Raw genomic sequence first — 72,089 nt, forward strand, 5'->3', positions numbered from 1 at the left:
ATTCATTAACTAGGCAACAACTTTAAACAACAATCATCATCATCCCTAAATGGGAAATTTAGTTCATAATCAAATCCATAACTATTCCCATAAAAATATTCAGCATAAACAAATTAAAAAGGAACAAAGAAAGAAACTGTTGGTGGAATGACTCTGGATCTTTACTTTGATTTCCTCTGCTCTTCTTGCCGCTTTCTACAGTGTTTTAGGTCTCCAAATCGCTTCCCCTACTTTCCAATCGCAATTTTCTATTTATAACTTATTTTTTAGGGTTCGTCGGACGATATTGCCCCTAGCCGTACGGACGCTCGCCGCGGCCACAAGATTCCTCGCCGCGGCAAGATGGGCTTCTGAAAACCGTGCCTCTGTAATGGACTCTATGGCCGCGCCGACTGGGATCTGGTCGCGGCGACTGGGATCTGGCCTCGGCGACTGGGACTTCAAAAATCCCTTTCTCTGTTCTCGAGTTATGGTCGCGGCGACAGTGATCTAGCCGCGGCCAGAAGTGCATCAAGCCTAAATTTGGCGTTTTTCTTGGCTCCACTTATCTTCTATTGCACTTTTGCATCCCGAGGCCTCCATTACTCCGAAGAACCTGAAAACATAGAAAAGAAGCATAATTCCGTCCTAAAACAACGAAAAGGGAACATAAAGTTGATCCAAAATATAGGCTAAAAATAGCCTAACAAATTCCCCCAAACTGAATCTTTACTTGGCCCCGAGTAAAGCTAAGACTCAAACTATAATTAAACAGTGCATTCGATAACTAAACCTTCTAATGATTGAACTACCACTACCACCTGCACAACTTCAAGCAAATCTATAACCAGAATTTCAACTCAATAACTCAAAGAATTAACTTGGATTGATGCACAATTCAGAAGTAAGCAATTCATATGGACACAAAACACCTCATTTGACAATCATATCACAGTCCTTCTACACTCTCCGACATTCCACTAACCCATGTTCAAAAGCTTGAGGGACATACCTCTCTCCACTAATGTTGACAATTCTTGCTCGGAATCAAAAGGTCTTTTTCAGTTATAATAGCATGGCTTAGGTAAAACGGGTAGATGAGAAGTCATTTAGGCTACATTATACCATAAGCACAATTATACCAAACAAGCACCCACACTTATCTATTCTTTCATCCCAAAGAAACTAGTAAGAGATTGCATTTTTTTCCTTTTATTTCCTATGTGCCTACCTCATTGTTCACATTTGATTCTCAAGAAGAAATTATCACATTTATTTTTCTTTTGTTTTTTTCTTCTTCTTCTTTCTTTACAATAGAGGCACATCACATAACAATTATTATTTTTCAATCTCTTACTTTCGATATTATTCCCCACTTACAACACTTCATTCCCCCCCAAACTTGATTAAAGCTTATGGCATAATAAGGTACGTTGAGGATGAAAGTAGTTAAAGATAACGAATTAAGCTTAGTTAAGTGGTGAAAATTTTTGAAATAGGCTAAGGCTCAACTTTGGGTATACTACGGATAAAACTTTTTAGGTGGGCTTGAAAGGCTCAATCAATCCAAAGAAACTCGCCTAAATCATTTTCCAAACAAAAATCATCAAGGATTTCGCTTCAAGAGAGTATGTCAAATAAATTCTATTCCATGTCAAGCACACATTCCACAATCCAAATAGAACAAATGTGATACATGTCAAAAATAAATGTTTTGCATCCAAATGAACAACCTTTTAACACAACATCCAATTCAATTCAAAGAGTTGTGACTCAAGCACACGGTTAAGATTTCAATCCATTGCACAAGTAAACAACAGTAATTCAATCAATTTTTCAAGCTCAGATATCAACACATGACACTAACAAAGACTAACTAAAAATGAAAACAAAAAAAAAACTGAAATAAACTGAAAAAACTGAAAAAATTTAAATCTCTCCCCCCAAAATAAAGATGCACATTGTCCCCAATGTGTGAAAATAAATCTGTGGTTGAGAGAGACTTACCTGAGCCCCATTAGAAGGGGTTTGGCAGAGGTGGCTGATCATAAGGATGGAAGCGGGGCGGCATTGCAAAGTAGTTGGGTTCTTCCACACCGACATTCATTCTTGTGATTAGCGTGTTCAATTGTTGCACCTGCTGCTCATCAAAAATGCTCCTTTCGGCCATGTAATTTTGAATGTGTATGTTCTGCTGAATCAGATGATTCAGCTGATCATGCGTGTATTTCATGGCTGGGTCAAGAGGCCCAGCAATGCGTGGTGGTACAATATCTTCATGATCCTCTCGTTCTTCCACAGGAGGATCTCTCTGAGTTGGCGGTTGACCATGAGGGTGCGGTGGTTTGAATCGAAGCACCGTGGACAGGGAGATACTGCGTTGTGGCGCTGCCTTTGTATCATAGGAGTATTGTGGTACTCCATGTGCCTCACACAAGGTAGTGACAATATCAGCAAGCCCGGCTTCACCCCCACAAGATCCCTCAATCATCATATCAAAAGTTACTCTAATTATGTCCCCCACATTCAGGTTGTAACCCTTCATAATTGCTTAAACAAATTTAAGCGTGTCGATCTGAGCATCAGAATAATGTTTGTTTGGTACCAACCTTGCACTAACAAAGTATAGCCATGCCTTGGCTACCGGGTTTAGTTCACACCTAAACAGCTGATAAGGTTCTCTGTAACACCCTAACTACCATAGGCGTATTACGTGATTTTTAAACGTACTGTGCAGCTCGTTGCTAATCAACGAGGTTTATGGAAAAACGTGATTAATTAAAATTTTGCTTTTTAATTAAACTTATAAAACAATATTACAAAAGACTCGGGATCCCGATTATAAAATTAATTACAAAAAGTTTTAACTGTTTAACTGTTACATAAAATAAAGGCCGTCTAACGACCAGTTACAAAAATCAGCCTTGTTGTCCCGAGGATCGTACGCTCCAGGCCTAACCGCCCCGACATGTACAATCTTCACAAGCTCGCTCACGGCCCATCAGCTTTAGCCTTGCCTTTACCTACACAAGAACGTAAACTGTGAGTCGACAGACTCAGTAAGAAAAGCATAATAATACTCATACATAATTCTAACTGCCGTGTCCAACACGATACTGAGTCCCGCTACTGCCATGTCCAACATGGTACTGAGCCACTACTGCCATGTCCAACATGGTACTGAGTTTTGAACGTTCACAGGGACGGTACTATTGACAAGTATCCTCCTGATCGGTCGAACCGGTCATACTCCGGCTGCTGGTCATACTCCGGCTGTACCGACGGATAGGTCAATAGCACCGAACCACCAACCAAATGTCGACTGATCGGTCGAACCACTCATACTCATTGCTGGTCATACTCCAGCCTGTACCGACGTGACAGGGTTGGATGGTTCGAAGCCAATATACATAACTAATGTAATCTAATAGGCTTCCTACATGCACGCTAAACATGTAATCTACATATGCATACTGTTATACTAATCTTACCTGGATTCCGAATTCAGGTGTGCCGGTCAACCTGACTGGAACTTTAGCTGAGCGGCGGATTACTGGCTCCTAAACCATAAAAATCACAACGCTATAAGTGACACGCTAAATCACTTCCCGGGGACTTAAACTAGGAACTAAAAGTTTCCCTATCGATAAAAAGCATGGCAATACCCCTTAAAACATAAAAACGAGGAAAAACACGGGTTCTGAAAATTCCCCAATGCGGCGTACGGTTGCCCAACCCTTCCGGTTCGGGAATGCAGGCCCTCATCCGAATTCGGTTGCACAACCGGAATTCGGTTCCTCGCAGAATTTTTCAAAAATTCCTAACTCAACCAAATCAAACCCAATTAATTCCAAACCTTCCGGACACATCTAAATACCCCAAAGAACATATCCAAGGCATCAAACTAACCCAGAAATCACAGATACACAAATTGCCATAAAAGCTCAAGCTTTGAGTTCTAAACTCAAACTTGAGCAAATCCCACAAACATGCAATCAAACCTGGTTAATTCTACTTAAATAAGCATGATTAAGCTTCTGAAAACAAACAAGAACAACAGCAACAACATAGTAACAGATTACACAACATTTCTTCAAAATCACATATTTACATAGAAAACTTAAAGCTTTGCACAACCTATCTAACATGCTTTCAAAACCACTTAAACAACCCTAATCTAACAAGCTTTAAACTATAAAAATTAAGACAACTTACAGCAGCAACATCAACAGAATTCTTCATGCATTACTCATCTTTTACATCAAAATTTAAAGAAAACAAAGAAAGAAAGCTAGATAAGAATTACCTCAATTAAGAACACTCTAACTAGCTGAAAATCACTTGAAAATGAAGAGGAAAAATCACCCTTCTTGCTGCCTCAAATGGCCGAAAAGAGAGAGAGAGTTTTGAGAGAGTTTTCTTTGAGAAAATGTAATTTTTTCTAAGTTTGGGAAAAATGAAATAAAAGCCATATAATCCCATTTTATTCAGCCAACAATTAAACAAATAAACATTTCTTTTTCAATAATAATTCCACTAGAAGACAAAACACTAAGGGGGCAAAAAGACCATTTTGCCCCTCCACCATAAAATCACATAAATCATACTAAAGGGGTATTTTTGGGAAATTCTAAATTTCCGGCCATTCCCGACATTCCCAATGTCTAAAACCCGTCCCCAAACTACTAACATACTAAGTTGTGATTTCTACTGAGCCAAACGCCGAGTTCCAAAATACCGGGCACCGGAAATGCAAAATATGAAAACTACTGAATAACATAACCATGCATTTCTGAATTCCATAAATAACAGCATAATAAATTATTTAAATAGCTATAAATAATTTCATAATTAATCATAATTAACCGATAATTTCCAAATTAACTAAGCGGGCTTTACAACTATCCCCCCCTTAAAAGGATTTCGTCCCCGAAATCTAACCTGAATAACTCTGGATATTGAGCTCTCATATCTGACTCTAGCTCCCAGGTGGCTTCCTCCACCTTGCTGTTTCTCCAGAGAACCTTGACCAATGCTATGGTCTTATTCTGAAGGACTTTATCCTTTCTATCTAGGATCTGCACTGGCTGTTCCTCATAAGTCATGTCTGGCTGTAGCTCAAGACTCTCATAACTGAGTATATGAGAGGGGTCTGAAACGTATTTTCTCAACATCGAGACATGGAATACGTTGTGAACTGCTGATAAGGCTGGAGGCAATGCTAACCGATATGCCACTTGACCTATCTTCTCGAGAATCTCGAAAGGTCCTGTAAATCTAGGGCATAACTTGCCTCTTTTCCCGAAACGTTTAATCCCCTTCATCGGAGATACCCGTAAAAACACATGTTCCCCTACTTGGAACTCAACATCTCTGCGTTTCGGATCTGCGTAACTCTTCTCCGTCCGCTTCTGTGAGGCAAGCATTCTAGCTTTTATCTTCTCTATCGCCTCATTGGTCCGCTGAACTGACTCAGGACCTAGGTATTTCCTCTCCCCTGTCTCATCCCAGTGGATAGGGGATCTACATTTCCTACCGTACAACAGTTCATAGGGAGTCATCCCTATCGTACTCTGATAACTGTTGTTGTAAGAAAATTCTATCAACGGTAGATACTTATTCCATGAGCCTTCAAAGTCCATAACACAAGCTCTCAACATATCCTCCAATACCTGAATTGTCCTTTCGGACTGACCATCTGTCTGAGGATGGAATGCTGTACTGAATTTCAGCTTTGTACCCATTGCCCGTTGCAAACTTTGCCAAAATTTGGAGGTGAACTTCGGATCCCTGTCCGAAACTATAGACTTCGGTACTCCGTGAAGTCTCACTATCTCTCTGACATACAGTTCTGCCAACTGATCCACTGAATATGTTGTTCTAACCGGCAAAAAATGAGCAGATTTCGTAAATCGATCCACCACTACCCATATGGAATCAAATAAACCCGTGGTCCTAGGTAACCCGACCACAAAATCCATCGAAATATCCTCTCATTTCCATTCTGGTAGGGTTAGAGGCTGTAACAACCCTGCTGGTCTCTGATGTTCAGCCTTAATCTGCTGACAAGTGAGGCATCTCGATACGAATTCTACCAAATTCTTCTTCATACCGCTCCACCAAAAGTACGGTTTCAAATCTTGGTACATCTTAGTGGTGCCGGGATGCAGAGAATACGGGGTAGAATGAGCCTCCTCAAAGATCTCATATCTAAGTTCCACACTGTTCGGAACACAAACCCTGGCTTTATACAAAAGCATCCCACTATCTGACACTGAAAAGTCCTTGGCTTGACCAGCCAACACCTCATCTCGGATCTTCACTAACTCTAGATCCGTCATCTGAGCAACTTTTATTCTTTCCAATAGAATAGATTGCAGCGTTAAGTTGTGAAGCTGACCTACCACAAACTCAATGCTAGATCTAACCATGTCCTCTGCTAGCTGAGGTGAGATCTGAACCATACTAGCTATTTGCCCGGGACCCTTTCTGCTCAGGGCATCGGCCACTACATTGGCTTTTCCAGGATGATAGAGGATCTCACAATCGTAATCCTTCACTAATTCCAACCAACGCCTTTGTCTCATGTTCAAATCTTTCTGAGTAAAGAAATACTTGAGACTTTTATGGTCGGTATAGATCTCACACTTCTCCCCATAAAGGTAATGCCGCCAAATCTTCAGTGCAAAAACCACTGCGGCCAATTCTAGATCATGAGTCGGGTATCCCTGTTCATAATCCTTTAACTGACGGGAGGCATAAGCGATGACCCGATCGGCTTACATCAACACACACCCCAAACCCTGTTTGGATGCGTCACAATACACTACGAACTTCTCCTTGTCCGAAGGCAAAGCTAGCACCAGAGCAGTAATCAACCTTTGTTTCAGCTCCTGAAAACTAGCTTCACATTTATCTGACCAGATAAACCGCTGATTCTTCTTTGTAAGCTCGGTTAGGGGCATTGAAATTTTGGAGAACCCTTCCACAAACCTACGGTAGTACCCAGCTAAACCCAAGAAGCTTCTGATCTCTGTCACTGTCTTCGGTCTCGGCCAATCCCTGACGGATTCGATCTTCCTGGGATCTACCTTGATCCCATCTTTGCTCACAATGTGCCCTAGGAAGGACACCTGAGATAGCCAGAACTCACATTTCTTGAACTTGGCATAAAGCTTATGTTCTCGAAGCCGTTGCAGTACCATCTGAAGATGTAACTCATGCTCCTCTTCTGATTGAGAGTACACGAGGATGTCGTCGATAAACACAATCACACAGATATCGAGGAAATCCTTGAACACTCTATTCATCAGGTCCATGAATGCTGCAGGAGCATTGGTTAGTCCGAATGACATAACCAGAAACTCGTAATGTCCATACCTAGTGCGGAAAGCCGTTTTCGGAATGTCCTCCTCTCGGATTCTCAACTGATGATAACCCGAACGGAGATCAATCTTAGAAAAGACCGTCTTCCCCTGAAGCTGATCGAATAAATCATCGATCCTAGGTAATGGATATTTATTTTTCACCGTTAGCTTGTTCAACTCCCTGTAGTCGACGCACATCCTCATAGATCCATCCTTCTTCTTGACGAACAAAACCGGGGCTCCCCAGGGTGACACACTGGGCCGAATGAACCCTATGTCAAGCAACCCTTGGAGCTGAATCTTTAATTCCTTAAGTTCAGCTGGAGCCATTCTATACGGGGCTTTGGAAACCGGTTCCACCCCTGGTGCCAAGTCAATCACGAAATCAATCTCCCGCTGAGGTGGTAACCCTGGAAGTTCTTCGGGAAAAACATCCAAAAATTCCCGAACCACCCTGATGTCCTCTGGCCGAATGTTATCTGGCCGAGTGGTGTCCACCACCACGGCCAGAAACCCTAAGCAACCGCCGTGCAACAATTCTCTCGCTGACATAGCCGAGATCACCGGGATCCGAGATCCCTGAACTGAACCAACAAATACAAACGGTTCTTCACTTTCCGGTTGGAAGACCACCATCTTCCTTTTACAATCAATGCTCGCCGAATATTTAGATAGGAAATCCATTCCTAAAATAATATCGAATTCGACTAAACTCATCTCTATCAGATCAGCACTTAACTCTCTACCATCTATCCTGATCGGCATAGACCTAATCCACCTATTGGAGATAACCAATTCTCCGCCAGGTAACAGGGTTCCAAACCCTGATTCATATCTATCATAGGGTCTACCCAATTTACTAAAGACTCTGGCCGCCATATAAGAATGTGTAGCCCCAGAATCAAACAGCACTGAATATAGCGAGTTGTTAATAGAAAGCTGACCTGTAACAACTGATGGGCTGGCATCTGCATCAGCCTGCGTGATAGCAAATACCCTGGCTGGAGTGGGTATCGCTGGAACTCTCGGTGCCTGCGAGTCGAGCCGGGGACAATCCCTCTTGAAGTGTCCGGCATGCTACAATGAAAGCATCCCTGACCTTTGCACTCGCCCCGATGGTGCCACTTGCAGCTAGGGCACTCGGGATAGGAGAATCGGGTCTCGGTACCACCGGGACAACTCCTCTCGTTCGGTTCCCCGGAACCTCTTATTCTGACTCGAGCCACCGCAAGCAGTGGGTGCTCTCTTCCTCTGATCAATGGCCGAACCACTACTCCCCCTGCTGAAGCCTGATGCAGGAGGGGTATGAGCTCCGCCACTCACCGGAGTACTGGCTGATTCTGACATACACCCAACTGCGCCCTCAGCTCGCAGTGCTTTCTCCACCATCTGAGCATAGGTGGTGCTGTCGTCGGTGGTAATCATCAAGTCATGCCTGATCCTGGCATTCAACCCGTCCAGATACTTCTCCTTCTTGCTGAAGTCGGTCGGCACAATTCCCGAGGCTAACCGATCAAACTGAGTAGTATACTCAGTTACACTCATGTTCTCCCGCTGGGTCAGGTGAGCGAACTCTTTCCTCTTGGCGCTTCTGACCGCCTCATTGTAATACTTTGCGTTGAAGAGTTCCTGGAACCTTTCCCAGGTCATGGTGGTGACGTCATGGATCTGAGACACCATGTCCCACCAGACCAAAGCGTCCTCCTGGAACTGAAATGTGGCGCACACCACTCTGTCGTTACCGGTGACACCCATAAGGTTCAGGATCTTGGTGATCACCGTGAGCCATTGCTCGGCTTTCAATACATCCGGACCTCCCAGGAAAACCGGAGGTGCTTGCTTCCGGAACCGTTCGTACAGAGGTTCCAATCTATGGGCCGCCACTACTATCTCGGCACAGGCGGCGAGGGCGGGTGCCACCGGAACTACGAGTGCACCGGAACCGGCAGAGCACCCCGCCGTCTCCACCTCTCGAATCTCGAGGTCTTGTTCTTCGATCCGGCTTGCATCTCCGCAAACCGTAACTCCCAGTCTGGGCTCCCCGATCGGGCCGGGGAGCACAGGCGGTGTGGTGGGTTCTCATCACCCCGACCACGAGCCCTGCCTCGGGGACCTCTAGCTCGGCCCCTAACAGGTGGGGGAAACTGAGCTCCCTGACCTTGATTCGACCCCACTGAGTTGCCCTGACTCCTGGTGGTCCGCCTGGCGTCCATCTGATTAGAACCGCCTGCGAAACCAAGAGTTGGCATATCAAGTCGTATTCAAGGAGAGCTTACTAATGCCGCTTAATTTGGAAATTAAAAACGAAACATGCGCCTATTCTACTATCAGGCTACTAACATGCTTCCTAACAGGCTTTTCTTTTCATAACTGAATAAAATAAACTACTAAAGCAATAAAAGCTTACTGAACCGTGAACCGAGCTAACTGCTGATGATTGTACATGTCGTGACGATCTTCGGAAGACAACCTGGCGGCTCTGATACCAAATTGTAACACCCTAACTACCATAGGTGTATTACGTGATTTTTAAACGTACTGTGCAGCTAGTTGCTAATCAACGAGGTTTATGGAAAAACGTGATTAATTAAAATTTTTCTTTTTAATTAAACTTATAAAACAATATTACAAAAGACTCGGGATCCCGATTATAAAATTATTTACAAAAAGTTTTAATTGTTTAACTGTTACATAAAATAAAGGCCGTCTAACGACCAGTTACAAAAATCAGCCTTGTTGTCCCGAGGATCGTACGCTCCAGGCCTAACCGCCCCGACATGTACAATCTTCACAAGCTCGCTCACGGCCCATCAGCTTTAGCCTTGCCTTTACCTACACATGAACGTAAACTGTGAGTCGACAGACTCAGTAAGAAAAGCATAATAATACTCATACATAATTCTAACTGCCGTGTCCAACACGATACTGAGTCCCGCTACTGCCATGTCCAACATGGTACTGAGCCACTACTGCCATGTCCAACATGGTACTGAGTTTTGAACGTTCACGGGGACGGTACTATTGACAAGTATCCTCCTGATCGGTCGAACCGGTCATACTCGGCCTGGTCATACTCCACCGTACCGACGGATAGGTCAATAGCACCGAACCACCAACCAAATGTCGGCTGATCGGTCGAACCGGTCATACTCCGCTCTTGGTCATACTCCACTCGTACCGACGTGACAGGGTTGGATGGTTCGAAGCCAATATACATAACTAATGTAATCTAATAGGCTTCCTACATGCACGCTAAACATGTAATCTACATATGCATACTGTTATACTAATCTTACCTGGATTCCGAATTCAGGTGTGCTTGGCCAACTCGACCGGAACTTTAGCCGAGCTACGGACATCGGCTCCTAAACCATAAAAATCACAACGCTATAAGTGACACGCTAAATCACTTCCCGGACTTAAACTAGGAACTAAAAGTTTCCCTATCGATAAAAAGCATGGCAATACCCCTTAAAACATAAAAACGAGGAAAAATACGGGTTCAAAATTCCCCAACCTACAGACTTGCCCAACCGAATTCGGTTGCGGAATTATCGGGCCCTCATCCGGAATTTCGGTTGCACAACCGAATTCTCGAGAATTTTTCAAAAATTCCTAACTCAACCAAATCAAACCCAATTAATTCCAAACCTTCCAGACCTGCTCTAAATACCCCAAAGAACATATCCAAGGCATCAAACTAACCCAGAAATCACAGATACACAAATTGCCATTAAAGCTCAAGCTTTGAGTTCTAAACTCAAACTTGAGCAAATCCCACAAACATGCAATCAAACCTGGTTAATTCTACTTAAATAAGCATGATTAAGCTTCTGAAAACAAACAAGAACAACAGCAACAACATAGTAACAGATTACACAACATTTCTTCAAAATCACATATTTACATAGAAAACTTAAAGCTTTGCACAACCTATCTAACATGCTTTCAAAACCACTTAAACAACCCTAATCTAACAAGCTTTAAACTATAAAAATTAAGACAACTTACAGCAGCAACATCAACAGAATTCTTCATGCATTACTCATCTTTTACATCAAAATTTAAAGAAAACAAAGAAAGAAAGCTAGATAAGAATTACCTCAATTAAGAACACTCTAACTAGCTGAAAATCACTTGAAAATGAAGAGGAAAAATCACCCTTCTTGCTGCCTCAAATGGCCGAAAAGAGAGAGAGTTTTGAGAGAGTTTTCTTTGAGAAAATGTAATTTTTTTCTAAGTTTGGGAAAAATGAAATAAAAGCCATATAATCCCATTTTATTCAGCCAACAATTAAACAAATAAACATTTCTTTTTCAATAATAATTCCACTAGAAGACAAAACACTAAGGGGGCAAAAAGACCATTTTGCCCCTCCACCATAAAATCACATAAATCATACTAAAGGGGTATTTTTGGGAAATTCTAAATTCCCGGCCATTCCCGACATTCCCAATGTCTAAAACCCGTCCCCAAACTACTAACATACTAAGTTGTGATTTCTACTGAGCCAAACGCCGAGTTCCAAAATACCGGGCACCGGAAATGCAAAATATGAAAACTACTAACGCCGAGTTCCAAAATACCGGGCACCGGAAATGCAAAATATGAAAACTACTGAATAACATAACCATGCATTTCTGAATTCCATAAATAACAGCATAATAAATTATTTAAATAGCTATAAATTATTTCATAATTAATCATAATTAACCGATAATTTCCAAATTAACTAAGCGGGCTTTACATTCTCCATCGAATTCATGAAACCTGAGGCCTGGGTAGCCCAAAGTTTCAGCTATGTCCTCATAATTCAAACTCTTTGCTCGGATTTGTTGTTTCAGTTGTTGTTCTTCTACGGTGAAGGTCGATAAGTCATAGACAGCATGAATAGCGGCTGTGGAAACCGGCACTTTAACCCCCTGACTTTGACCTTGTCGTCCTCTCTTTCTGGCCAATTGGCCAAGAATTCTAAAGCTAAGGTTTGGTTGTTTCGCTTAGTGACATCCAAAAACTTAGTCCAATGCCTATTTATGATTTTCTCTCTGATAGGCTCAAATACAGCATGAATGTTTCTAGTTTGTCTAGGGTCACCAATGTCTATACCCCTATCTTCGATGAAGGGTCTATCTTTAAGTTGCAGAAATCACTCTTGTGCCTCAATATTCACAAATCTAGCCCTCTCAACATTAGAGCGACCCCTAGGTGGGTTAGATGAAGAAGCTCCCCCTCTCTCACTTACTCTAGCTCTTTTAGGACCCATCTCTCAAAAATTCTAACACTCAAAATTTAAGAAAAGTTCGGCAGCACTTCCCCTTAAAAATTCACTTTCCGGGTAACAACCCAATCACAAATAGCACACTTCTAAGTCACAAACAACTCTTCAAAATAATGTAATGAACAATATCCCACAAATCACAATAAAATTTCAAGATTCTCCAACAATCCAAAATTATTCACTAATAATTGCATAGAGAGTCTAAGAAATTGTTACCTCAATGAAAATCCCCCTTCACTCTACCTCCATTGAAGAAAACCTTGAAGTTCTTGAGGTAGAAGATGATGAATAGTGAAATTTTGAGTTTGGGTGAGGTTTAGGGATTCGGGTATGATTTTGAAAGGAAAAGAGTGTTTGATGAGAGGAAAAGTGGTTTAGCATGATTTGGGATGAAAGATTGTGAATAGATTTGAAGAAAAAGGGTTTAGAATGAGATTAGATGAAGAAAAGTGGCTATGGGGAGGAGTTTTTCGGTGGTGGTGGGTTAGATGATAAAAAGATGTGTTTTTGAAAATGTGTGATTTTCCCTCTTTATAAACCGCCTGACCAATCTCGCTGCGGCCACAAGTGGGCTCACCGCGACAAGATACGAGTGAAAAACATCGCTTTTGTCCAGGCCTTATAGCCGCGGCGGCAATCCTTCTCGTCGCGGTGAGATAAGCCTTAAAAAATTGCCTCTCTGCCCAAATTTTATGGCCGCAGCCACTATGTATCTCGCCGCTGCCACTGGGCTATACCCCGAAAAAAAGCTTTTTTTTTTATAAACAGTACAAAAATGAAGAGAAAACCAAAAATTCGATTCACTAGTTCACTAAACATAAACCAAAATGGAACAGAAATAATAATAACAACTAAAAGAAGACAAAATACGAAAGTTCAACTAAAACACCAAGAAAATTTTGGGTTGCCTCCCAATAGCGCTGTCTTTTTTGTCGTGCAGCTGAACGTTGGCTGAGTTCTTCATAGAGGCGCCAGAATCATGGCGGACTTGGCTTGGTCAAATTGACCTCCCAAGTAGAAATTTAACTGCTGCTCGTCAACTTTGAAAGTCTTGGGGCTTTCACCTTTCAGTTCTACCACTCCATAAGGAAATGCCTTGACCACTGTAAATGGTCCGGACCACCCTGACTTTAGCTTACCAGGAAACAATTCCAACCTTGAATTGAAAAGTAAAACTTGCTGCCCAGCAGGTTGAAACTCCTTCTTTGTTCGTTCCTTTTAAATCTTCGCATTCTCGTAAGCCTCATTTCTAAACTCCTCCAGTTCATTCTATTGTAGCAATCTTTTCTCTCTTGCAGCTTTCAAGTCCGTGTTGAGGGTCTTCATGGCCCAAAAGGCCTTATGTTCTAATTCTACCGGCAGATGACAAGCCTTTCCAAACACCAACCGATATGGTGACTTCCCGATCGGTGTCTTAAATGTTGTTCTATACGCCCATAGTGCATCATCTAACTTTCGTGACCAGTCTTTTCTTGATCTATGCACTGTTTTCTCCAGAATCATCTTTATCTCTCGGTTAGAAATTTTAGCTTGGCCATTACTTTGTGGATGGTACGGTAGAGCAGTTCTGTGACGGACGCCATATCTCGAGAGGAGTGCTTCAAACTGTTTGTTGTAGAAGTGACTCCCTTCATCGCTTATGATTGCTCGGGGAGTACCAAACCGAGTGAATATGTAAAGACCGCTTAGTTTAATTTGGAAATTAGCAGTTAATTATGTTTAATTATGAAATTATTTATAGCTATTTAAATAGTTATTTATACTGTTATTATTGAATTCTGAGATGCATTTTTATGCCAGTTAGTAGTTTTCATAATTTTGCATTTCCGGTGCCCGGTAACATAGAACTCGGTGTTTGGCTCAGTAAAATCACAACTTAGTATGTTAGTAGATTGGGACGGTTTATTAGACATTGGGAATGTTGGGAATGGCCGGGAATTTGGAATTTCCCAAAATACCCCTTTAGTGTTAGTTATGCTATTTTAGTGAGAAGGGGCAAAATGGTCATTTTGCCCCATTGTTATTTTGTCCTCTTGTGGACTTTATGTTGTGAAAATATGTGATTATGTGGGTTTATTATTTATTGTGTTGGCTGAAATGAGTTAATAAAACCATTATTTTATCCACTTTTTCAAAAAAGAAGAAATTGAAAAAAAGAAGCATATCTCTCTCTCTCTTCAAACTCTCTCTCTCGTTTTTCCCTTAAGAACCCAACTAGGGTTGGTGAATTTGCTGCTTCATCTATGGATTTCAATCAAATTCTTTGTGATCTTTAATCTAGGTAAGGTCCTTAGCTCTTTCCTTCTTATTTTCTTGAATTGTAAGCAAAGAAATCATGCATGTAATGGAGTTTAGTTGCTGTTGTGGCTGTGGTTGTTTGTTGTTGATCTCTGAAGTTAGAATATGATTTAGAATGTTGATTCAAGCATGATTGTGTTGATGATTTGTTGGTTTTATCAAGCTATGAAATTTTTACTCAAAACTATGTTTTTTCAAAGAAATTGATGAATCGATTCTTTTCTTATTGTTGTTGCTTGTTGTTGTTTTCTGAGATTATTTTATGAATATCTAGGAAGATTTGAGTTGGTTTGGATGCTTGTTTGCTAGATTTAACCAAGTTTGAGTTTTGAACTCAAAGCTTGGAGCTTTAATGGTCGATTTTGATTTTGTGCATGAAGCTTTGTTTTATCACTTGGAAAATGTTTATTAGGGTCTAATTAGCAGGTCTGGAAAGTTTGGTTGAGTTTGGAAACGTTTTGGTTGGAGGATTGATTTTTGTGGGTTTTCTGGGTTGTAAAACCGGTTACCCGGATTTTGCAGTAGGGTGAGAAACCGGTTTTTCTCAACTGGTCGTTTCGTGCTAGTTTCAGGTTTTCAGGCAGTTTGTTTTCTGCTAGTTTGGGGTATTTTTGTATTAAGTTTCAATAGGTTAAGTTTGGTTTTAAAACCTTTATCCCCGTTGTGATTTAGCGTGTCACTTATCGGTGTTGTGATTTTTACGATTTAGGAGCTTGTAATCCGCCGAGCTGATAGTTCCACTCAGGTTGACCGGCACACCTGAATTCGGAATCCAGGTAAGATTAGTATAACAGTATGCATATGTAGATTACATGTTTAGCGAGCATGTAGGAAGCCTGTTAGATTACATTAGTTATGTATGTTGGCTTCGAACCATCCAACCCTGTCACGTCGGTACAGGCTGGAGTATGACCAGCAGCCGGAGTATGACCGGTTCGACCGATCAGGCTGACACTTGGTTGGTGGTTCAGTACTATTGACGTATCCCGTCGGTACAGGCTGGAGTATGACCAGCAGTCGGAGTATGACCGGTTCGACCGATCAGGTGGATATAGTAACACGTCGGTACAGGCTGGAGTATGACCAGCAGCCGGAGTATGACCGGTTCGACCGATCAGGTTGTTACGTGTCAATAGTACCGTCCCTATGAACGTTCAGAACTCAGTACCATGTTGGACATGGCAGTAGTGGCTCGATGCACCGTGTTGGACACGGCAGTAGCGGGACTCAGTATCGTGTTGGACACGGCAGTTAGGGTTATGATCAGGGGTATGGGCGTCTGATCATAACCGGGATTATGTATGAGTATTATTATGCTTTTCTTACTGAGTCTGTCGACTCATAGTTCTACGTTTATGTGTAGGTAAAGGCAAGGCTAAAGCTGATGGACTGTGAGCGAGCTTGTGAAGATTGTACATGTCGGGGCGGTTAGGCCTGGAGCGTACGATCATCGGGACAGCGAGGCTAATTTTGTAACTGGTCGCTAGGCGACATTTATTTTGTGTATCAGTTAAACAGTTAAATCTTTTTGTAAATGATTTTATAATCGGGATCCCGAGTCTTTTGTAATATTATTTTATAAGTTTAATTAAAAAGCAAAAATTTTAATTAATCACGTTTTTCCATAAACCTCGTTGATTAGCAATGAGCTGCACAGTATGTTTAAAAATCACGTAATACGCCTATGTTAGTTAGGGTGTTACAGAATATGTTCTTCTAAAGGAAGAGGAGAACTGTTTTACCATCATTGGCTAGTGTTGCTGCAGCTTCAACCCATTTCGACACATAGTCCACAGCCAATAAGATGTACAGATTGCTAAAAGATGAAGGAAAAGGACCCATGAAATCTATCCCCCACACATCAAACAATTCCACTTCCAAGATTCCCGTTAAAGGCATTTCATTTCTCCTTGAGATGTTACCTGTACGCTGACAACGATCACATGCCTTCACAAAGGTACTAGCATCCTTAAAAAGTGTTGGCCAAAAGAATCCGCCCTGCAACACCTTAGCTGCAGTTCTTGTCCCACTGAAATGTCCCCCACATGGTAAAGCATGGCAGTGATTGAGAATAGAGTACATCTCCTCTTCAGGCACACATCTTCTAATTATCTGATCAGCACAGTGCTTGTAGACGTTTGGCTCTTTCCAATAGTAATGTTTTACCTCTGAAAAGATCTTCTTTAATTGTTGACGAGAAAGCTTAGGAGGAGTTATTGAGGCAGCCAAGAAGTTGACATAATCAGCATACCACGGTACCATCAGGTTTTCCCTCACACTAAAGAGCTGTTCATCAGGAAATTGCTCATTTATTTGTACCTCTTTTGTATTCTGGCTCTCTTCTAACTCTAGTCTTGACAGATGATCTGCTACTAGATTTTCAGTTCCCTTCTTATCTTTTATCTCTATGTCAAACTCCTGGAGTAGAAGTACCCACCGAATCAGTCTTGATTTTGCATCCTTCTTGGTCATAAGGTATTTAATTGCTAAATGATCCGTGTAGACTACAACCTTATTCCCAATTAGATAGGGGCAGAACTTATCACAAGCAAACACAATTGCCAACATCTCTTTCTCTGCTGTGGCATAATTTAGTTGAGCATCATTCAGGGTTCTACTAGCATAGTAGACTGTGTGAAACACCCTGTCAACCCTTTGACCCAAGACCGTTCCGATTGCATAGTCACTTGCATCACACATCAACTCGAAGGGCAACTCCCAATTTGGTGAAGTAACTATTGGTGTTGAAATCAATTTCTCTTTAAGAACCTGGAATGCCTTCAGACATTCTTCTCCAAACTCAAAAGGAACGCCATTAACAAGTAAACTGGACAACGGTTTAGAGATCTTTGAGAAGTCCTTAATAAATCTTCGGTAGAAACCAGCATGACCCAAGAAACTCCTTACTCCTTTCATAGAAACTGGAGGCGGCAAATTCTCTATTGTTGACATTTTAGCTTTGTCCACCTCAATCCCTGCTTTTGAGATCTTGTGTCCCAAAACTATCCCTTCTTTTACTATAAAGTGACACTTCTCCCAGTTTAGGACCAAGTTTGACTTTTCGCATCTGATTAGCACCTTCTCCAAATTCTCTAAGCAATGATCGAATGAAGAACCAAAGACCGAGAAATCATCCATAAAGATCTCAATGCAAGATTCAATTAAGTCCGAAAAGATAGCCATCATACACCTTTGAAATGTAGCAGGAGTGTTACATAATCCGAATGGCATTCTTCTAAAAGCAAAAGTACCATAAGGACATGTGAAAGTAGTCTTTTCCTGATCCTCGGGTGCTATGGCTATTTGATGATATCCAGAGTAGCCATCGAGGAAACAGTAATATTCTTGCCCCGCCAATTTGTCTAGCATCTGATCAATGAAGGGCAAGGGAAAATGATCTTTCTGGGTTACTTTGTTAAGTTTTCTATAATCAATACAAATCCTCCAACCAGTAACTGCTCTTGTGGGAATCAACTCATTCTTTTCATTCTTGATTATTGTCATCCCCCCTTTCCTCGGAACTACTTGCATCGGACTAACCCATTTACTATCTGAGATGGGGTAGGCCACTCCAGCATCTAACCACTTGACCACTTCCTTTCTGACAACTTCCTTCATAGGTGGATTGAGTCTACGTTGTGCATCAATTGTTGGTTTAGCATTTTCTTTCATCAGAATTCGATGCATCATAGTTGAGGGACTGATTCCCTTAACATCACCCAGTGTCCAAGCAATGGCATTGTTGTGCGCCCGAAGTACTCTAAGCAATCTATCAGTTTCCACATCAGAAAGTGAAGCTGACACTATAACTGGAATCTTCTTATCTTCTCCCAAGAACTCATATCGCAGATGACTAGGGAGCACCTTCAACTCAAGCTCTAGAGGTTTCTCAGTAGATGGCACAAGCTCTTTTGGTACTACTCCTAGCTCTTCATAATACTTTCTGTTGAATGGCCCATAGGAATCAAGCCATTTAACATACTCCATTACCTCTTTTCCCTCTTGCTCCGTCAATTCATCTTCAATTAAGCTCGGGTCTAGAGGATCATCTATCAACTTTCTCTCATTCACAATGGTATCAATCAGATCAACAAATAAACAGTTATCACTTGCCTTTGGGTATGTCATCGCCTTTAACACATTGAAAACCACTTCTTCTCCTTGTACTCGCAGCTTTAATTCACCCTTCCGAACATCGATCAAAGCTTGGCCAGTTGCCAAGAATGCTCTCCCAAGAATGATTGGGACGTTGTTATCTTCTTCCATATCTAGAACAATAAAATTAGCTGGAAATATGAACTTGTCAACCTTGACTAACACATCCTCAATGACCCCCTAGGATGAGCTACTAATCGATCTGCCAATTGTAGAGTTACCGTGGTTGGCTTTGCTTCTCCCAACTGCAATCTTTTAAAAACAGACAAAGGCATCAAGTTAATGCTGGCTCCCAAGTCGTATAGTGCATTTATTCCTTCAATTCTCCCAATGGTACAAAGGAATAGTGAAACTCCCTGAATCTCTTAGTTTGGGAGGAAGTTTCTTTTGCAGAATGGCGCTACACTCCTCAGTTAATGCCACTGTTTCATAGTCTTCCATTTTTCTCTTCTTGGACAAAATCTCCTTCATGAACTTCACATAGCTGGGCATCTGTTCCAAAGCTTCAGCGAAAGGAATGTTGATGTGTAGCCTTTTAAAGACCTCTAGAAATTTTGAGAACTGCTTGTCTAGATTGGTCTTTCGGAGTCTCTGAGGATAAGGTATCTTCACATGATGATCTATACTGACTGGTGGAGATTGTTGTTGTGGTGCAGGACTATCAGTGGCCTTCTATTCTGTTGATGTTGGAGTTGGTGCCAGTTGATCTTTAATCTCTTCATCCACTGGTTGTATCATCTCAGGCCCATCATATTTCTTACCACTCCTCAGGGTAATTGCCTTGCAGTTTTTTTAGGATTAACATCAGTTGTACTAGGCAAATTTCCCTGAGGACGGGTTGCTACCTGAGTTGCTAGTTGCCCCATTTGAGTCTGTAAATCTTTAATGGAAGATCTAGTTTCTGTCATAAATTGTAACAATAAGTCTGTCTGCAAACTAGAATTTCCACTAGAGCTTTGTTGCTGAGTATATTGTTGGTTATGTGTCTGGTTCTGATTTCTCTATTGAAAGAACCCACTATTCCTTCGATTTCCTCCTTGCTTGAATCCAAAGTTGTTGTTTTGAGAATAATTTCCAATGGCTTTTGCTTCATCCATTGGCAAATCATTCACATCTTCCTGGCACTCAGAAAGTGATGTTGACCTCCACATAGCTCACAGACAACTTGAGCTTGTTTGGATTGCACAGCTATCAGCTTTGTTAGGGCATCCACCAGCTACCTGGGCTGTCAGCTTTGTAATGGCATCCACCTCTAGCACACCAGCTACCTTCTTCATTTGACTTCTTTCAGTTGGTCACTGCTGATTATTTAGGGCCATCTCCTCCAATAGATCATGAGCCTCATTCGCACTCTTCCTCATAAATGCTCCACCAGCTGCACCATCTATAAGAGTTCTAGTGTTACATACCAGCCCATTGTAGAAGTTGTGAACCAGCATCCACTTCTCAATACCATGATGAGGGCACTTTCTGATGAGATCCTTGAACCTCTCCCAAGACTCATGGAGAGATTCATTATCCTGCTGACAGAAGTTGTTGATTTCTCCTCGCAACTTGGCAGACTTTGCTGGAGGAAAGAACTTAGACAGAAATTTTGTTGCCAAGTCATTCCATGTGGCTATGGAGTACGGTGGCAAGGAGTTCAACCAACTCTTGGCTCGTTCTCTCAACAAGAATGGAAACAATCTCAGACGGATGGCATCATCACTAACTCCATTGACTTTGAAAGTCTCACATAGTTCCATGAAGTTTGATAAGTGCAGATTGGGATCTTCAGAAGGGAGTCCACCATACTGGACTGAAGACTGAACCATTTGAAGTATGGCAGACTTGATTTCGAAGTTGTTAGCATCCACTAACGGTTGCCTGATGCATGACTGAACCCCTGTAAGAGTTGGGAGGATATAATCTCTCAAGCTACGGCCATTAGCTTGATCTTCAATGGCACCTCCGTTATTACCGTTGTTTCCTCCATTATTTGCAACATTATCGTTGTCAGCCATGATTTCTGGTGTTTCAGCAGGTGCTGAAACTCTCTCTTGCCTTTTGTTCCTTCTGTTTCTCCTACAAGTCTTCTCAATTTCAGGATCAACGGGTAATATGACCGCTTGCCCTTGACGGCGCATACACTCAAAATACCTGATATAAATAAAAACAATATTGCAAGAAACAGATTAGAAATTTAGCAAGAAAAATAAACCAAAGTAGAAGTTTGTATAATTTTATGTAATATTAATCTTTATACAATTCCCCGGCAACGGAGCCAAAAACTTGTTACGAAAATTATTAAATACTACGCAAGTGCACGCAATCAAGTAGTAAACTCACGCAAGTGAGGTCGAACCACAGGGAATTGGATTAATTACTACTATATTATACTTATGATTCTATTTGGTAAGTCAATAGTTTTCGATTCGAAAAGAATGAAAGTAATTTAAGAAACTTAAATAACACAAGTGAAAAATTGATCAAGATGAGATAATAGGGAGGAGAATCCTGTTGTATGTTTACCTAATTGTTAATGCCTAATTGCTATCCTATTCTTGAAGTGAATGATAGGTTATAAATTAACCTAACTCTTTTCAAATCTTTTAGGTTCTAAATCACATGTTCTCTAATTAATCTCTTAATTAAACTAACATGAAATCACCATTAAGCAATAATCTACTTGTCACATAAGTCATGTGAATACTCTCGTTTTACATAGAACATTGATTATCCAATTTTAGCATTCTCAATTCTCACCTTTCAGATTTTGAATTGATATCATAGAACATGCAGAAGGTGATCAAGCTTACACATGGAATTAAACACAAATATAGATAATTCCACCATCAAGAATGGAGGAATGGCAATTATTCATTAACTAGGAAAAAACTTTAAACAACAATCATCATCCTCCCTAAATGGGAAATTTAGTTCATAATCAAATCCATAACCATTCCTATAACAATATTCAGCATAAAGAAATTAAAAAGGAATAGAGAAAGAGACTGTTGGTGGAATGACTCTGGATCTTCACTTTGATCTCCTCTGCTCTTCTTGCCGCTTTCTACAGTGTTTTAGGTCTCCAAATTGCTTCCCCTACTTTCCAATCGCAATTTTCTATTTATAACTAATTTTTTAGGGTTTGTCGGACGATATTGCCCCTAGCCGTACGGGCGCTCGCCGCGGCCACAAGGATCCTCGTCGCGGCGAGATGGGCTTCTGAAAACCGTGCCTCTGTAAAGGACTCTATGGCCGCGGTGACTGGGATCTGGCCGCAGCGATTGGGACTTCAAAAATCCCCTTCTCTGTTCTCGAGTTATGGCCGCGGCGACAGTGATCTAGCCGCGGCCAGAAGTGCATCAAGCCTAAATTTGGCGTTTTTCTTGGCTTCGCTTATCTGTTATTGCACTTTTGCATCCCGAGGCCTCCATTACTCCGAAGAACCTGAAAACATAGAAAACAAGCATAATTCCGTCCTAAAACAACGAAAAGCGAACATAAAGTTGATCCAAAATATAGGCTAAAAAATAGCTTAACAGCCCAAAACAATAAATGAGCATTTTTCATCTGAAAAGCTATAAGGTTTAAGGGTTACATATTTTATTTTCCATCTCGCAACACTAGAACTGTAGAATTAAGAATTGACTTTATCAGTGGGAGTGATCAATATAGGAACCTAGTTTCTGAGAAAGATTATTCATATTTTCTCAAACCTCCACCTCAAGTGTTAGATTAATTATGATTCACAACAACCCTTAAGGTTAATGGTTATTGAGAATTCATAACTAATCGTTAATAATCTACAAGTCATTGATAAAATTAGTATATGTTATGTTATTTAGTAATTGCTTACAATTTCTAAAATAACATGCATATTGAACTATTTGCTCTTTTAAGAGTTTGTTGGTCCATCCTTAAGATGACTTATTAGAACAATAAGATCAATGTTTTCTAGTGATTACATTTTGTACAATAAGAGTTCAACTACAATATTAATTTGAGACATAAGTTAAATTATAGAATGATAAAGAATTGAAGTTGTAGTACAATATGCAATGAATGAAGAAATGAATATCTTAAAGAGCAATAAAGTTTATCTTTAGTAAAGTTGCCTAATGGGGTGGAGAACATTAATTAAGCATAGGTTTTTTTCACCAATAATATTCATTAGGCAACATTGAGAAACATAAAGATATAAAAGAATATTCATTGCTAAGAAGTTCATTTTGAACTAAGAATGAATAACAAAATAATAGTATATTCATTAATGTCGTATTTTATATGCACATACATATATTTCAGTTTACACATGTAAATTTCTTACAACTTTATCGGTCTCTCTCACTCTCTTTACACGACTTCTCTACCTTCGAATTTGGTCTCTGAGGCTTCTAAATAATAGTATAAAAGATCGTAACAAACTTATTGTAAAGTGATTCTTAGTCCCACAATTATCGAGATTTTGTTACGGATATAACCAATACTTATAATAATAATAAATATGTAACAATCACACCATTCTATAACAATATTATTAATCTTATCATACTAATAATAATATCACAAAATAATTTACCATATTATATCTCTAATAATAATAATAATAATGTAACAAATATATTAGACCATAATATAAAATAAATTCACATAATTATTATTATTATACTCACAATAATAATATGAACAAAATATATAATTAAATTATCAGAAGTAATTAATTATTTACTTAACATTCCCTACATTGCAAAAAAATATATTCTAACTCAAGAAATAATATTTTTTATTGTCACAAAAATCTCATATATTAAATAAGACTTCTTAATATGAAAATTAACAAAGTACTGATAAAAGAATATTTTTTTACAAAATTACCCTTTCGAGAAAGAGGATATTACACCTTGTTTAAGTCAGAGAAGTCTATATAGGTTTCTCATGTCCTATTTGGCATGGGAACAAGAAAAAAATTACATATCCATGAGGGATAAAATACTTCTCTTATGAAGTTACTAATTAACAATTTTTCAACCTCTCCATTTAGAGCATTTTATCGCTCGCGATCCAATGCTCGTCCTTTCTGACGCTTCAAGGGATAAGAAGAATCAATTTTAAGGTGATGGTATATAAAATTTGGGTCAATCCCGACCATATCTGAATGGCTCCAAGAGAAATAATCTTAGTTTGTCTCCTAAGATGTGTTTTGCATCACAGATACTTTTTAAATGGCCAATTTCTTACAGCCGGTTTGGGTGCCTGTCCTTCTTTGACTTGGTGAAGCATTGTTTGGGGAAAGGAACTTTTAGCAAAGGGCCTGCGTTGGAGAGTGGGTACTAGTACACAAATTAATTGCAAAATGGATGTTGGAATTATTTTACCAGGATCTAGATTTACTAACAAGTATGTTTGATTAACATCCTAATATGAATTCTAAAACAATGAAATAAACACATAAGAGTTTAAGAAAACCTTACATTGGGTGCAGCGGAATATTATCACTCCTTCCATTCAGATCTCTAGCTCTTGATTCCTTTCTGTAGCAGAGCATAATCAAGATCTGAATTTGGATCTCTTTCTCTCCTTCTTGTTGGTGCGATTTTCCATAGTCTTACTTACATACTATGATTGAGGTGCCACTTGATGTGTGTGGGCACTACTCATTCACTCAAGGGATTTTGAAATTTAGAGAAGAAAAGAGAGAGAAGGGGCGGCTTGCCTTTTCTCTGAAGGAAACAATGTGCAAAGTTATGAGTTTCCTGAAGCCAACACTTTCTATTTATAGAATGCCCTCTAGGTTTAGGTTAGAATTGTATGGCATTAAAATAATGAAAAAATAAAATGGTAAACCTCTTGCATAGTGGGCGGCCCATATAAGGAAATTGGGCCTCACTTTGCAACTTTCCCATTTTGTTATTTTTCATTCCCATTTTCTCAAAATGCCAATTTTCCAATTTAACCATTCAAATGCCAATTCTAATTATTTAATAACTTAAAATAATTATTAAAATAATATTTCCATTTAATATATTTATTAATTTAGACATGTAAAGTATCTTAATTAATAAATAAACCTAGAATCTCTTTTCTTTACAATTTCGCCCTTGCTTAGTGAAAATTCATAAAGTAGACATAGTCTAACTTTAGAATTATAATTGATTAATCAAAATCAATTAACTGAGTCTTACAAGCAGTATGGTCTCAACTAGTATGGGGACCATGGGTCCATATAACCGAGCTTCCAATAAGTTGAACCGAATTTACCAAGTAAATTCCCTAACTTATTAATTCCTTATTGAATCCACTCTTAGAACTTAGAATTGCACTCTCAGTCATATAGAATGCTCTATATGTTCCACGATATAGATACGTCATTAGTTATCCATTGTTATAATCCTAATGTGATCAATGATCCTCTATATAGATGATTTACACTGTAAAGGGATTAAATTACCGTAACACCCTACAATGTATTTTATCCTTAAAACACTTAACCCTGTATAAATGATATTTCAGCTAAGTGAAATGAGTACTCCACCATTTATTTTCGTTTGGTTAAGCTTGAAGGAAATCATCCTTTACTTTCTATTCTCCAAATAGAAACTATAGATTCCATATTTATGTTAGCGCTCCCACTCAATTGCACTACCGTGTTCCCAAAATGTACGTATCACCCTAACCTAAAAGTAGGCTTAACTAACAAATCAAAGAACACGAATAACACTCTTAAGATTGAACCTAATCATATCAGGATTAAGATCATTTGATCTAGGATCAACAGGTGATATTGAATTGAATAGATATTACGGTAAATTCTAATATATCTAATCAAAGTTCAATATCGGTCCCTTCCGATGTATACTCCATACGTCCGATACTGGGAAACTTTGCCAATGTCCTGGAAAGGACATAACACTTTTCCAAGGTGTAAGAATACCTATCGCTGATTATACCATGTCAGTCTAAATCCAGTGTTCTGACAAATCAGGGAATAAACTTTCGAACATATAATTAAGATTATATTCCACTGTGCTGACAACACTATAATCATTAACAAATTCATATGTTCTGGACTTAAATAGAATTCATACATTATATATATATAATCATGAAATAAATCATGTGAACCATGCAACATAAAATGTTATTTCTGATCTTTAATAATAAGTAAATCTAATTATATTGAAATGGGTTTTATTTAGGGCACAAAACCCAACAATGGACTCATGGCTTCCTAGACACACAGACTTCACTCCTTACTGTTTCATAGGACCTGATCCTTCTATCCAAGTTGTTGATCTCATTGATCAACATAGAAATTGGGATCTGGTGGCTATTTCCACTAACTTTGGACAGGCAGATATTGATCGAATACTCTCCATTCCTCTCAGCATTTTTCCTACTGATGATGTACTCATTTGGAATGGTACCATTACAGAAAATTATACAGTGAAGTCAGGATACCAATTTGTTGGATCAGTGGTTGATCTTCAAGACACAAACAGTAGCTATAACCTTCAAAAATAATGGACAAAATTTTGGAAATTGAAGATACCTTCGAAGCTTCGCATCTTTGTGTGGAAAGTTTTCCATAATGCCTTACCTGTCGCTGCTGAACTAAACCGTAAACACATTGCAGACACTCCTTTTTGTCCATTATGCAAAGCAAACAAAGAAACCATAAACCATGCACTTTTTTTCTACACCAGAGCCAAAGAAGTGTGGCGCCTATCACACATAACTTTTGATCTCAAAATGGCTGTTACATCTACACCAGATGAATTTTTGCTTTATGTCTTAGCTAACACATCATCTTTTGAGTTTGAAAGTTTTTTAGTTCGTTGTTGGAGTATCTGGTTCAAACGCAATGCTGAATATCATGAGAAATTAGCCAAACTGGCTGCTGCTATTTTGGCTTTTGCAACAGATTACCTTGCCAAATACCAGGCTATTCATGCACCATCAATGAACTCCACTTCTCTTGCTGCTCCTTCTATCACTCCAGCTGCTGCCTCAACTAATATTCCACCAGTTACACCATGGACCGCTCCTCCTGTGGGCAAACTTAAATTAAATACTGATGCAGCCTGCAACAAAGCTCTTGGAATAATTGGAATTGATGCTGTTTTGAGAGTGGATTAATTCATCATTGTTGCGTTATCAAAATCAATGAAGGGGTGCCTCAAACCTGAAGAAATGGAGGCATTGGCTCTTGCTCAAACTCTGAAATGGCTTATCAGCCTTGGCCTATCTGCTGAACTCATTGAAACAGACTCTTTGATGGTAGTTCAGGGTTTAAAAACAGCTCTTACTTGTAATTCTGCTTTTCACACTATTTTGAAAGATGTTAACTATTTAGTAGCATTAATTCCCACAAGCACAGGTCGCTCATGTTAAACGATCTGCTAATACTTATGTCCATGTTTTGGCTAAGTTTGTTTTTACGGTGGATGCTGATTGTTCTTGGTTGGAGGATTTTCCTCCTCCACTTATGACTGTTATGTAATTTCTTAAATTAATATAATGGTCTTTTTCTCAAAAAAAAATATATATATATATATATATGACTATGACCACGTGTGTACACACGGACATGCATATTAGCATATATATAAATATTCTTATGCATCATCTACAATCAAAAGTCATAATCCACTTTAGCAAAAAATAAAAATAATAATAATAATAATAAATAAAAAGGAAAAATCATCCCCTATCAATTAATTATAAATTTATAAACGTATATTTTTTATCAAGTGTATAAAACTATGAATACAAATACAGTATGCTTCTTTAAAAATAAGAATAAAAAAATAAAATGAATAAAGTAATACTGAAAAACTATTCCAACACATTTAAAACAAGTGATGAAATACAAAGGGCTGCAACTGCCAACAGCCACGCCCACCTGCACCACGGCCCCAGAAGCTTCAAAGAAACGACAAAATTATAATTTAATATAAACATAAAATACTTCAAACGACACACATCTTAACCTCCCATCTATGACTATGACTTATATTATGTCACATGATCACATCTCATATATATATAAATAGATCTGACCAGTTAAGAAACATGTATCCAATCAAAGCCATTGTATTCACTCAATAATCCAATAAACATGTCGAGAAACCTAATCATGACAGACACTGATTTGGCACTATTGGATTCAATAAGCCAATATCTTCTACAAGATGATTTCAATTTGTCTAACGTGAGCTGTAGTTTCAATGTCGGTAGTAGTATATCTAGTCCTCCACCACCTCCCATCACCGACGGGGCATCAACTGATCATGGCTGCTCTCTAGAGGTGGCGCGTGAGAGGAAGATTCCGGTAATGCATTTTCGGGGTGTGAGGCGCCGGCCATGGGGGAAGTACGCAGCTGAGATTAGAGATCCCAAGAAGAATGGAGCCAGGGTGTGGCTTGGGACCTACGAGACGGCTGAGCATGCGGCTTTGGCTTACGACCGAGCCGCTTTCCGCATACGTGGCTCCAAGGCTAAGCTTAATTTCCCTCATCTTATCGGCTCCGATGAGCTGGAGCTGGCGCGAGTAACTACCAAGCGTCGATCGCCGGAGTTGTCTGCGTCTACGTGTGATGAGGGGTCTTCTAAGCCCAAACGAACGAGGAGTATGGAGTTGGGTAACGTTAAGGTCAAAGCAGAGTTAGATGAATCTGATTGGTTTAATTTATGTCAGGTGGAAACATCTGATTGTTGGTAGCCTTTTCTTAGTCCTTCGATTCATGTATATACCAAAGACAAATGATTCTCGTTCATTCATTCATTCATTTAAATTTTTCTTTAAAATAAAAGCTGTAAAGAAATATAAATGAGTTGATTTTATCGATTTGCTACCTGAGTTCCGTTTTTCTTTGAAATTACATCCTAAATTTACACTACCTTACTTAACTTCTGGTATTAAATTAGATTGAGATTTATCGTATGAGAGGCAAATACAAATTATTAATGACAAAATTGTCTTTTACGTGATTCATCTACTCGCTTGCAAGTTCCAACTACATTCAATCATCTTACAATACTAGATTATAACTATATGTAGACCAAAATAGTATTAATAATAACAATAAACAAATTTTAATACTATATCATCAAAAATTATTTGAAATTTTTACACCAAAAATACAAAATGCTAACTTTATTACATATATACCACCACACAGTTAGTTCAACATTTGTACATTTTTCTTTAAGTTTATTATATTTTTATCACATGCACACACAATTCAACATTTTTGACACGTTAATGATACATCAATCACTCTATACATCATTTTTCTCATTTTTCTCTTCTTTTTCCTTTTATTTTCTATTTTTTTCAATTTTTTTTTAAAAAAATAGTAACCTCCATTGCTGAATACTTTCCTCTCCACGATCCCAACTCCAGTTTCCCTCTTCTTTTTGTTCTTCAATTTTTTTTTCAACTCCCATTAACCGAATCCCATAACCGTTTTTTCTCTTTTTATTTTTCTCTTAATCCATATATAAATATGGTTGTAACTCGTTCTTCATCAACTCCTTCCCCTGTTCAAAAAAAAAGTTCTAAAATCGGGTTGAAATCTTTAGCTAATAGAAACAAGGGTAAACGACCTGTTGTTGAGGAGGATGACTCTGATTTTGCTCCTCCATTATCGAAACGTGGGCGAGCTCCTCTAAAGAAGAAATCAAAGGTGGCTGCCCATGAAAAAATTTCTCAAGATGATCCTCAAAAAATGATCAAGATGGAGTTGGTCTTCGGTATCAGGTTTGATTTCAGTATCTTTTTGGTTTCGCCCCTATTTAAAATGTGTTTGTATTTGCCATTTGTGTGTCTTGTGTTTTTCGATTTTACTATTCTAGGTTTTTCATTTTAGCATTTCGTTTGGTTTTGTTTGGTTTTTTAGGGCTTCTATTTTTTTAGTTTAATTTATTTGTTCTTTTTATGAATTTTTTATTTTCGTTTGTTTAGCCTTAATTTCTGATTCATTTTGTTGTCTTTTTTTCTGTTTTTGTTTTTCCAGATGTTTTATTGTTTTCATTTCAGTTTTTTCATTTGATCTATTCTCAGTTTGTATTAGTTTTTTCATAGTTTTTTAATAGTGTAAACACGTTATGTATGTGTTTTTTTGGGAATATGTTTTTGTCTAGTTGTCTCATGTCCATTTTTATATCATCAATGGGTAACAATTTGATTTATCATGGATGTTGATATTCAAAGAGTTTTTTCTGTATTTTAGTTTGTTTACACTTGTTTTGTAGTTTTGTTATGGTTTTGCTACTTGCATATGTTTTTCATTATATTTGCCTTTTTGTAAAATGCAGGACTAGGTTAACAAATACAGTCCCAATGATTTTTACAAATCCAAGTGTGTATCTATGAGTAATTTCTCTGTTATTAATAACATTAAGAATACTTTGTCTGTCAATTTGTTATCTATGTTCTGTGACACCCAGTTTGGTCATTTTTTGGATATACCTGACTTTGTTTTTCACCCATAAATTGTCCATAGCCTACTTTTGAGGGAAGTATACCAGCCCAATCCAAAAGAATTTTGGGCTAAGATTGTTGGTCGTTGTATACGATTCAGTGCAGAGGAGTATTACTTGATCACTAGTCTTGATTGCTTTGGTGATTGTAAAAAACTGTTGTTTTCCCAGGAATCAAACCAGTTAATTGAGGTTTTTTTTCGTGACGTAAAAACCATTGATCATAAAGCTATAGAGGATGCTTTCTTGGGAAGTAGGTGGGGACAGGATGAGCCCCTAGGTTTGAAACTATCTGTTTTGTATGTCATCCAATGTTTCTTTCTTAGCAACACTGGATAAAAAAGTTTCTAGGTTTGATCTAGATGTCATTGATAGCGATCGATGCGAGGAGTATTGTTGGGGTAGAGAGTCCTTTGAATTGACTATTGATTCTCATAAAGGAAGAATAGAGCATGGGATTAAAATGAAAAATAAAAAATAAGAGAAGGGAGGTCAGTCCTATGATGGTTGGTATAGAGTGTTGGGGTGTCCTTGGGTGTTTATTGTTTGGTTTTATGAATGTTGTCCTGCGATGGTAAACACCTTTTGCAAAAGAGTTTCATCTAGGATTCTAAGAATTCTTAATTGGACCAATGATGTTGGGACCAAAAATCCAACTTTGAGAGACTTGAAAGGCAAGATTTTTAATTTGCCGTTGAACAAGGTGATTTTCAATTTCTTTATAGTTTTATGATTGTTTGGTGCTAGTTTATTAATCTTTGTTTTTTCAATTATTTTTGTTTCATGTTTTGTTTTTTTGTTTGTGTTTTTTAATTGAAGATTAAGAACATTCATCCTACTGATGAGGAGAGGCCGAAGTTGCAACTGGAAGGCTTATTTTTAGATGAATCTATTGATGATCGTGGTACCACTAAGCAAATATTCGAGAGTGGTTCATCTTCTAAAAAGTCTGATTTAGAGGACATTGAATTATTGAAATCTAAGTTGGAGTTGGTCATTTTCAATCAAGAATCCTTGGCCGAAGACTTTATTTCGTTGAGGTGTTTTGTTGACCTTAATTTCAAGTCTGTCATGACTGTAATTAAGGATATTCAAGAAAAAGTTAATGTCATTCATCGTCAACCTTCTGATGAAGTATTTATTTACACTATTATTGTTTCATTTTTTTTACTGTTGTTATTATTAGTTTTTTTCCTATTTTATTTTAGTTGCAATACTATTTTTTGATTCAGGTTAAGTCATCTGATGAATTGGTCACCCAAGATTCTGATGATGATGATGATGATGATGTTGACGATGATGAGGATGATGACAAGGGACTACCTAATCCAGAGAATATTGATTCCGATTTTGATGATGGTGATGAGTTGGGTAAAGATGGTGGTGATGTTGTTGTAGTTGATAAGGTTGTTTGTGATGAACCTACTGATGATGTGAATCAAACTGAGGCTGTTGCAGGCAGTGAAGAGGGGGCTGAGGATGATGAGAATGTTAAGGACAAAGAGTCTACTTTAAAGGGAGATGATTTTTTCGATAGTTTAAGCCAGCTTGAAATTGATGATGAGCAAGTTGTGTTGGCTAGTTTAGAGGTTGTTGGTAAAATCAATGTAAGTGTTGTTTATATTCTTTGTTGGTAAAATCAGTTTTATTTTAGTTGCTTGACAGTTTTATGTTAGTTTTGCAACTTTTTACTTTTTTCTTATTTTCAAATTTTATATTTCAGGTTTCAGAATCCAATCCAAGTGTTGCAGTTGAAAAGGCAGCTGCCATTCCTTCTGATGAATAAGCTGATGACACTGTTATTTATACTCCTCTTTTGGATAAGAGAAAGCGTGCACCGGCATTGAAATTTCCTTTTGTTGATTTTGGGTCGGCTGATGTGAGCAGCACTCCAATGGAGGTAATGTCATCAGGTTCTCAATCTGGAGGAGATGAGAGGGATTTTAAGATGGTTACTTATGTGAAGGGTCTTTACACTCTTAACGATATATTTGTTGATCCCGTCTCTCTTGAAATTAGGGCAAAGTTTGATGCTTCGATTGGCGAAGGTTTGCTAAAACATCCTAGGTGATTATTTTCTTTATTTTGCTTTGTATTTTTTTATTTGTTTGAATTCTGTTCTTATTTTGTAATTATTTGAATTCAATATTATTTTTTTGTTGTTTTTTTTATTGATTTAGGGCTTACAATTGTTATGAGGATGGTGCGAAGAAATTGTCCCCTGGGTTTAGATTAGGTGTTGATTATATTGAAGATAAAACCTAGTTTTATCATTTGGCTTGTTGTGACATGTTTATCAATGACTCAGTAAAATTTCTTTTTCCTTTCAAAACTTTTTATAGTTTTTTTATCATTATTTTTTAGTTTATTTACTGTTATTAAATTTTTGTAATATTTTTTAACTTTTTATTTTTGTGTTTCTTTGTTGTTTTGTTTCAGCATATGAACACTATCTTCTATTACCTTAGGAAAAAAGAGAAATATTCTTCTGTTGTTACACTGAATTTTGCAACAACGGACTGCCTTTTCGATGATTACATTCAATCGTTCTACCACAAGTTCTGCAAAGTCAAGGCAATGAAAACAAAGATGTCTCACATACATGATGCTCACCCAATAGAGCATTACAAAAGAGGCCTATGGATTCCGTGTTCTAAGCCTTGGTATGAATCCGATCATGTCCTATTCATAATAAATCTTAGGAAAGAAAGCCATTGGATTTTTGGCCGTCTTGATTTGAATGAGGGGATTAGATTTCTTTATAATTATTTGAGGACTGCCAAAATGACTTCTGCAGCAAGGAATGCAATGAAGGCTTATTCTGTTTTACTCCCTTTGTTTTTTTATCTGCTTGGATTTTGGAAGAGTAGGTCCCATGTTCTTGATTTAGGTTCTGACCCTAAAACTCCTCTACAGTTGTGGAGATTGATGGTATTCCATCTCAGCAGAAAAAAAGAGTTGTTATTATTAAGTTTGTTTTATGTTGTATAATAGTTGTTTAACTGTTTTGTTTTCCTTTCTAGATAATAGTGATTGCGGAGCATTTGTGGCTGCATTTGCCGAGTTCTTCATCCATAGAAAAGATGTTCCTAGTGATTTTGACATTGGAGGTTATCGCACTCGACTTGCTGCCCACTTCTTCTCGTACGGTCAAAGGAAAATGATGAAAGTATTGATAGCGAGGATGAGAAGCAAAGCAAGTCTTCCAAGGCTTCTAAATTGAAAAAGTTGGGTCATTTTTATGTAAACTTTGTTGTTATTGGTTGATTTTCATTTCAGATAATTTTGATCTTTTTATGTTTGTAGGTACTCTATGCGTTTTATATTCTGGAACTGGTTATAAAGTTTTAGGATATTTGACACTAACCATAATAATATGTTCATTTTTTTTATATTTTAACAGCAACAGTGTTATGATTTTACATTTAATTATGTTTTTTTAAGTCGTACAACTATAGATAAACTATTATGCAACTGTCTCCAAACTATTTTTAGTATTCAACATACTTGTCATTTAATTTCTGACATCTTCTCTTAATATATTTCTTACTGTTATGCAACTTTTTCCTTCTCCTTATTATACAACTTATAAAAAATTATTTCTGACTTTAAAAAAATATTTCTATTGAAATTCTTTATGTAATAAATTCTTAATAAGTGTCAAAACTGTCCTCAAACTATTATGCAACTACTAGCAAACTATTTAAACTTTTCCAATTAATAGCAATCTATCAAATATAACATTTCATCATGTGAAAATTCTCATAGAGACTTAAACAATTCAAATAATTTGTTTTATCTATTTTATTGCTTGATTGTTGCATGTTTTTCGGTTGTGACCATGTTGACCACATTTGATGCACCTATTCTGTTGTTTGGTATCCCAATCAGCTATAAATCTTCTTTTCCTTGGTCTTCCAGATCTTATTTTTTGGTTTGGAGACAGAACAAGGATATCTTTTATGTTATGTGGTACATCCCATGTTGTGTGATTGTCTACCGGATATGTTGAGTTGATGTATGTTTCAAGCCATGTTCTTATCGTGTAATATTTTGAATAGTAGTTGTAAACATTCAAGTTTATCTCTTTTATCACAGCAAGCGCTTGAGCACACGGTAATTCGTCAATTTGGAATCGGTTGCAACTGCATGTTTTTTCCTTTAGATTGATCACCCATGATCTTGTTAGTTCTACCACTTCGAACATGCTGTCGTTTATTGGCTTTATCTGCAAATTAGGTCAATATAATCAATTGTCAAATTGTACAGTAAACTTAAAAACAACTATTAAGAAACTCTAATGCAACTTAAAGTTTAAAGAGATTTTACATTTTCTGTCAATGAGTTCACAAAGTTGTTGACTAGCTTCTTCTCTGCTTTAGGTATCAAAAATGTTGTGGTTTTTTGTGCTTTTTCTTGTTTGTGTCTGTCCATTGTTGTATCAAAGCTCTCAATGACTCCATTAGTGTTGTGATTGGTAGTTCTCTAGCTGCTCAATTTGCTGCATTTAGAGATTCATCAATATTAGAAGTCATAGTTGAATACCTGTTGTGTTTGTTTTGGTATCTTGACCATTTATGGTATCCAACTTGTTATAAATATGGTCTAACACGAATGTCCAAGCTATCCAGTTCACTCATATGGTATTCAAATTTTCTCTCTGTGTATGCTCTTGCTGCTGCGAAGAATTGTTTATCGAGCTTGCTTGCATTCTTCTTGAAGGTTACTTTCAGGTTTCTTAATAGGTGGTATACACAATAGCCATGCATTATTTCTAGAAATACTTGAGCAGCTGCCTTAATTATGCTCTCATGTCTGTCTGAGATCAAGCACTGTTCCTCTCTAATCCCATATGTTTCCCTTAGTTTTGTGAAAAAACATTGCCATGAGTTGTTGTTTTCTGAATCCACAACAGAAAAAGCTAGGGGAAAAATGTGTCCATTTCCATCTTGTGTACAAGCAGAGAGAAATATACCTCCATATGTTGATTTAAGGAAAGTTCCATCAACAACTATTATAAATTTTCAATTCTTCCATCCTTTTATTGAAGCATCTAGTGCCACAAACAAGTACATGAAGTTGTTGTCTTCCTCTGTTTGGATGTGTACAATAGTTTCGGAATTAGTTTTCTGCAGCATGTGTAAAAAACTTGGCAGCAGCTTGTATGATTCATTTGCTTTTCCTCGTAATTCTTCTTGCGCGTGCTCTTTGCTTCTCCATGCTTTCATGTAGTTCATTCTCACCCCATACTTATGTTTCATTTCTCCTCTGATGTCTTATGGCGTTTAAGTGGTTTTTATATTGGTAGACCGTGGCTTGATGTAGTTTCCAATCAACTTCATTGTAGCTTGTCTTTTGTCTGCAAATCTTATGTTTAGATCACAAGTGTGTATCACCTTGCTGTCATACTTTTGAATTATGAATGACTTTGTTGGTCTGTTTGTAGATGTCGTTAGTGCCCACTTGCATTTTAGATCCAAGCAACAAATTTTGTATGTTCTTGCGTAAGATTTTTTCACTTTGAATTGGAATTTGTTTCTAATTGCATAGAAACCAAGCACACTTTGGAGTGTTTCTTTGTCCTTGTATATTTGTGCTTCTTCTATTTCAGGATGTTGCGAATCTGTGATTAGTAGTTCATCTTAATCTGTGATTTCTGGCTCCCTATTTTTGTTGTTTTCAAGTTGCTCAACCATTTCCTCTGCCACAAGTTTTGCATAGTCCATGAAGTCGAAATTTTCTCCCCCATCTTCCAGTATTGTATCTTCAATTGTATGTTGTTGATTTGTTGAGTCTTCTGTTGTTGCTACATTGTATTCCATCGTTTCAAATGTGTTTGTCTGTGCAACTAATGCGTTACTATTTTCCAAGAACGATGGATTGATGGTTGTTGGTGGGTTGTTGATGACATTCACATATAATGAATATTTTGTAAAGTCGGGTTCCTTCAGTTTTAGTTGTATGTAGAAATGCAGGCTTTGATCATCCTTTATCCTCAACGGTTGGTATCCTTCTTTCACTTGGTATTTCAATTGTAGAACAGTGTTTTCTTGGTTGCATTCCAGGACCTCTTTCAACTTCTGTTGTAATTCTTCGTACTTACAATTGATTGAAATGTAATGTCCACTAGCTTTATAATTTTTATAATTCATTCGATCATCAAATTGTCCATTGCAAAAGACTAGGAATGGAATGTCTTCTTTTTCCTGTGATTTTGAAATTATTATTAGTGTAAGGCAATAATTTTGAAACTGTTTTGATTCTGTTATTGCTAATGTTAGTAATGTATCCGAACATTTTTTATACTGATTTTTATAACAAAAAAAATGATATTTATGAAATAGATAGAAACTTACTTCTCTTTCCTTTCCTCTGTTCAAGTCTTGTATTTCCAATTCTAAACCCTATTTTTGTCATTTTTTGTTTTAATAATGTTATGAAACTATGAAAAAATTGAAATGCAACTATTTCGAAATGTTTTAAATTTACTACACAAACTAACCATTTGTCTAAGTGTTTTCTCTTTTTTCTCTGTCAAAAATAAATTTCTGCAATATTGAATAAAACTAATATGAAATGATGATGTAACTGTAAATCAACTTGAAAAAACATGGAACTTAACTCCAATTAACATAGTTGTTGCTTGATTATATTTTGAAATCATAAAAAAATGACTATGCAATTGAATATAACTTATATGTATTGGTTATACCTGATTTGGATTGATTAAGAGCTCCTAATCTTTTCATTATTTCAAGTCAATTGTTACCAATTGTGAACCCTATGTTTTTCGTCAGTTTTATTTGAATCATATCTTTTTTCTAACTATTATAAAACTAATATAATAAGAGCACTTGTGTTTATGTAATTTGGAGCCAAATATCTTGAAAAACACGTATGCAGATTTTGGCCTGTGCTCCTAGAGCATAATTTTGGAACACATTGTAATGACTCAAATTTTTTACTGAGAATTTTACTTCTAAAAGTTCACTATTTTCAAAATCATTAACGAATGAAAGAGTAATTAATTACCAAATATTTTATGGGCTGGTTTGGTATGCCGTATAAAGATCGTATTGTATTAATAATAAAAAAATACTATGTTTAGATAAAATATTGTATTATATTAATTATTAAGGCAGCAAATTCTAATATAATGTGAGTCGTATTATTTAAAACATAACAAATGACATGTATTAACTGTTAACTCAAGCTGTTAGGTCTCTTTATTTTGATGATTAACAAATATTTTATTATTATTTGTTACTAATGATTTGTTGATTTTTGTAGCAAAATTAAAAGAGAAAATAAATTTTTCAAAATAAATTGGTATTTTTACCAAACTTTTCAAAGCAACCCAAAATGGATTCATCAAACATATCAAGAGCAAAAGATTCATCAAGGGATCAACAACTCAAGACTATATTCAAAAGAGGTCTTCAAAAGCCTAAAGTCAAAAGTCAACCCAAAAGTCAAAGTCATAGTCAAAAGTCAACTCTCAGGAAAAGTCAACACGGGACCAAAAATATGCAAATCAAGCTAGAAGGCTCATCTACATCAAGTCTACTCAAAAGCAAATGGTATAAATTTACTTTAGTCTTGTTAAAGTGATTTGCATAGCACACTAAGTTTTATAAATTCAAATTTTGGCCCATTCACTAACTTGTGCAAGAAGTTTTCTCACACGATAGTTCAAAAAAAATTTTGATTGAATTTCTAAATCACATTTTGTTTAACTAAGAGAACAAAATTGAAATTTTTGAAATCGGATAATCGAGTAAAGAGTTATGCGCGTTTTAGTGCCGAAAAATGTAAGTTTTGGATCTGCCTGATTTTCGGCCTACCTATTGAAAATAGGTAGTTCGTTTTTCGCAGATAGGTAGTCCGTTTTAAAATAGGTAGTCCATTTTTCCCAGAATTTATTTTGAAATGTGTGCTAACGGCTATAAACGGCTACTTTTCACCCTAACATTATAAAAATTTGATTTTTACTCAAAAATATAAGTTGGCTGAGCATTTATGTCTAATACCTAACCTATCTAAGTGAGATTAATGAGCTTCCAAGTTTGAAATTCAACAAACACTTTTCACACATTTTGAGCCAAAATTTATGTTTATTCATCTTGAGTGTGCTTGCTTTTCACTCTAAGTTTCCATTGTATCATCATATTTCTAGAGTGATTTTGCTTGTAATATCAAACACTTTTTCATATTGTGATTGAGGTGAGGTTGGCACCGGTATTGTAAACAACCCGGTTATAGTGAGATTGGCACTTCAACAATCCGAGAAAGAGATTAATAGTCCTCGGGGTACGAAACTATTGTAAGAGGTTTGGAAATACCTTGGTGAAATTTTTCCGGTTGTAAGGGTTAGTCAAGCCCGTTAACTTTGCTCGATATTGGAACTCAAAGCTAGGTCCATATCTTTGAAGACCAAGGACGTAGGTGGCATAGTTCTACCAAACCTTGTAAAAATCGAGAGTTTGCATTTTCCAATCCTTAAACTCTTTACTTTACAAGTTTGATTATTTGTCATAATATATTGCTTGCCATATTACTTGCTTTTTATTTGATTAAGTGACTAATTGCTTAATTTTGTGTTAAAAGTTTTAATTTACCGAAATTAGTTTAAATTTCCAATTCAGCCCCCTCTTGGAAACATATCTTGGGCTAACATTAACTTGTATTATAATATTTACAAAAGATCTGGAGTCAACCTCAACCCCAGCCACGGATCTCAGACCCGGACCCCTGCCATGGACTCGAACCCCGATGCCGACCCTGACCCCGACCTCGAACCTCAACCCCAGACACTAGGTCCAGGTTTCAGTTTGGATCCAAGTCCCACTTCGGGTCAAGGTCCGAGCCAAGTTAAAGGACCGGAGTCGAGGTTTGGGTTCGAGTCTAGGTCCAACTCCAAGTCGTGGTTGGGGTCAGGGGTCGAGTTTATTGTAAAGAATTTACAATTTTACACAACTATTAGTACAAGTCAATATCAAACATAGTATTGTATTAAATTATACTAATACAATATAAACAATCCAACACAATACTATACTATACAATACAATACATCACGGTGTACTAAACGAGCACATGTGAATTACTTAAATGCATAAGAGAAATTAATACCATCTCCAATGAATGGTGTAAATTTTGTGCTTAATTTAGTTCAAAAAACGAGTCAATATTATATTTGACCCAAATTTTACAATTGTATTCCAATGCATTAGGAGTAAAATAAATTTTATTTTAATAAAAATGTGTAAAAAAATCAATAAAAGCATTATATAGTTATTGAAAGCATATAAAAACAATATTTAATATATAAATAAAAGGTTGACTACTCAATGGTTACATTTTATTTTTATTGTAACCATCATGGTTACATTTTTTGTTTTACCTATAATAGTAGGTTACCAATAGGTAAAACTTTCTTTTCTAGAATCAATTAATTATAATTAATTATTTTCTTAAAACTATTAATTGAATATTTAATAAGACATCTTTTAGCAATTAATAATTATACATAATTTTTTTATATAAATCCTTATCATAATTATTTTAACAGTTAAGTCATTTAATTATAATATTTACAATAAAATTTATTTTTTTCCTTACAAAAATTAGACTTCTTTTTACACAAATTAGAATTCTTTTCTTGTATAATAAATTTTTAAATAATTAATTATTTATAAATGATATTAAATTATTTTTTTATAATTAGAAGAACTAAGTATGAGTTTTTCTATTCAAGTTTGAGGTTGCTTATTTTCTGGGAGAGCTTGACTTTATTTTTTTGACTCTGGTTTGGTTTTTTGAGTAAATGACTCCTTATCAAAAAAAAATGGAGGAGTTTAGCCTTTTTTTTTGGAAAATACATTCAACCTATTTCACTTCTTACTTTTTAAATATTTAAATAAAAAACTAAATAATTAAGTGTAATAATTTTAAATTAAAGTTATAAGTATAATAAAATTTTAACTATGAAATTATATGTGTATAATTTTAAATTATAAAGAATTTTTCTATAAAAATTTTAATAATTTAAGGACAAAAAAAATTGCTAAAAGATCCTTATTTAATAATAAATTATAAAAAATTAATGGGGCTTTTTTATTTTTACATTTCAAAATAGTTTTTTTTTTAGCATTTTTACGAAATTCTACATAGAAACCCTGATTGCAACTAGCGCTGCAACCTAAATTGCAACAAAAAATCGTATAGAAACCCCTATTGCAACTAATTACAACTATTTAATGATAATCTAATGGCTAAAAAAAATATAACCATGATGGTTACATATTTAATGTAACCATTGAAACATCTTCCATAAATAAAAATATAAAAAGTAATAATTACATTAATAAATGTTTAAAAAGTAAATAAAAAAAAATAATATTTATATATATTTTGAGTCAAATTTGTTACAAAATTTTAAGTATGTGTTAAATTTAGACCACTATACATTATAATTGGAATTCAGTTTTATGAATACGAGCTAAAAAAAAATACATATACACCATATGTATTGGAAATGCTCGAAGTAGAAGTTCAAAGAATAATTTATATACAACATATCATAAGACAATTACCAAAATACCTTCACTGAATACGTTCACTGGCCTTAAGAAAGTAACAAAATCATTTATTTCGGCTTAAAATGCTCTAGTTCATATATGAGCTCAAAAAGGCAGTCCGCTAGTACTATGGAAAATGAGTAAGCTTCATAAACCAGGGTTTTTTTTATACCTCTCAACTTCAATTACAATATTTAACGCATATATTCCCCCATCTACTTTCTTGTAATCTTTAGCTTTCTGTCATGTGAAGAGAGCATTATTTTGTTTGTTTGATCAAAAATGAACAAAGCTAATTAGATACTGTATTGTAAACACCAAAATGAAATGAGAGATAGGATGCTGCTATCTTAATATTATTCTAGTTAATTTCTTCCATTATCTTATGCAATTTATCTTGTACTATTTTCGTTACTTTTATTGTCGTTAATTTGTTTCGAATTCTTGGTGTTTCTGACACGATGTAGTATCGATCGTGCAAAGGAAGGTGAGAAAGACAACCATGAACAATTAATAAATGGAATTCCAATATAAGAAAAAATCACTTGTATGAACTAATTTAATTGAAACATCAAAAAGCACAATGAAATTACAAGTTATTCAGTAGTAATAGATTCACAAAATGTTAGCCGTTCCAACAAATCTAGTTTTCCTCCTGACAACTCAATTCGAGAAACAATGGCTACAAAGTCTACCAAAGAAAGAGCCTGAAGCATCAACAACAGGTTTAGTACCAGACACTATTTTCTTCAAGTTCAGTGATCCACGGCTGAAGGACTAGGGAATGCCATTGGCAAAAATCAAGGCAATCGCCCGAACCCATCCAAAGTCGCACCACTCATCCATATTTTCAAGAGATTGGATGTCGTCTCCTGCAGTGTTTAATGTGACAATCAAACACTGATCAATAGGCTTTTAAATAAACAATAAAATTTACACCATCAACAGGGACGCTTTCCAGTGGGGGAGGTAGGATAATTTCCCATTTTTATTAAAATGTGAAAAAACCACGAGATTAATACAATAAAATGATATTTATAGCATTTTTTTTTCAGGCACTGAAAAAAGTTGGACCACCTCTCAAAATAAGCTGTGTGAATTAAGTCTCCCTTTACCTCTTTGGTCGGCTACGGTCTTCCTCATAGTCCATCACTCCACCAGGTTCAGAGAAGACCTCCTCATGCCCTCGGAACTCAATGTCGGCCTGCTTACAGTTTGTAACTTCTGCCACGACGTAAGTAAGACACATCGACCACAATATCCCACAATTTAATAAAAGACTCTTCATATACTCATGTTGAGGACGCCAGGGGTCTTAAATGGCATAAGAAATTCTTTTACATTTCTCAATCGCTCAAATAGTTTTCTCTATGAATAGCAAGTTTGCTTTTTTTTGCAAGAATATGAATAGCAAGTTAAAAGTAATAAATGACTACAGAAGTGACTTGTTAGAATTGGAAAGTTACTTGCTAGTTGATTTATTTCCTACAATGAAAATATTTGAACAATTTCTAGTGCAGATACCATATGTTAAGAGTTTAAATATTAGGCTTCTAAAATTAGTTCTTAAATTTTAAGCTCCGACAATAATTTAGTCAAGTGACTATAATTGTTGATACTTCCCAATACAAACACACGCTTAACTGTAACAAAACAGTAAAATTGAAGATTTTATAAATTCTATAAAGCATTAGAAGCCAAGATCATATAAAACCACCTCATAAATTAATAATTTGTAGGACAGCAAAAAAACAATTAGATGTCTCTATTAAACAATATCTGCAGCAATCTTATTGCTTTTCGTTCTTTTGTGACGCTTTACTAAAATCACAAAATGCCAAGAAAAATATACAATATCTGCCAATTTGAGCTACGGCTCTTGGATAACAAATTTGACTAAATCATATACCCAGAAAGATAGATTATTACGATAGGATAAATTTCATGCAACTTTGTTTTGTTAGTGTGTACAAATCATTTTTATATATACACACACAAATATATTTATATATATTAGAAACAGTTGGTAGTTACCATTTGATAAATGCTTCCATTTAATTAGGAGAAAATAACTATGTTAGAAAGCTAAAAATAAAAAAGATAGTACTAATTTACTGACCTTGAGGGAAAGGGACTTCTTCACTTCTTCCACCTTATCTTCAACATCCTTCTTATGTTTCCTGTCCAAGTCACTGACAGTATCAGCCCACTTTATCTTGTCTTGGATTGACACAAGAAGGTTGTCCGATGTAGCCAACCTAGTTTTTCAAAGAATAGATGTTAAGACATAGTATATAAACACCAGTAAGATATAGTCTTAAAGATGAATGCGGTAACACCTTAAGATACCCAGCACCAGATAAGGTGACCACTTTATGAATTTTTATGAATGGTTGAATTTAAAAGCAGACCCCACTCGTTATAATCTAATCAGCGTTAGACACCATCAACCACATATAAAGTGGCACACCATGTGGGTTGTCCACCTTAACGTGTCTTTATAACAACACTCAAAACCATTAACCCTATGTGCTAGCTACAAAACACACAGGGTAGCACCTTTTTTTTTAATATATTTATTTAAAATAAATTATCAGAAAAATCTAAAAGATATTTAAAAAAAAAATAACGATTGGTAAAACTTCTTTTATTAATTCAAAAAAAAAAATATTTTTGAAACCAAAAACGAGAACATATTTGGTATTCTTTTGTCTCTGTACACTCTCTCCTCTCCTATTTCATTAGGTAGCCTCCCTTCATTAACTCACTCCCTCTCCCCCCACTCTCCATTGACTTTCCCTATCCTCTACACACTATCTTCATAGTGTATCCTCCCTTCATCAACTCACAACCTCTCCCCACATTCTCTATTCACTTTCTCTATCCTCCATCAACTCACTCCCTCTCCCCCATTCTCTTTTCACTTTCTCTATCCTCCCCAGTATTTAAAATTGTGATTCTGAGGCAACGCAAATCTTTTTCGAACTAAGGTGTGCGCCTTTGTATGGAGCAAAGAGGTGTACGTGTCACACAGGTGAGGCGCCTCTTAATCTGACTGAGGCGTGAAAATCACCGAATCAAAAATTCATTTGTGAGCTTCTTTTATAAAGGCCCAAAATGATGTTAGTTTGGGCTTTCAGCTTAAGTTACTTAATCCCTCCAGTTAAATAACTTAGCAAGCCCAATAAAACTCAAAACTAATTTTAAAAAAATAAGAAAAGCCAACTAAAAACCCTAAAAATAGATTGCAGTCGATCCCCTCTCCTCCCTCCTCCCTCAATAGTGACTTTCAGACTTCATAGAACATAACAAAAAATGAAAAATATAAGTCTGTTGCCTTCCATAGCTGAAGGCTGAAGCTGCTTCTTCTTTCCAGCATAGCTGAAGCTTCATTCTATAGAAGGAGAGTTAAACTTTATTTTGGTTTGAATTTTATGAGATATTTTATGGTTTGTTTGAGTTTTATGAGACACTTTATGGTACGACTGATTTTATAATATCTCATCCTTGATATTTTTAAGTGCTCTAAAAATATTTTTCAATTAAATATTTGAGGCTTACGCCTCGTCTCACAAAAAGAGAACACCTTAAAGCTCAAATACATTATTTTAAACATTGATCCTCCCTTCATCAACTTACTCCCTCTCCCCCGTTCTTTAACCACTTTCTCTATCCTCTACACTCATCTTCATAGTGTATCCTCCCTTTCTCAACTCACTCCCTCTCCCCCCACTCTCTATTCACTTTCCCAACCTCTACACTCATTATCAAACTGATATTTATATCAGTTGATGAAAAGCCCAGTGGGAAAGAAAAAAAAACATGTTGGTTCAGTGTCTATATCCTCACTCTCTCTCTTTCACGTTCTCTTCCATAGTTCACGTTCTCCCTATTTTACCCTCCTCACTATTTATATTCTCTATCCTCCCTCTCTCCATACTATCTCCTCACTTTCTCACTCATTCTCTCCCTCCCTCTCTTCACTTTCTCTCATTGCTCACTCCACTTACTTTCATCCATGCTTTCCCTTCCCTTTCTCTCAATCACTCTTCACTCCTTTCCCACTCTCTCTCCCTCTCCTTTACCACTAGCATTTTCATCTCTCCCTCTCTCCATTTTTTATTTTCAATACCGTTAGAAGCTTATCTTTTTCTAAATTTCACTATTCCTCTCTCCTTCCCTCACAAGTTTCTCTTATTCTTTATTTCACTCCTCCCTCCCTCAAGAGTTTCTCTTATTATCTATTTTACTACTCCCACCCATCGTCCCTCCTCCCTCAAAACATTCTATTATTTTTTTTATTTCACTACTCCCTCACGCTCACTCCTCTCTCCCTACTTATCTTCATAGTTTCTCTATCCTCGCCCTTTCTCTTTCACGTTCTCATCCTTAGTTCATGCTCACCCTATTTTACTCTGCTCGCGATCTATATTCTCTATTCTTCTCACTCCCCATTCTCTCCCTACCTCTCTTATTTTCTATCCTTGCTCTGTCCACTTACTCTCCTACATGTTTTCCCATCCATTTCTCTTTTCTCTTATTGGATCACTCTCTTCACTCCTTTCCCACTCGCTCTTACCACTTTCATTCTCATCTCTCCCTCTCTCTCTCTCTCCACTTTTACAATCTGTACAAGTTTCTTTTATTCTTTATTTCACTACTCCTTCCCTCCCTCACTCACAAGTTTCTCCTATTCTTTATTTCACTACTCCCTCCCTCACAAATTTCTCTTAAATTTTTATTTCACTATTCCTCCCTCCATCACAAATTTCTCTTAATTCTTTATTTCTGTCCCTGGGCTCCCTCCCTCTCTTTTTTAAAAAACAAAATGGCCCCACTCATTCAAGGCATTTGTCACAATCTTTAAAATTGCGAATTTAAGCCTCGAGGCTTCTTTCTTTTTCTTTCGTGAGGCACGCATTGAAGTGTAAACCTCAAATATTTAATTATAATAATATTTTAAAAGCATCTAACAATATCATTGATAAATAATGTCTAATAAATATCAAACATAGAAATATCTCAAACTCAAACATAACATCAAATGTCTAATAAAACTTAGACATTCTGCTACCCTAGAACAAATTTCTTTTCAGCAATGATGGCATGATGAAGCTTCAGCTAGAAAAAAGGAAAGAGCTGGAACCGAAGAAAGCTTCAGCAGGGGAGGAAGCTTCGACGCTTTTTCTTTATTTTTTTCATTTTCTTCTGTAACGGTGCCACTGAAGGTTGAGGGTAATGGCTCAATTTTTTTCAAACCCTAGCTGATATGTTTTGAGCTTTTTTAAAAAAAATTATTTATGTTTTATGCTTTTATTGGGCTTTATTTAAGTTAAAACTTCAGGGGGCCTTCTATGTTAAAAACTTTAGGGGATGTTTGGCTTCATAACTTAAAAAAAACTGAAAAACAGTTTTTAAAAACTAATAGGGGTTGTTTGGCAAAATTTTTTAAAAACTGAGTTTCAAAAACTAAAAAACGGAAAACATCAAAATGATGTTTTCAATTTTCAAAAATAATTTTTTTTTGTCTAACATATTATATTTTATATTTTTACTCACATACTCGGATCCTAGACCCGGCCCCGAATGGGTTCATATCATGGTATGGTGTTAAAATATTAATTTTTTTAGTAAGAAAAAAATTAAAAATAGTTTTAAAAAACTTGTGCCAAACACCATTAAATTTTTAAAATGACAAAAAACTGTATTCTATTCTCACTTTTAAAAACACAATTTTAAAAACTGAAATTGTGTTTTTAAATGTGAGAATAGAAAACACTTAACAGTTTTTTGTAATTTTAAAAATTTAATGGTGTTTGGCACAAATTTTTTAAAACTATTTTTAATTTTTTTCTTACGAAAAAAAAATTAATATTTTAGCACCATACCATGACATTAACCCATCCGGGTCTAGGTTTGGGTATGGTTTCGGGCCTAGGATCCGAGTATGTGAGCAAAATATAAAATGTAATATGTTAGACAAAAAAAATTATTTTTGAAAATTGAAAACAGCATTTTGATGTTTTCTATTTTCTAGTTTTTTAAAACTCAATTTTTAAAAAACAGTTTTTAAAAATTTTTGCCAAACGACTCCTAATAGTTTTTAAAAACTGTTTTCAGTTTTAAAAAACAGAAAACAGTTTTTAAACTGTAAAGCCAAACAACCTCTAGTGTGCCTATTTTTAAACTTAGCTGAATGAAATTGGGATAAAAAAAAACCCTAACTTTAGTTTTGAAACTGAGGCGTGTGCCTCACTAAATTTTTCGCCTCAGGCGGCTGAGGCGTACACCTCTCCCACGGCTGCCATGGGAGACGCATAGCGAAAAATTCTGCCTCAAACTGAGGCAAACATTGAAGCGCTCAATACCGGCGCAATTTTAAACATCAATCTATCAATAAACTTTTCCACCAAAAATTTAAGTTTTGCATTCTTAATAAACAAATCTTAAAAACAGCATTAATAAAATATAAAATAGACTTTGAGGAGTACAATAACTCTACTTTAACAAGAGACATTACCAGCTTGATAGTGTTTGAATCATAGTACCAAGCTGTCCAGGTCTCAGATCTCTCCCTGCAGCAAATTGAACCTGCATGCCACCAAATGTATTGTATTTCAATAAAAATTAAGGAAATAGAGATAGCAGAACTCTGAGAGATAATTGAAAAAAACTAGCAAGGTTAGAACAAAAACCCGAACCTCAAAGCATCTTCGCAGCTGATCCAACTTTCCTCTAACTATGCCCTAAAAAGCAATAAACATAACATACACATCAATTTAGGCAATTAACAACTTTCTATGTTCTTCATCAAGACAGTCCTTCCTAGGTTACTCCTCTTATGCTGCAACCTGCAGAATGAGAGGAGAATAACCCAAAACCCTACCCCATAACTGCTCTTAACAGTGTGAAACAACCTGAAAGTTTTAAGAAAGATGATAATAATTTGACTATTTGCAGTTCTAAAGAAAGCAAAAATAATACTGCTTATCACAACATAGTACCACAAATAGGGGGTAAATTTTCCAAAAGTATTTCCTAATAATCATAGTTCCCTTCCAATGTATCATGACTAGTGTACTTAATGATTTTTATGATGAGCATTAGCCTTTTTTCAAAAAATAAATAAATCGCAGGTCCCTTTTCCAGTAGTAAGTAAAGGCAAGCTAAAATATAGAAAGACTAATACTGAAGCAAAAGCAATGACTTGGAAGAAAGCATACCGCATACATGCACTCATTAATGAGGAAGTCCTCAAGTTCACGTACGTTTGTAACATCTAGCTCCTGCATTAGTTGGTCATAAGGAAGTACCTGAAAGATTAACATAGACAAAAAACTGCATTAGTTGGTCATAAGGAAGTACCTGAAAGATTAACACAGACAAAAACATGTAAATAACAAAACAGAAAGGAGAAATTAGAAAAAAAATCCCAAGAAAATTATTTCTGAATGCACAATGGATTGGCTAGAATTAACAAAAAAAAAATAGATAATGATGATGAGTAACAGGTTCCAAACTACTAGAATGAAAAAATGGTCAAACATTGAGGAATGATACCTTGTTCGTCTCAGCCAGAGTAAGTACAGTAAGTTGCTTTAACTTTAACGTTTGCTCAGGGGACAGTTGTGGAAGACGTTCAGCATTTCCTATCAACAAATACATCAATAATAAGATGATTCCTAACGAGACTTTAAATCAGTCAAAACAATGAAGACATTGAAAGGTAGGGATAAAGTTTAAGTACTTATTTTTAACAAAATTAAACATATTCGGGTTTAAATTCTAAAACATTATAGATTTACATCTACAAGGTTCTAGACACGTACTCTTGAAATCACTCCATGTACCATGTGCAAACAAGCGAAGCACATCCAGGTGAACAGAATTTCCAGTCTCTTCAAGCTAAAAAAGTTTATGTCAGAAGATACAAAAATTAAAATTAAATGAATGAATGTATGAATGGAAAATAGAAGCCAATGATATCAAACAACAAAAAATCCCGATGGCTGTAAAGGAAATAAGGTGAATTAGATCAATTAATTTTTGTGGCTAGCCGTATAAAACCATCCCCTTCACCACCACTCAGACATAAATACTGTTACTCGTGTACTCTACTACTTATAATAACAATCATAAAGTTAGAGCTCTAGATGAATTGCTTTAGTCCTCAAATTTATTATCTAACTTATTAGTCTGAACAAAAAACTAAGAGTTATTTCATTATCCCTCCAAAGTCTTTAGACACAAATTTTTATATTGCAACGCATATTTGCAACAATTGAATCGGTACCCGCAATGAAGATCAACATAACTTAATGTTTAATTATGAATTTGCAGAGCATCCACTATAATAAGATATAATTCTTTAAAACAAAACAAACTCAAGCCTATAATTCACTAGATGATCAATCCACGATCATTAATTCCTGGCTAAAGATAATCCAATTTGAGGAACAAAAGATGCATAGATAATCTGAGTGTGACAAAAGCAAAAGAAATATACATGCTATTTATTTTTTTAATATTTAAGAGCTAAACATGTGAAATTTGATTGGAAATTTAAGATCCAAACCTCAACAAGAGTTGGAACAGCAAGAATCTCAGAGAACGCGAAAAGCGAAGGGTGAGACGTGGCCTCGGCTACCAGAGACCCAAGGGCTGAGCCTTTGAGAGTCGACGCTTGGTTAACGAAGTGATCGATGAGCTCCGCTTGCTTTTGCTCAATATCCATCTCTAAAACCAAACAACGACCTCAAAAAAATTACAGACAAAATACAGGAATGAAATAGTGAAAAACGACAGGAAGATTAAGGGAGAATGGAGTTATTGGAGGACATTGAAGGAAGACGCTAGGGTTCTAGGGTTTTGTTGGTTGGGGATGATTTAGGAGCAGAGTCTGGGACAGAGAATGGAAGAGAAAGGGTTTTAGCGTGAGAAGAGTTGGGTGTTCATTCAATCCCCATACAAAAATAATATTATTAAACTCTCTCACTCACTCGTTTGTTCAAGAAAAAGAAAATCTGAAACTCAACTTGCCTACTGCTGAACAATATAATGTTTCTTTCTCAAAAATAATATTGAAAAAATTTAAAATCCAACCCCTTAAAATGGATGTAATGATGTAACCCCTAACTGTTTCGGTATCTATAACAAAAATTTTGTGTAAATTTTTTCATAATGTGTACGTTATACTTATTCAAGATAACTTACAAAATTTTAAAAAATTCAGAAAAATTTAACACATTGAAAACAGTGTTCAAAGAGTGTTATACGCGTTTATTTTATACGCTTGTGAAATAAACGGTTTAAACATTAATTTCTATATTGTAAATTATTTATAATTTCTCAAAATTTTGCAGGATGTCTTAAATAACTACAACGCACACGACTATGAAAAAATTTAGACTAAAAAATTCTTATAGATACCGAAACAGTTAGGGGTTGCATCACTACACTCCTTTTAATGGAGGGTATTGTCGAAGCACCCAATAATGTATACATAATTTAGAATAATTAGCAAATTTTACCTCTAAATTTATATCACTACGAATTTATGCTCCCTAAAATATAAAGATATTAAAAAAATCTCCCTAAGATATAACCTGTATATTATTGTACCCTTTCTATTAAGTTTTTTAACTAGCACCCGTGCTCTTGGCATAATAATTTGATGGTAGTTGAAAATTTATTAATACCCCTACACAACAAAAAGAGTTTAATTAAAAATAAAAACAAAAAATACGAACCCTAATTTCTTCTTCTCTGCCTGTTGCTCTGTTTTTGTTTTTTTTTTTTTTGCTTGAAAAATATTTTGCTCTGTTCATATTTGCTTAATCCCATAGAAAATCATCCTTAGTTTAGGCAATGTCTTCTTCGAGTAACTCTTACAAAAGTAGAAGGAGATTCATGGAAGGGGTGAATGGATTCCACCCGAATGTAAGTGTAAAATGGAATGTGTTTAACGTATATCGTGGACTGAAAAAAATCATGGTAGAAGATTTTTTGGGTGTCCTAGATACAAGGTGTGTACTAAATTATATGATAATCAATCGTTTATTTAGCAACTCTCTAAATGAGGCCCGGGTGAGAAAAGAGGTGTACTGGAAACAGAGGGCTAGGGTTTCCTGGCTAAAGGAAGGGGACAGATGTTCTAAGTTCTTCTTCCTTTCCGCCTCCATCAAAGGTAGAAGAAATGCCATAGAGTGCATCCTCAATAGAGAAAATGCGTGGATCTCCAAGAGGGAGTTAATTGGAAATGAATTCATGGAGTTTTTCCAAGGCATTTTCTCTGGCTCAGAGTTTGGAAGAAATCTTAATTGTAGCGAGCTAGTCAAGGACTGTTTGTCTTCGGACGACCAAGCTGAGCTCATTAGGAAACCCTCCCCCGAGGAAATTAAGAATACTCTTTTTGTCATGAGTAGCTCCAAAGCCCCGGGGCCAGATGGTATGTCTGTTCTTTTCTTCAAGCACTATTGGGACTCTGTTGGGGGCGACTTCTGTGAGGCGGTTTTGGATTTCTTCCACACTGGGCGTATGCATAAAGGAGTCAATGCTACGAATATTGTCCTTATTCCCAAAGTCCAGAATCCGAAGAGGCCTAATCACTTTCGCCCGATCTCTCTCTGCAATGTGGTGTATAAGGTTATCTCTAAGATCATTGCTAACAGGATCAAACCTTTGTTACCAAAGCTTATCTGCCCTACCCAAGCCGCGTTTGTACCCGGGAGGAACATTCATGATAATAATGTGATTGCCCAGGAAATAGTCCACTCGTTCAATAGGAAGAAAGGTAGAGAAGGCTTGTTTGCAATAAAGATTGATCTTATGAAAGCTTATGATAGGATGAGCTGGGGGTTCATTGATCATGTGCTGGCTTGTTTTGGTGTGCCCCAAGAATTTCGGGCTTGGGTTTCTCAGTGCATTACTACTACCTCCCTTAATATCTGCCTTAATGGGGGTCCGGTAGGAAAGATTTCCCCCTCGTGCGGCCTCCGTCAGGGTGACCCCCTGTCTCCCTATCTTTTTATATGGACTGCAGAAATTTTGTCAAGGATTCTGGAGAATGCCCAAAACGAGGGCATCATAAAAGGGATTAGGTTGAGTAGGGGAGGCCCTATTATTTCTCACATTTTCTTTGCCGACGACCTAATCCTTGTTGGAAGAGCAAATATGGAGGAGGCCAAGGGTGTTTGGGGGTGTCTTGATCAGTTCTGCTCTTGGTCCGGACAAAAGGTAAATACGATGAAGTCTTCCATTTTCTTTAGTAAGAATACGCTCAATGTGGTTAAACAAAGGATAAGGGAGCTTTTGGGTTTAAGATCGCCAGAGGGTAACGTCAATTATCTGGGACTTCCTCTTTTTAGATCTAGACAAAAGGATGCAGACTTTAACTTTATCCTGGATAAACTGACTTCGAAATTGCATGGTTGGAAGGCCAAGACTCTATCTAAAGCAGGGCGCGCAACTCTTATTAAGTCTGTAAAGCCCGCTTAGTTAATTTGGAAATTAGCAGTTATTTATGTTAATCAGGAAATTATTTATAGCTATTTAAATAATTTATTATTGATATTTATGGAATTCAGATATGCATAATTATGTCATCAGCAGTTTTTATATTTCGCATTTCCGGTGTCCGGTATTTTGGAACTCGGCGTTTGGCTCAGTAGAAATCACAACTTAGTATGTTAGTATTTTGGGGACGGGTTTTAGACATTGGGAATGTCGGGAATGGCCGGGAATTTAGAATGTCCCAAAAATACCCCTTTAGTATGATTTTAGTGATTTTATGGTGGGGGGGGCAAAATGGTCTTTTTGCCCCATTAGTGTTTTGTCTTTTAGTGATTTTATTTATTTGAAAAGGATTTGTTAAATGCTTATTACTTTGCTGAAATAAGGTTAATATATGTTAAATGATTTATTAGTTTATTTTCAAAATTTCAAAGTTTGGAAAAAATAGAAAAATTGGAAGCTTTTCTCTCTTTTCTCTCTCTCTTTTTCGGCTGAGAACTTTGGGGTTCAAAGAGCTAGATTTTGTGGTGATTCAAGCTTTGATTTGCAAACTTTATTGATCTCTTGTGTGGTATGTGTTTCCTAGTCCCTTTCTCCTTAAATTCTTGAAGAAAGATGATGAAATTGGATGATAATGCATGTGATTTTTGAGAGATGTTTCTGCTGTGTTTTGTTGTTGATTTAAGTTGTTTAAAGCATGATTTTTGATGTTAAATGAGCTGTGTTGAAAGCATATTAGTTAGGTTGTTCAAGCTTTTAATTTATATGTGAAAATAGGTGATTTTGTGAGAAAAATGCTTTGTTTAGTTTCTGTGTTATTGCTGGATGTTATTGTTAGTTTGCAGAGGTGTTTTAATGCTTAGTTAAGTAGAATTAACTAGGCTAGGGTGCATGCTAGTGGGTTTAACCAAGTTTGAGTTCTTGAACTCAAAGCTTGGTCTTCAATGGTGAAATTTTCTTGTGAGGTTTCTGGGTAGGTTTGAGGCCTTGGAATTGTTATTTGGGACCTATAGAACAGGTCTGGAAAGTTTGGGATCAATTGGGGTTAAATTGGTCGAGTTATGGGAATTTTTGGTTGCTGCCTGCGAGGAACCGGAATTCCGGTTGAGCATCCGGAATTCCGGATGGGGGTTCAGATTTTCCCAGAACCGGAATTCCGGTTGGGCAACCGGTCTTCCGGTTGGGGATTTTTCAGAACCCTAGTTTTCCTCGTTTTTGGGTTTTTAGGGGTATTGCCATGCTTTTTATCGATAGGGAAACTTTTAGTTTCAAGTTTTAGTCCCCGGGAAGTGATTTAGCGTGTCACTTATAGCGTTGTGATTTTTATGGTTTAGGAGCCGCGATGTCCGCCGGTTCGGCTTCGGTTCCGGTCGGGTTGGCCGCACACACGAAATCGGAATCCAGGTAAGATTAGTATAACAGTATGCATATGTAGATTACATGTTTAGCGTGCATGTAGGAAGCCTGTTAGATTACATTAGATATGTATTTAGGCTTCGAACCACCCAACCCTGTCACGTCGGTACAGGCTGGAGTATGACCAGCGGCGGAGTATGACCGGTTCGGCCGTCGGCCGACACTTGGTTGGTGGTTCCGTGCTATTGACGTATCCCGTCGGTACAGGCTGGAGTATGACCAGCAGCCGGAGTATGACCGGTTCGACCGATCAGGAGGATATAGTAACACGTCGGTACGAGGCCGGAGTATGACCGGCGGCGGAGTATGACCGGTTCGACCGATCAGGTTGTTACGTGTCAATAGTACCGTCCCTATGAACGTTCAGAACTCAGTACCATGTTGGACATGGCAGTAGTGGCTCAGTACCATGTTGGACATGGCAGTAGCGGGACTCAGTATCGTGTTGGACACGGCAGTTAGTATTATGTATGAGTATTATTATGCTTTTCTTACTGAGTCTGTCGACTCACAGTTTATGTTCATGTGTAGGTAAAAGCAAGGCTATAGCTGATGGACCGTGAGCGAGCTTATGAGATTGTACATGTCGGGCGGTTAGGCCTGGAGCGTACGATCCTCGGGACAGCAGGGCTGAGATTTTTGTAACGGTCGTTAGACGACTTTATTTTGATGTAAAAGTTTAACAGTTAAAACGTTTGTAAATATTTTTATAAATCGGGATCCCGAGACTTTTTGCAAAATGGTTTATAAGTTTAATGAAAAAGCAAAATTTTAATTAATCACGTTTTTCCATAAACCTCGTTGATTAGCAACGAGCTGCACAGTACGTTTAAAAATCACGTAATACGCCTAAGATAGTTAGGGTGTTACAACTTGGTATCAGAGCCGCCAGGTTGTCTTCCGAAGATCGTCACGACATGTACAATCATCATCAGCAGTTAGCTCGGTTCACGGTTCAGTAAGCCTTTATTGCTTTAGTAGTTTATTTTATTCAGTTATGAAAAAGAAAAGCCTGTTAGGAAGCATGTTAGTAGCCTGATAGTAGAATAGGCGCATGTTTCGTTTTAATTTCCAAATTAAGCGGCATTAGTAAGCTCTCGATGATCGTGACCTGAGTGCCAACTCGGGATTTCGAGGCGGTTCAGACTAGATGGACGCCAGACGAAATGTTAGGAGTCAGGGCATCTCAGTCGGGTCAGATCAAGGTCGAGGAGCTCAGTTCCCCTCAGGTGTTTTGGGCCGAGGTAGAGGTCCCAGGGGCAGGGTTCGCGGTTGGAGGATGTTAACTCGCCGCAGGCTGCCCAAGTCAATCAGGAAGCCCAGAATTGGGAAGTTACGGTTTGCGGAGATGCAAGCTCGGATAGAAGAGCAAGATCTCGAGATTCAGAGGTTGAGACAGCAGGGTGCTCTTGCAGTCCCAGTGCCCGTAGTTCCAGTGGCACTTGCCCCTGCTGCCCAGGCCGAGATAGTGGTGGCGGCCATTAGATTGGAACCTTGGTTCGAGCGGTTCCGGAAGCAGGCACCTCCGGTTTTCCTGGGAGGTCAGGACGTGATGAAAGCCGAGCAGTGGCTGACGGTGATCACCAAGATCTTGAACTTTATGGATGTCACCGGAAACGACAGAGTGGTGAGTGCCACTTTTCAGTTTTAAGAAGACGCTCTGGTCTGGTGGGACATGGTGTCTTAGATCCATGACGTTATCACTATGACCTGGGAAAGGTTTTAGGAACTCTTCAGCGTTAAATGTTATAACGAGGCGGTCAGAAGCGCCAAGAGGAAAGAGTTCGCCCACCTGACCCAGCGAGAGAATAGGAGCATGACGGAATATATTACTCAGTTCAGCCGGTTGGCGAGGTTAGCCTCGGGATTTGCGCCAACCGATTTCAGTAAGAAAGAAAATATCTCGATGGACTTAAGGTGAAGATCAAGTATGACCTTATGATCACTACCGACGATAATACCATCTAAGTTGAGATGGCGAAGAAAGCATGGTGAGCTGAGGGCGCAACTAGATGTATGTGGGAATCAGTTAGGACTTCGGAATGTGGCGGGGCTCCTACCCCTTCTGCGTCAGGTTTCAGCAGGGGAGGTAGTGGTTCGGCCATGGACTGGAGGAGGAAATCATCCACTGCATCCGGTGGCTCGAGGCAGAACAAGAGGTTCCGAGGGAACCAGAATCAAGACAGTCGTCGGGGTAGTATTGAGACCCGTTATTCCTACTGGAGTGTCTCATTAGTAAGAGGTATCCTATGGATGTGTGTTTAGGTCAAGGATGTCTGATGTGGCAGACAGAGTTTTTAGAAAATTGGAAAGACTATATGATAGATATGAATCAGGGTTTGGAACCCTATTACCTGGCGGAGAATTGGTTATCTCCAATAGGTGGATTAGATCTATGCCGATCAGGATAGATGGCAGAGAGTTAAGCGCTGATCAGATAGAGATGAGTTTAGTCGAATTCGATATTATTTTAGGAATGGATTTCCTATCTAAATATTCGGCGAGCATTGATTGCAAGAGGAAGATGGTGGTCTTCCAACCGGAAAGTGAAGAACCGTTCGTGTTTGTGGGTTCGGTTCAGGGATCTCGGATCCCGGTGATCTCGGCTATGTCAGCGAGAGAATTATTGCACGGTGGGTGCTTAGGGTTTCTGGCCGTGGTGGTGGACACCACTCGACCAGACACCATTCGGCCAGAGGACATCAGAGTGGTTCGGGAATTTTTGGACGTTTTTCCCGAGGAACTTCCAGGGTTACCACCTCATCGGGAGATTGACTTCGTGATTGACTTGGCACCAGGGGTGGATCCGGTTTCTAAAGCCCCGTATAGGATGGCTCCAGCTGAACTTAAGGAATTAAAAATTCAGCTCCAAGGGTTGCTTGACATAGGGTTGATTCGGCCCAGTGTGTCACCCTGGAGAGCCCCGGTTTTGTTCGTGAAGAAGAAGGATGGATCTATGAGGATGTGCATCGACTACAGAGAGTTGAACAAGCTGACGGTGAAGAATAAATATCCATTACCTAGGATCGATGACTTGTTCGATCAGCTTCAGGGGAAGACGGTCTTTTCTAAGATTGATCTCCGTTCGAGTTATCATCAGTTGAGAATCCGAGAGGAGGACATTCCAAAGACGGCTTTCCGCACTAGGTATGGACACTACGAGTTTCTGGTTATGTCATTCGGACTAACCAATGCTCCTGCAGCATTCATGGACCTGATGAATAGAGTATTCAAGGATTTCCTCGATATCTGTGTGATTGTGTTTATCGACGACATCCTCGTGTACTCTCAATCAGAAGAGGAGCATGAGTTACATCTTCAGATGGTACTGCAACGACTTCGAGAACATAAGCTCTACGCCAAGTTCAAGAAATGTGAGTTCTGGTTGTCTCAGGTGTCCTTCCTAGGACACATTGTGGGTAAGGACGGGATCAAGGTGGATCCCGGGAAGATCGAATCCGTCAGGGATTGGCCGAGACCGAAGACAGTGACAGAGATCAGAAGCTTTTTGGGATTAGCTGGGTACTACCGTAGGTTCGTGGAGGGGTTCTCCAAAATTTCAATGCCCCTAACCGAGCTTACAAAGAAGAATCAGCGATTGATCTGGTCAGATAAATGCGAAGCTAGTTTTCAGGAGCTGAAGCAGAGATTGATTACTGCTCCGGTACTAGCTTTGCCTTCGGACGAGGAGAAGTTCGTAGTCTACTGTGACGCATCCAAACAGGGTTTGGGGTGCGTATTGATGCAAGCCGATCGGGTTATCGCTTATGCCTCCCGTCAGTTAAAGGACTATGAACAGCGATACCCGACTCATGATTTAGAATTGGCCGCAGTGGTTTTTGCACTGAAGATTTGGCGGCATTACTTGTATGGTGAGAAGTGCGAGATCTATACCGACCATAAAAGTCTCAAGTATTTCTTTACTCAGAAAGATTTGAACATGAGACAGAGGCGTTGGTTGGAACTAGTGAAGGACTATGATTGTGAGATCCTTTACCATCCCGGGAAAGCCAATGTAGTGGCCGATGCCCTGAGCAGAAAGGGTCCCGGGCAAGTAGCTAGCATGGTTCAGATCTCACCTCAGCTAGCAGAGGATATGGTTAGATCCAGCATTGAGTTTGTGGTAGGTCAGCTTCACAACTTAACGCTGCAATCTGATCTGTTGGAAAGAATAAAGGTTGCTCAGATGACAGATCCGGAGTTAGTGAAGATCCGAGATGAGGTATTGGCTGGTCAGGCCAAAGACTTTTCAGTGTCGAGCCGATTGGAATGCTTTTGTATAAAGCCAGGGTTTGTGTCCCGAACAGTGTGGACTTGAGGAACGAGATCTTTGAGGAGGCTCATTCTACTCCATATTCTCTACATCCCGGCACCACCAAGATGTACCAAGATTTGAAACCGTACTTCTGGTGGAGCGGTATGAAGAAGAATTTGGTAGAATTCGTTTCGAGATGCCTCACGTGTCAGCAGATCAAGGCTGAACATCAGAGACCAGCAGGGTTGTTGCAGCCTCTAACCCTACCAGAGTGGAAATGGGAGGATATTACGATGGATTTTGTGGTCGGGTTACCTAGGACCACGGGTATGTATGATTCCATCTGGGTAGTGGTGGACCGATTTACGAAATCTGCTCATTTTCTGCCGGTCAGAACAACATTTACAGTGGATCAGTTGGCAGAATTATACGTCAGAGAAATAGTGAGACTTCACGGGGTACCGAAGTCTATAGTTTCGGACAGGGATCCGAAATTCACCTCCAAATTTTGGCAAAGTTTGCAACGGGCAATGGGTACGAAACTAAAATTCAGTACAGCATTCCATCCTCAGACAGATGGTCAGTCCGAAAGGACAATTCAGATATTGGAGGATATGCTGAGAGCCTGTGTTATGGACTTTGAGGGTTCATGGAGTAAATACCTACCGTTAGTGGAATTTTCATACAACAACAGTTACCAGAGTACGATAGGGATGGCACCCTACGAACTGTTGTACGGTAGGAAGTGTAGATCCCCTATCCACTGGGATGAGACAGGGGAGAGGAAATACCTAGGTCCAGAGTCAGTTCAGCGGACCAATGAGGCAATAGAGAAGATTAAAGCTAGAATGCTTGCCTCCCAGAGCAGACAGAAGAGTTACGCAGATCCGAAACGTAGGGATGTTGAGTTCCGAGTAGGGGACCATGTGTTTTTGCGAGTGTCTCCGATGAAGGGGATTAAACGTTTCGGGAAAAGAGGCAAGTTATGCCCTAGGTTTACAGGACCTTTCGAGATTCTCGAGAAGATAGGTCAAGTGGCATATCGGTTAGCATTGCCTCCAGCTTTATCAGCAGTGCACAACGTATTTCATGTCTCAATGTTGAGAAAATACGTTTCAGACCCCTCTCATATACTCAGTTATGAGAGCCTTCAGCTTCAGTCAGATATGTCTTATGAAGAACAGCCAGTGCAGATCCTGGATAGAAAGGATAAAGTCCTTCGGAATAAGACCATAGCGTTGGTCAAGGTTCTCTGGAGAAACAGTAAGGTGGAAGAAGCCACCTGGGAGCTAGAATCAGATATGCGAGCTCAATATCCAGAGTTATTCGGTGTTAGATTTCCCTGGGGGACGAAATCCTTTTAAAGGGAATAGTTGTAAAGCCCGCTTAGTTAATTTGGAAATTAGCAGTTATTTATGTTAATCAGGAAATTATTTATAGCTATTTAAATAATTTATTATTGATATTTATGGAATTCAGATATGCATAATTATGTCATCAGCAGTTTTTATATTTCGCATTTCCGGTGTCCGGTATTTTGGAACTCGGCGTTTGGCTCAGTAGAAATCACAACTTAGTATGTTAGTATTTTGGGGACGGGTTTTAGACATTGGGAATGTCGGGAATGGCCGGGAATTTAGAATGTCCCAAAAATACCCCTTTAGTATGATTTTAGTGATTTTATGGTGGGGGGGGCAAAATGGTCTTTTTGCCCCATTAGTGTTTTGTCTTTTAGTGATTTTATTTATTTGAAAAGGATTTGTTAAATGCTTATTACTTTGCTGAAATAAGGTTAATATATGTTAAATGATTTATTAGTTTATTTTCAAAATTTCAAAGTTTGGAAAAAATAGAAAAATTGGAAGCTTTTCTCTCTTTTCTCTCTCTCTTTTTCGGCTGAGAACTTTGGGGTTCAAAGAGCTAGATTTTGTGGTGATTCAAGCTTTGATTTGCAAACTTTATTGATCTCTTGTGTGGTATGTGTTTCCTAGTCCCTTTCTCCTTAAATTCTTGAAGAAAGATGATGAAATTGGATGATAATGCATGTGATTTTTGAGAGATGTTTCTGCTGTGTTTTGTTGTTGATTTAAGTTGTTTAAAGCATGATTTTTGATGTTAAATGAGCTGTGTTGAAAGCATATTAGTTAGGTTGTTCAAGCTTTTAATTTATATGTGAAAATAGGTGATTTTGTGAGAAAAATGCTTTGTTTAGTTTCTGTGTTATTGCTGGATGTTATTGTTAGTTTGCAGAGGTGTTTTAATGCTTAGTTAAGTAGAATTAACTAGGCTAGGGTGCATGCTAGTGGGTTTAACCAAGTTTGAGTTCTTGAACTCAAAGCTTGGTCTTCAATGGTGAAATTTGCTTGTGAGGTTTCTGGGTAGGTTTGAGGCCTTGGAATTGTTATTTGGGACCTATAGAACAGGTCTGGAAAGTTTGGGATCAATTGGGGTTAAATTGGTCGAGTTATGGGAATTTTTGGTTGTCGTCGCGAGGAACCGGAATTCGATTGAGCATCCGGAATTCCGGATGGGGGTTCAGATTTTCCCAGAACCGGAATTCCGGTTGGGCAACCGGTCTTCCGGTTGGGGATTTTTCAGAACCCTAGTTTTCCTCGTTTTTGGGTTTTTAGGGGTATTGCCATGCTTTTTATCGATAGGGAAACTTTTAGTTTCAAGTTTTAGTCCCCGGGAAGTGATTTAGCGTGTCACTTATAGTGTTGTGATTTTTATGGTTTAGGAGCCAGTAATCCGCCGTTCAGCTTCAGTTCCAGTCAGGTTGACCGGCACACCTGAAATCGGAATCCAGGTAAGATTAGTATAACAGTATGCATATGTAGATTACATGTTTAGCGTGCATGTAGGAAGCCTGTTAGATTACATTAGATATGTATTTAGGCTTCGAACCACCCAACCCTGTCACGTCGGTACAGGCTGGAGTATGACCAGCAGCCGGAGTATGACCGGTTCGACCGATCAGGCTGACACTTGGTTGGTGGTTCCGTGCTATTGACGTATCCCGTCGGTACAGGCTGGAGTATGACCAGCAGCCGGAGTATGACCGGTTCGACCGATCAGGAGGATATAGTAACACGTCGGTACAGGCTGGAGTATGACCAGCAGCCGGAGTATGACCGGTTCGACCGATCAGGTTGTTACGTGTCAATAGTACCGTCCCTATGAACGTTCAGAACTCAGTACCATGTTGGACATGGCAGTAGTGGCTCAGTACCATGTTGGACATGGCAGTAGCGGGACTCAGTATCGTGTTGGACACGGCAGTTAGTATTATGTATGAGTATTATTATGCTTTTCTTACTGAGTCTGTCGACTCACAGTTTATGTTCATGTGTAGGTAAAAGCAAGGCTATAGCTGATGGACCGTGAGCGAGCTTATGAGATTGTACATGTCGGGCGGTTAGGCCTGGAGCGTACGATCCTCGGGACAGCAGGGCTGAGATTTTTGTAACGGTCGTTAGACGACTTTATTTTGATGTAAAAGTTTAACAGTTAAAACGTTTGTAAATATTTTTATAAATCGGGATCCCGAGACTTTTTGCAAAATGGTTTATAAGTTTAATGAAAAAGCAAAATTTTAATTAATCACGTTTTTCCATAAACCTCGTTGATTAGCAACGAGCTGCACAGTACGTTTAAAAATCACGTAATACGCCTAAGATAGTTAGGGTGTTACAAAGTCTGTCCTATTATCTCTTCCTTTGTATGCAATGCAAACTACTAAACTATCCAATAAACTTGCCGCTAAGATTGATGGTTTAGTGCGTGATTTCTGGTGGGGTTCGGAGAAAGGTAATCACGGTCTTCACCTAAAAGCCTGGGACAAACTTTGCCTCCCTAAGTCTCTAGGGGGCTTGGGCTTCCGGAAATCTAAGGAAATGAACCAGGCTTTCCTAGCCAAGTGGGGGTGGAACCTTCTTACAGGACATCAGTCCTTATGTTGTCGCATACTTGAAGCCAAATACCTTAAAGGCAAGTCTTTTCTTGACTGCGAGCCGAAAGCCTCAGACTCGTGGTTCTGGAAGAATGTGACTAAAACCAGAGCTATCATCCGAAAAGGTGCCTGCAAGCGGGTGGCTGATGGCACGGGTACTAACATCTGGGTGGATCCTTGGATTGAGCACTTAGAGGGATTTACTCCCCAACCTATTGGTCGGGATATGAATACGGAGATGAAGGTAGCTGAGCTTCTCTTGGAAAATGGTGGATGGAATTACCAAAAGCTTATCAGGTTGTTTGATCAAGAAACTATTTCAGCCATTCTGAAAGGGGGTATTCCTGCTGGCCTTGGAAATGATAGCTGGTTCTGGACTTTGGAAAGTAATGGTCGTTTCTCTTGCAAATCAGCTTATATGGCCCAGGTTGTGGATACAGCGAGTCCCGGCGAGGTTGCCCCCTCTTTGTGGAACAAGCTCTGGAATAGTAAAATTCCAGAGAGACTAAAGGTTTTGTGGTGGTGTATCTTATCTAAGGCTCTCCCTGTTCGTTCGGAGTTACGAAGAAGATTCCCTATACAAGATGAGAGCTTCCCCTTGTGTGGATTGGAAGTGGAAACCATGGAGCACCTATTCCTGGCGTGTAATGTTGCCTCTCACTTATGGCGGTCGTCTCCCTGGGGAATTTTCCCCATCAGTGACTCTGGTATAAGATTGTGGGACTGGGTTAAATTTTTATGGGACCTCAATAAGAAAGGCATTAATGAGCATGAGGTCTTTCTTTATGCATCGCTCACTGTTGACATGATCTGGCGGACTCGAAATGATAAGGTACATAATAATTGCCAAGTGGATATTTTTAAATGCATTGACACTATTCGTTTCTCTTTTGCAGATCACCATGCTTCCTTGCTCCCTTGCCCCATCCCGCGGCTGACGATTTCCTGGAGTCCCCCCGCCCCCCCTTAAGATTGGTTGAAGCTCAACTGCGACATCAGAATGGGGTTGGATTGCATGTGCGCTGCTGTGGTTGCAAGGGAGCATGCTGGCAAGGTGATCTGGGTGGCTACTTCGAAGCTGGAATTTTCTAATGTTCTCTGTGGGGAAGCGACAGCTTGCTGTTTGGCCCTTGAGGAGGCTAAAGCTCGTGGTGTCGAGTTCCTTATTGTGGAGAGTGATTCGAGGGTGGTGATCAACGCTCTTAATGGGATGGAGTCCCGTTGGGAGCTTGATAATTACGTCTCATTTTGTAAAAAACTCTCCTCCTATTTTATTGGCTGTAATTTTCATTATGTTAGTAGACAATGTAATTATATGGCCCATAATGTGGATAAGTGGGCCTTTTCCCATTAGAGATTTGGCTCCGTGCCAATTTCCTTGATGCCCAATACTATATTCTGTAATGACCGTGAGGTCTAACTGCTTTTGTTATAATATTTGCACGCTTTTCTTTAAAAAAAAACAATCGTTTATTTTATTTTTTCTAGTTTTTTATTTGCTTATGCACTTATTTTACCAACCATTTTATTACAATTTTAACTCACTTGATGTTTGTTTTGTGTATTTTTTATAGCTAGAGCAATAATGAAGTTGGGTGTCGTTTTTTAAAATAGATAGACCCTCCACCACCAAAGAGTGAATTTGATTTGGTTAGAAAGATGGAGGAGCTTTAAGAGAAAGTAAAGATTTTATTTAACATTATTCAGAGAAGGGATGATGAAGTTGATAGCTTGATGAAGTTTAGGAAAGTGTTCAATCTGGCTGTTTTGGTTTTAATGGTGGCAATATTATTTCTATTATGTGTCAGTTTAGTTGTATAAGTTTGGGGCCACCTTTGATTTTTTAAGCTTCATTTTGTGTAAATTCAATATCAAATATGAATGAAAATGTTGTTATGAATTTAGGTACGTAAAAATTTAGTGATAGCCACATTTTATTCATGAATTTTGGTATGTAAAAACTCAGTAATGAGTTGATATCTTGATGAAGTTTAGGAAAATGTTGTAATGAATTTGGATATGTAAAAATGTTGTTAAGAAAATTAATTAAAAACTTTCATGAAATGGTTAATTGTGTTTGACATTATTATAACACTCACTGAAATGGTAAATTGTGTTTGACATTATTCGAATTAGTAAGTTAATTTGGGCCTCTTGCTTTGTACTATTGTGTTTGGTTTTTGGTTTTTGGTTTTTTGCTTGATGAGTCTAGCCAAGTGAAGCAAACAAAGAACACATATATCCAAATAAGTAAATTTATAGCATATAACTAAAAGCACCAGTATGCTAAAATAGACAATACTTAACCGAGTTTCAAATTTGAACATTATTAGTGTTGGGTTTTATGCCCTAAATAAAACTCATTTCAATATAATCAGATTTACTTATTAATAAAGATCAGAAATAACATTTAATGTTGCATGGTTCACATGATTTATTTCATGATTATATATACATAATGTATAAATTCTATTTAAGTCCAGAACATATGAATTTGTTAATGATTATAGTGTTGTCAGCACAGTGGAATATAATCTTGATTATATGTTCGAAAATTTATTCCCTGATTTGTTAGAACATTGGATTTAGACTGGCATGGTATAATCAGCGATAGGTATTCTTACACCTTGGATAAGTGTTATGTCCTTTCCAGGGCATTGGCAAAGTTTACCAGTATCGGATGTATGGAGTATACATCGGAAGGGACCGTATTGAACTTTGATTAGATATATTAAAATTTACCGTAATATCTATTCAATTCAATATCACCTGTTGATCCTAGATCAAATGATCTTAATCCTGATATGTTTAGGTTCGATCTCAAGAGTATTATACATGTTCTTTGATTTGTTAGTTAAGCCTACTTTTGGGTCAGGGTGATACGTACATTTTGGGAACATGATAGTATAATTGAGTGGGAGCGCTAACATGAATATGGAGTCTATAACTTCTATAGGAATTTAGAAGTGAAACGTGATATCCTTCGAGCTTGGCTAAACAGAGATAAATGGTGGAGATCTCATTTCACTTCGCTGAAATATCATTTATACGGAGCTAAGTGTTTTAAGGATAAAATACATTGAAGGTGTAACGGTAATTTAGTGCCTATTCAATGTAGATCATCTATTAGAGGGTCATTGATCAAATTAGGATTATAACAATGGATAACTAATGACGTATCTATATCGTGGAACATATAAAGCGTTCTATATGACTGAGAGTGCAATTCCAAGTTCTAAGTGTGGATTCAATAAGGAATTAATAAGTTAGGGAATTTACTTGGTAAATTTGGTTCGACTTATTGGAAGCTCGGAAATATAGGCCCATGGACCCCATACTAGTTGAGACCATACTGCTTGTAAGACTCAGTTAATTGATTTTGATTAATCAATTATAATTCTAAAGTTAGACTATGTCTACTTTGTGAATTTTCACTAAGCAAGGGCGAAATTGTAAAGAAAAGAGATTCTAGATTTATTTAATAATTAAGAGACTTTATATGTCTAATTAATAAATATATTAAATGACAACATTATTTAATAATTAATTTTTAGTTATTAAATAATTACAATTGGCATTTAAATGGTTGAATTTGAAAATTGGCGTTTTTAAGAAAATGAAATGCAGAAATGATAAAATAGCAAAATTGCATAAGTGAGGCCCAAATCCACTAAGCCATGGCCGACCACTTATGTAGGCTTTATCATTTAATATTTTCATTATTTTAATGCCAAATAATTCAAATCTAACCCTATGTGGCATGCTATAAATAGATAGTGATGGCTTCAGGAAAAAGTAACTTTTGCATCTTATTCCTTTCAGAGAAAAACCTGAGCCATCACACTAAACCTAGCCGCCACTCTCCTTTCTTCTTCTTCCTTGATTGTTTCGAACCCTCTTAGTGATAGAGTAGTGCCAACACACAGCAAGTAGTACCTCAATCATAGTGTGGAAGATCGTAAAGAAAGCAATTCAACAAGAAGGACATTAGGGCTCAGATCTTGATAATACTCTGCGACAGAAAGGATACAAGGGTTAGAGATCTAAGTGGAAGGAGACATATTATTCCGCTGCACCCAATGTAAGGTTTCTCATACTTTATATGTGTTTATTTATAATCGTTTTAGAAGTTCATATTTAGGGTGTTAATCAACATACTTGTGAGTAGATCTAAGATCATAGTAAAATAATTTCCAACAACATCTTCAAAAAAGTGATTGGAAGCACCCTAGGTTGACAACATGTCAACCAGGGCACTAGGTGCATCACTAGGTCAACTTGGGTGCTGGGTGCCCAGGTGCCTCAAACAAGAAGGGTTCCAATTTTGATTATGGCACCTCTAGCATGTTTGTGTCAGGTCTAATTCATGTCTAAGTACAAATTGAGCATTTTGCACTAAGACAGAGTTGAATACTGAAACCTTAGGTCCATATGTCAACCTAGGCACTAGGTGAAACCCTAAGCGCTAGGGTTGGCTTCCCAGATGCCAAATTAACTTCTTCAAGTTCCCAAGCTTGCAACTTCAAGTCTTATTGTCTTGTTGGTTCAGAATATAGAAGGGTGGTAACTTAGAAACAACTTAGCAGGATCGAAATACCTATTTTGGAGCTCCTAAAGTTAACATGGGCGCAGGGCTACGGACCCTTCCCAAAGTTGACTATTATGATTTGGGACACTTATTCCATGATTGTTTTTCTTCTTGTCACATGTCAAATATTGATGTCCACATCATCATGATTAGTTTTTGGGTAAACATAAGCACTACACATCATATGCTTTAAAATACAGATTCTCTAAAATATTTAAAGAACTAAGAGCACTTACATTAGTTTCTCTACTCTATTCTTTAAAAGACTTCACTAAAATTATACTTATTTATTTTACCTTAAACTTTTACATTACACTATACATTAGCTTCTTTATTTTTTCTCAACATTCATTTAAATATTATTTTTAACATATAAAATACACAATAATAAATAATGAATAAAATATTGATTAAATATTATTTGAAGAATGAAACCACACTAGCATTTTTAAAATATGAGCTAAAGTAGTTCATTTATTGAAGCTCATTTTTTGTTTTTTTGTTTTTTTTGTTTTTTTTGAAAATAGCTCATTTTTTGTTATTTATTTACATTTCTCTTCTTTATTTTGAGGAAAAGAACACTATAACTCGTCTAATGTGAGTGCTCTAAACTAAAAACACGCTATATTATATGTTTTAAACTCTTATTCTCTTATTCTATTTTAAAGATCTGTTAAAATATATTATTTATGTTTTATATTTATAAAATATTATTTATTTTTTTTAAATATATTTTATTAATTGTTAAAGAATTTATTTTATTTTTTTAGAATAATTAGAATTTTTACCCCTTGAACTTTGATATGTACTAAATTATGCCCCTTGAACTTTTAGGTCATTAAAAATGCCCCTTGAATTATTGAGATTGTTGAATTTAAGGACTTTTGTCTAATTTTAGTAAAAAAAATCTAACATGGATGAAAGTTCAGGGGGTATGATTTAATACATGTCAAAGTTTGAGGGACATGATTTGGTAGATATCAAAGTCTGGGGAACATGATTTCGTACATAAACAATCACTGAAATAGTAAAATTGAATGAAATTAAATAAAAGTCTTTAAATCTAAAAATCTCAGTAGTTTAGGAGAAAATTCTAATAGTCAAAAAAGTTCAGAGGCATGATTTATAGGGGTGCACAAAAATTTTCGTAAACCGCCCAACCCGAATAACCCGCCCAAACCAAACCGACAAAACCGATAAAAAATACAAACCGACATAATTCAACAAAATTCTAAACTGCCAAATCAGTTAATTGGGCGGGTTGAAAATTGACCCAAACCGCCCAATTAAACCGCCCAACCCGATTTAACCCGATTTTTACTTTTTTTTTTTTTTTTTAATTTTATATATATTATATAATATATAATATATATTAAAAAAAAATCCTAAATCCTAAAATTCTTTCTCAACCTCTCAATAAAATTCTTTCTCATATATATTGTGTATTTATGTGTTTAATTTTTATTTTAGTTGAAACTAAAAAAAAAAAAAACTCTCTTATTTCGGTTTGGGCGGGTTAACCCGACCAAACCGCCCAAACCGTCGGTCGGGTTAAGATTTTTTTTTTTTTTAATTGGGTAGGTTGTATGTAGAATTTTACAAACCGATCTTTACATTGGGTTAGAAAATATGTAGTATAAACCGACTAAACTGATCGATGTACAACCCTAATGATTTAGTACATGTTAAAATTTGAGGGGTAAAAATCTTAATTAATTTTTTTTATACGATATATATAAATATTAATATTATATTTTAAAATGAATAAAATATAAGAACTTTTTTATTTTTACACTTTAAAATAAGTTTTTTTTTTTTTATATTTTTACGTAATTCTATATTTAAATTCTTATTGCAACTAGCACTGTAAATTAAATTGCAACAAAAAAATTGTATAGAAACTTCTATTGCAACTAATACTGTAACCACTTTAGAATTCCAAACCGTAAATTTGAAAAAAAAAAAATTAAAAAATAATATACGTAGTAATTCTCCTAAAATATATTGAAATTTGAAAAAAAAAAAAAAATAGAGTTTAGTGATATCTTTATATATTAAAAGTGTCTATCTTACGACATTTCTTGGTTTCTTGGTTTAACAGAATATACTTTACAAATAAAAGAATATTCTGTTAAATTTAACCCCAAAAGAATCATCCTTATTTTTTAACGCCGTTAACTTATTATTCTTATAAAAAAAATTTTAAAAAAAGTTTCTCACTCTCAGTCATAGTCTCAATCGTTTCATTCTCACGCCAATCGATCTCTTCACTCTTCCCTTCCATTCTCAGTCTCACTCCCAATCGCAGATCGTCAAAACCAACAGCCCGACGAACCAAAGCTTCCTTTCACCGACTCCTCCATTTCACTCTCCCAATCTCAATCGGCTTATGATCCAGTTCGAGTGAGAAGGCGAGCCCAATCGTTCAGCACCCAGGTAAGCCACTCCTTCCATTTTTCCCTTATCTAAAATTCAGTTAAAAATTTGATTTTCCTTTTTAGAAAAAATCTCGTTCAGTGATTGGGTGTTGATTACATATATATATTTTATATAACCCATTTAAATCGGCTTACAATCCCGTTTGAGCGAGAAGGCGAGCCCAATCGTTCAGCACCCAGGTAAGCCACTCCTTCCATTCTTCTTTTATCTGAAATTTCAGTTGAAAGTTTGATTTTCTTTTTTTAGAAAAAATCCCGTTCTGTGATTGGGTGTGATTATATATATATATTTCTATATCTGTGTGTGTGGCACCTTCGATCAAAAAGTATAGAATTTTGATTTGCAATTTTCGAATGATTCTCTTATTAACTAATTTGAGCATTTGAGTATTCTTTTTGTGTATAGCAGTTGTTAATCTTGAGATACTTGGCCAGATGTCCCAGAAACTGCAATTTCCTTTATAGAGGACGGTAGAAAAGTGCCAGCTGCTTAACGTTGTATTCGTGGCAGATACAGAGTGAAACTTAATTATCTTTCACTGTTATTGCGACCTTAATCAGACTCACTCTACTCTGAGAAGTACAGAGTCAGCGGAATTTGGTAAACGGCCAGGGAGACTTTTTGTCCATTTTAAAACATTTATCGTTTGTTGCATAGAATGATATAATCATGTTTTTTTTGCTTCTCTTTTTTTGGGGCTATTGAATGGTGTTTAATATATGAGGGTCTTCTTTAAGAGCTAACAGCGAGTGGTGTTTTCAAAAAAAAAAAAAAGTTTTGACTTTTCTTCTTTTCTTTTTATTTAGTTCATATATATCAATTTTTTTATTTTTCTTTTTTCAAATATGATTGCAACAAAAAAGACTTTTTTTGTTGTGTGATTTTATACATAAATATTAAGAAAAAATTAATCGTACCGAAGTTAATTGTGCCAAAGACATGGCTTGATCTCATTATGATATTAGTCTAAAATTGATTTGACTTTTTTTTTTGGTGTGATTTTATACTTATAATGTGATTCAAATTGATTTTTTTTTTTTTTTATGTTTATGTTTTCTAACTTTGTATATTAGTTCTTTTTCTTTCCCTATAACATTACATGGATAGAAAAATTGAATTTTTCTTTCTTTTGTTCTTAGATAACACAATACTTGACATCAATTCAAACTTCAATTTTGTCATGATTTGACTACTAATAATTTGAGTTATAGTAGTGCAAGAATTATCTTCCATAATTTCTAATTGGTCAAATGCCTCTCCTTTCCTAATTTAGTAGATTCTAGACTTTTGTATTTATTTAATTTATGTAGTTCTACCACCATCGAAAATTATTTCGACTGAGTTTTTACAAATTGAAGCATCTCGTGGCCAAGTTATTACTTTTGGATGAGATGTTTCAAAAGAAGCTGATGTTGATTTAATGATCAAAACAGTGAGCAAATGTTCTTCTTCATATTGTTTTTTCACATTGTATGTTAAACGGTGGAATAGTTTGTAATATTTCCATCTCAATCTGCAGGCAGTTGATGCTTGGGGAACTGTTGATGTATTAGTAAATAATGCAGGTTGTTTGAAACTTTCCTTGTCTTATGTTGTTTTCATTCCACATTCGATCTCTTGATGCTTTTTCGGTGTTTTCTGGAATCACTAGGGACAACTTAATGATGAGAATGAAGAAATCCCAGTGGCAGGTTTACATCTAAAGCTTTTCACTTCTTACGGTCCTTCAAACTTGACTTTTTCTCAGAACTAAAATCAATTCTTTATTTGCAGGCTGCAGCCAAAATTATGATGAAGAAGAAAAAGGTATATACATCGTTTTATCTCTCCATTCACAGTAAAAAATTATTTTTATATTAAATATTTCGACATATAATTTTAATATCAGAATGAGCACTCTCTTGGGGCCCATGTCATGGAAAAAGGACGACCTGTGAAGAAACCCAAAGAGGGCTGCTGTTATTGCCTGTGGATATGAATGGTTTCAGATTTTTAACCGTCTCAGTTGCACCTCATCCCGTATGTTGTTTTCTTATAAAGAGTTTCCTCTCAAGTTCATTGCTTGTGTTTTACTTTTTCTTATCTTTTATACAAATCCCCATGATAGTAAGAGTTGAATGGCATGGGTATTAATAAATTTTGATGAGCAATATAATGTTACTCTCCCTATCCATGACTTCTAGCGCATTTAAGCATATTGCTAAGTATATCAAATTATGACATGAATTTTTGGCCAAAAAGTATTTTCTTTTTAATTGTATATGAGATAAACTGGTTATAAATTGTCAACTTTTATATACAAGTTAATTATGATAATTTATATTAAGATGATTCGTATATTGTATATGAATGGTAAATTTCAGTGCTCAGACCATTTCAGGCAGACCTACATCAGCAGCTTCCATGGCAGTTGGACAGTTTTTCAATCCAGACGAAGGAAAGTTGGATGTCTCTCCTTGGTTCATGCTTCAATCATCTTATTCTCACAAGGTTATGATCTTTCTGGAACTGCTTTTGGAATTGAGCTGTCACGTGGATAATTAAGTTTTTCTTGTGCTTAATTTTATGCAGGAAATGTTTGTGAAAGAGGACCATCCTCTTGCTTTAAATTTGTCTTTCAGCATTAGCTTAGGCCTTCTTCCTGCTACATTGTCTTTGAAGATTGCGGGATGTGGAATAAAATATTCTGGACTTCAAGATGAGGAGACAGAAGATGTTGAAAGTAATACTATTGAGTTTCTTTTTTTTTTTTGATGAAAAAAGTAATATATTACAATAGTATAAAGTAATACTATTGACTTATTT

The 72,089-nt window shown here is 37.0% G+C and overlaps 4 protein-coding genes and 1 non-coding gene across 17 annotated transcripts in view; 3 read left to right on the forward strand and 2 right to left on the reverse strand.

Moving 5' to 3' along the window:
* Positions 1-20,526: 20,526 nt before the first annotated feature.
* LOC115718225 (small nucleolar RNA R71) lies at positions 20,527-20,633 on the forward strand. The gene has a single exon (XR_004011809.1). It is a non-coding gene; the product is annotated as a small nucleolar RNA R71 (small nucleolar RNA).
* Positions 20,634-27,958: 7,325 nt separating this feature from the next.
* On the forward strand, positions 27,959-28,909 carry LOC115716992 (ethylene-responsive transcription factor 13-like). The gene has a single exon (XM_030645918.2). The coding sequence runs from the start codon at positions 28,181-28,183 to the stop codon at positions 28,781-28,783; it is 603 nt and encodes a 200-aa protein (XP_030501778.2). The 5' UTR covers positions 27,959-28,180; the 3' UTR covers positions 28,784-28,909.
* Positions 28,910-34,345: 5,436 nt separating this feature from the next.
* On the reverse strand, positions 34,346-34,980 carry LOC115717892 (uncharacterized). Its single transcript, XM_030646861.1, has 2 exons — positions 34,876-34,980; positions 34,346-34,774 (listed from the first exon to the last, which is right to left on the reverse strand). Exons 1-2 carry the CDS (start codon positions 34,978-34,980, stop codon positions 34,346-34,348), a joined length of 534 nt encoding a protein of 177 aa, XP_030502721.1.
* Positions 34,981-41,657: 6,677 nt separating this feature from the next.
* LOC115716316 (COP9 signalosome complex subunit 7) lies at positions 41,658-50,203 on the reverse strand. 4 transcript variants are annotated; one of them, XM_030645076.2, is made up of 9 exons: positions 49,702-50,203; positions 48,956-49,031; positions 48,687-48,775; positions 48,350-48,439; positions 47,828-47,872; positions 47,647-47,717; positions 43,246-43,384; positions 42,242-42,330; positions 41,658-41,998 (listed from the first exon to the last, which is right to left on the reverse strand). In XM_030645076.2, the coding sequence occupies exons 1-9, from the start codon at positions 49,858-49,860 to the stop codon at positions 41,977-41,979; spliced, it is 780 nt and encodes a 259-aa protein (XP_030500936.1). In that variant the 5' UTR covers positions 49,861-50,203; the 3' UTR covers positions 41,658-41,976. The 4 variants fall into 4 exon arrangements, with proteins under 4 accessions (XP_030500936.1, XP_060971535.1, XP_030500937.1 ...); XM_061115552.1 differs by having other exon boundaries at positions 42,242-42,347; XM_030645077.2 differs by having other exon boundaries at positions 42,242-42,350.
* Positions 50,204-69,656: 19,453 nt separating this feature from the next.
* LOC133037861 (uncharacterized) overlaps positions 69,657-72,089 on the forward strand; it is a 2,839-nt gene continuing 406 nt past the window's right edge. Inside the window, exons 1-6 of one of the 10 annotated variants that reach the window (XM_061115557.1) lie at positions 69,657-70,716; positions 70,804-70,849; positions 70,936-70,975; positions 71,058-71,090; positions 71,655-71,774; positions 71,856-72,089. The exon at positions 71,856-72,089 is cut by the window's right edge and continues 198 nt beyond it. In XM_061115557.1, coding sequence (XP_060971540.1) covers positions 70,946-70,975; positions 71,058-71,090; positions 71,655-71,774; positions 71,856-72,038 — 366 coding nt within the window. In that variant the 5' untranslated portion in view covers positions 69,657-70,716; positions 70,804-70,849; positions 70,936-70,945 and the 3' untranslated portion in view covers positions 72,039-72,089. Of the gene's footprint in view, positions 70,976-71,057; positions 71,091-71,172; positions 71,304-71,647; positions 71,781-71,855 lie in introns of those variants that run through there. The other 9 variants (XR_009687844.1, XM_061115559.1, XM_061115554.1 and 6 more) reach the window with 9 other exon arrangements.

This window comes from Cannabis sativa, chromosome 5, assembly GCF_029168945.1.
Source record: "Cannabis sativa cultivar Pink pepper isolate KNU-18-1 chromosome 5, ASM2916894v1, whole genome shotgun sequence".
NCBI classification, from domain to species: domain Eukaryota; kingdom Viridiplantae; phylum Streptophyta; class Magnoliopsida; order Rosales; family Cannabaceae; genus Cannabis; species Cannabis sativa.

Bases quoted from the DNA above. Each gene is read 5' to 3' on its own strand.
- LOC115717892 (XM_030646861.1), bottom strand. From the start codon at position 34,980: ATGGACAGACACAAACAAGAAAAAGCACAAAAAACCACAACATTTTTG. The intron at 34,775-34,875 runs GTAAAATCTCTT...CCTAATTTGCAG, and splicing joins TGAACTCATTGACAGAAAAT to ATAAAGCCAATAAACGACAG.
- LOC115716316 (XM_061115553.1), bottom strand. From the start codon at position 49,860: ATGGATATTGAGCAAAAGCAAGCGGAGCTCATCGATCACTTCGTTAAC. The intron at 43,385-47,646 runs GTAATGTCTCTT...TTGAAAAACTAG, and splicing joins ATTCAAACACTATCAAGCTG to GTTGGCTACATCGGACAACC. The intron at 42,381-43,238 runs AATTAGTACTAT...GTGGGATATTGT, and splicing joins CCTTTCCCTCAAGGTCAGTA to GGTCGATGTGTCTTACTTAC.
- LOC115716992 (XM_030645918.2), top strand. From the start codon at position 28,181: ATGTCGAGAAACCTAATCATGACAGACACTGATTTGGCACTATTGGAT.